The sequence below is a fragment of the Arvicola amphibius genome, chromosome 15 (genome assembly GCF_903992535.2).
Source record: "Arvicola amphibius chromosome 15, mArvAmp1.2, whole genome shotgun sequence".
NCBI lineage: Eukaryota > Metazoa > Chordata > Mammalia > Rodentia > Cricetidae > Arvicola > Arvicola amphibius.
In genome coordinates, this window is record NC_052061.1 from 31,148,964 (window position 1) to 31,211,260 (window position 62,297).

The 62,297-nt window shown below is 47.4% G+C and overlaps 5 protein-coding genes across 7 annotated transcripts; 2 read left to right on the top strand and 3 right to left on the bottom strand.

The window, feature by feature from the left end:
• Positions 1-708: 708 nt before the first annotated feature.
• On the bottom strand, positions 709-10,232 carry Cdh16 (cadherin 16). 3 transcript variants are annotated; one of them, XM_038312880.1, is made up of 18 exons: positions 10,116-10,232; positions 9,370-9,427; positions 9,017-9,103; positions 8,251-8,406; positions 8,042-8,180; positions 7,563-7,721; positions 6,110-6,306; positions 5,441-5,563; positions 5,114-5,264; positions 4,716-4,943; positions 4,554-4,630; positions 4,291-4,479; positions 3,968-4,209; positions 3,341-3,474; positions 2,553-2,795; positions 2,307-2,414; positions 1,875-1,991; positions 709-1,060 (listed from the first exon to the last, which is right to left on the bottom strand). In XM_038312880.1, exons 2-18 carry the CDS (start codon positions 9,412-9,414, stop codon positions 963-965), a joined length of 2,493 nt encoding a protein of 830 aa, XP_038168808.1. In that variant the 5' UTR covers positions 9,415-9,427; positions 10,116-10,232; the 3' UTR covers positions 709-962. The 3 variants fall into 3 exon arrangements, with proteins under 3 accessions (XP_038168808.1, XP_038168809.1, XP_038168810.1); XM_038312881.1 differs by having other exon boundaries at positions 10,120-10,172; XM_038312882.1 differs by lacking the exon at positions 7,563-7,721.
• Positions 10,233-14,341: 4,109 nt separating this feature from the next.
• On the bottom strand, positions 14,342-16,787 carry Rrad (RRAD, Ras related glycolysis inhibitor and calcium channel regulator). The gene is made up of 4 exons (XM_038313220.1): positions 16,427-16,787; positions 15,707-15,780; positions 15,402-15,606; positions 14,342-14,619 (listed from the first exon to the last, which is right to left on the bottom strand). The coding sequence occupies exons 1-4, from the start codon at positions 16,785-16,787 to the stop codon at positions 14,342-14,344; spliced, it is 918 nt and encodes a 305-aa protein (XP_038169148.1).
• A 7,393-nt stretch (positions 16,788-24,180) lies between these two features.
• Ciao2b (cytosolic iron-sulfur assembly component 2B) lies at positions 24,181-26,134 on the bottom strand. Its single transcript, XM_038312844.2, has 5 exons — positions 25,908-26,134; positions 25,669-25,748; positions 25,308-25,433; positions 24,865-24,910; positions 24,181-24,420 (listed from the first exon to the last, which is right to left on the bottom strand). Exons 1-5 carry the CDS (start codon positions 26,062-26,064, stop codon positions 24,320-24,322), a joined length of 510 nt encoding a protein of 169 aa, XP_038168772.1. The 5' UTR covers positions 26,065-26,134; the 3' UTR covers positions 24,181-24,319.
• A 3,643-nt stretch (positions 26,135-29,777) lies between these two features.
• On the top strand, positions 29,778-34,530 carry LOC119801720 (acylcarnitine hydrolase-like). The gene is made up of 6 exons (XM_042054200.1): positions 29,778-29,900; positions 31,798-31,938; positions 32,986-33,221; positions 33,302-33,429; positions 33,892-33,964; positions 34,389-34,530. The coding sequence occupies exons 1-6, from the start codon at positions 29,778-29,780 to the stop codon at positions 34,528-34,530; spliced, it is 843 nt and encodes a 280-aa protein (XP_041910134.1).
• Positions 34,531-37,585: 3,055 nt separating this feature from the next.
• On the top strand, positions 37,586-46,699 carry LOC119802119 (liver carboxylesterase-like). The gene is made up of 12 exons (XM_038313037.2): positions 37,586-37,765; positions 39,749-39,953; positions 41,311-41,431; positions 42,102-42,235; positions 42,317-42,575; positions 43,734-43,832; positions 44,108-44,248; positions 44,366-44,446; positions 44,750-44,894; positions 45,287-45,430; positions 45,815-45,887; positions 46,300-46,699. The coding sequence occupies exons 1-12, from the start codon at positions 37,690-37,692 to the stop codon at positions 46,484-46,486; spliced, it is 1,665 nt and encodes a 554-aa protein (XP_038168965.1). The 5' UTR covers positions 37,586-37,689; the 3' UTR covers positions 46,487-46,699.
• The last annotated feature ends 15,598 nt before the right edge of the window (positions 46,700-62,297 follow it).

A 62,297-nucleotide genomic window follows, 5' to 3' on the forward strand; every position in this document is an offset into this window, starting at 1 on the left:
GGATGGTCTTAGAGTCCATCTTCAGGATCTCCCCCCCTCAGGTCAGCCAGGATGCCTGCCCTGCCTTTCTTGCCTGGACTTGGCCCCTATCCCATAGCACTGCCCAGCAGCAGAGAGATTATCTCCTAAAAATAGGGCTGCTCCCCACTGATCCTGTTCTCTCTCTTTCCCATGATTTACCACCATTAACTCCTGGTGCCTAGGACCCACATTCTCCTGTGGGTGAGATCCAGAGTGGTGTGGAGCCTGCGCTGGGACAGAAGAAACCATTCCCAGCTTTAGCTCTCCTGTCCCCACCTCAAAGGGTCCTCAACACTCCTCTAGAGGCTGAGGGACCTCTGCCCATCCTGAGTGTAGGTGGCTCATGCACAGGACCCTGAGTGTGCTCACATATGAATGGAAGACATGGATTAACAAAACTGTGCCCCCATAGCATAGCGATGTCCTAAACACACAGGAACGACTCCTGGAAAGACATTCCTTCACCTTACCTGCACAGTCAGGCTTGCGGCTGGTAGGCTCTTGGAGATCCAACTTGCGTTGACCCCAAGTTCTTACCAACATACCAGGTGATGTCCTTGTGTCCTTCTTCACAAGTGACCCCACCAAGCCTCCAGACCTATTTTGTATAGCAGGAGAGGGGGCAGGCACGGAGGGGCAGGTGTGCTCATCCACACATGCACACACAGACGTGCAGTACAATCATCCTTTACAGGGTCCAACCTGGCTCTCTGAGCCTTTATTATTGGACAAAGAGCTGCCATTTGGAGTGTTCCCATGGCCATCCTGTAAAGTCAGTGTTTAGGCTTTGGGGACATGCCTGGTGACAGTGCCTCCACTCCAGGAAGACGAAGAGCTTTTTCTCTGTCTTGGTCTCCAGTGTATCTTGGGCACTGGGTTCTTTCTCAGTGAGCTCAGATGGAGGAGGGGCCAGCCTCCCAGTTGGAGGCTGCTTGAATCACTCACACTGCTGCCTTCAGGGGAACACTGTCTGCTGGCTGACCCAGGTCCTTCTTCCTTGCCAGTGCCAGGTGGGTGAAGACAAGCATGAGGATGAAGCCTGAGGGGCCCAAGAAGAATGGGTAAGCCCGTAGCAGGGATGAGAAGGGTACACCTCTAAACTCCCTGTCATTGGTATTGATTCTCTATATAACATTTTCTACACAGTGTCTCCATCCCCCTAGGCCACCTTCTCAGAAGGCGGAGACAGGAAGATGATCCGGTCAAGGCCTGTCTAGGCTACAGGGCTACAGTGAGTTCCAGGCCAGCTGGCAACAACTTAGTGAGACACTCTTTCAAGATAAAATCTCTCTCTCTCTCTCTCTCTCTCTCTCTCTCTCTCTCTCTCTCTCTCTCTCTCTCTCTCTCTCTCTCTCTCATTTTCTCTGGAGTCAGATCAGATGGGGTTCAGGGGAAAGCCAGTAAACTATTCACACCTCACATCTTTCTACGAGAACCGGCGAAGAAACCCATCATACAACAAAGGGGATGGAGAAGGCGACTTGGAAGGATGAAGTTGGACCTTTCTGCACAGGCCGTGTAATCTTGGACAAGTCACCTAGCCTTTCTGAGTCATCGTGACCTCATCACCAAAGTTGGGAGACAGCAGGATCAAACTCCCAGGCTGTGGGAAGGATTCCATCATGTGCGCACTATAGGACCCCATGCATAGGCAATGAACAACAATGTGCTTGTAAATGCTTTTCCCTGGGGTGCCCAGGATGGCTGATACCTAGGGCGGTGCATCATGACTAGGGGACTTAGGGGATTCCTTTTCCAGATCTGTGGACACCGTGGGGACAAGGGACAATGTTGGAGACCCTGGCCCCAACCATTCATCGCTCTCACCCATGAAAGAGCCCAGTCTCCATTACCTATGGCTGCCAGGGTACCCAAGAGGACACCCACTGCTGACAGCTTCGTAGGCATGCCCTTCATGCGGCCCACCTTGCGCATGCATTGGCCGTCCAGATTGCAGCGACACACGAACACTGGGGTGGGCAGTGAAGATGAGAGTGTTAGAGAGGCCTCCCAGCTGCTTGGAACCTCCTGTCTGGAAAACTGCCCGAGAGATGCTTTCGTGCACATCTCTGCAGGTATGTGTGAGTGAAGGAGCATACTCCTCTGTGTATGTGGCAGGATGTACGCAGACATGTCGGCCCAGCTACAGATACACAAGTGTGTATGGGCCTGTGCTGTCTCTGTGAGCATGTATGATGTATACCCAGGCTCTTTCCTCTGAACCCTGATGGCTCCCTCAGGAATTAAAGATGCCAATTTTGGATGCACTTAAGTCCCAGCCTCACCTTGGACCTGGAGTTGCCACATCTGGGCATCATGGTGGACAACCACCGGTACCATGTATTCACCTGGCTCTACCCAATGCAAGGCCAAGGTTAGGTAGGCATGGGAATCTGTTGGGTTGCAGAAAATGATTAGGGTTACTAGCCTGGATAGTCTCCATCGGAACTTCTGCCATACAACCCCCCTACCCATCTCACTTCCAAGTGAGTCTACCCTCCACAGCCTCGTTCCCTTCCCTTGCCACGTACCATTGAAAGGCTGGAGGCGCCAGTCCCGCTGCACGGTGGGGTTGGGACCAAGAGCAAAGCTGTAGGGACCATGCCTATTGGCCAGGTCAGGATCCTCACTGGCCCCACTGACAACCACACCGTAGTCTTGGCGGGGTGTACAGAGGTGTCTGCTGGGCCCAGGGGCTACAGTCAATCTTGGGACGGGAGAGGCCTTCAGGAAATGGACCACGATGGTGGTAGAAGTGCTCAGCCCTGGTTCATCTGCATTGTTGGGGGTGAGGGTAAGCTGTAGAGAACTTGGGCTGGTCTCTCTGCTGCTTCCCTCCACACTCCTGCCCCCAACCCCTTCTTCCCTCCCCATATCAGTTACTTCCTCATCATGTCCTTCATCCTTTCACTGAACAACTGTTAGACCCACCAGCCTCTTTCTCGATGCCAAATCTGTCTCATTGTTGATGCTACCACCAGACCTGACCTGGGGAAGAGCATCTCTTCTGGCTTCCACAGGACTCCTGAAGTACCCTTCCTGACACGCCCTCCCAGGACCGGCTGTTTATTCTATTAGAGTGCCGTCCACAATTGCCCACACCTGCCCCATCTCCCAGCATTCCTGCCTCAGACACAGCCCCAGCCCTCCTTCCAGCTCCCTCATCTAGTTCTCATTGTCTTGTCTGTCCCTGGAGTTGACACCCTCAGAAGCCCAAGGGAAATTCTGAATGGCAGACTTGAAGGGTGGTGGTTTTCCTATAAAGTTTCCACACGGAGTTGCACTCCTCTGAGGACATGCCACTGCTGCTGGATCATACCTGTGTCTTGGGCCTCCACGAGCACTGTGTAGGTGTCCCCAGGCTTGGCACCCCGCAGGGACCGGGCTGTGTGCACCTCCCCAGAGCCCTCCTTGATGCAGAGCCAGCCCTCTGAGTCATTGACCAGGGAGAACCTGGGGCCCAAAGAAGATGTGTGTTTGGGGAGGCGCTGGAACAGCATACAGGTTCCTGCCCAGGAACTCCCAGGATGATGTGGCCAACTCAAATCCTGTATCCTTTCTGGGATGCAGGGGCAACAGCGGTGCTCTGAGCCCAGTTAGCCAGTTTCAGAATTCGTTGGTGATGGGGAGTTTAAGGTGTAGATAAGGAAGGATTATTAGAACCCGGGGAGCAGGGCAGAGTCCTGCTTGTTCCAGAGCATCCTGCCAAGGAGTCTGGAGGGTTCAGACCCAGGCAGAGCTTCAGTCCACTGCTGCTCCCTTAAGGAGGAGTAATTAGAGCTGCTCCCCTGGGCCTAAACACTTCCTCCATGCCTGTTTACTTCATCCAGCCCTGACCCTCCAGGAATCAGAACCTTGGAATTAGTCTTAGTTGGAGGAATATTCTAGGCCATATGCAAAATGAGTTTCTCAAGCAGGGGAAGTCCAGGCTAGGTAAGAGGCTCACCTGAGGGCTCTGCTAGTGGGCTCTGAGGGATGAATGGTCAGCAGGAGGGAGCCAGCTGGGGTGCTCACTGGGATGCTGGTCTCATAGCTCTCCTGGTCCAGCTTGAGGGGCGGTATCACCCTTTCCACCAATACAGTCACTGTGGCTGTGGCTCCAGGGCCTGGGTCTGGGCCCACCAGTTCCTCCACGTTCCGCACTACTACTACCACCTTGTGATGAGGAGCTGCCTCATAGCTGAGGTTCTGGAACCAGTGAGTTCTGGGTCACTGTGTGGGTCAGGCCACAGCACACTTGTGACCCTTCCCCACTCTCTACATCCTAACCTTTCGGAGTCTAAGCTGGACATGATCAGAGTCTGGCTCCCAAGCCAGGTCAAAGATCCCTTTCGGGTCTCCTTCTTCAATGGCAAAGTCCATAAGGCGGAAGGCAGGCTCAAGGTCAGCATCAGTGGCCGTAAGCGTGGCCACCAGAACCCCCGGCTTCACATCTTCAGGGAGACTTACAGGTCCAATCTGGAGAGATGGAGATGTCTGGTAAACACCACCAGCACCCTCCTAATGCTCTCCATAGCTCTATGTCAGCTTACCTGGGAAGTGATGAACTCAGGGGCATGGTTGTTGATGTCGGTGATTGTGACCGCCACCTCACATGTGCTGCTGAGACCTGATGCAGGGGAGGGACTGCTGGTGAGGTCCCAGTAGGAGCACGGAGGGGAAGAGGCCTGGGTCATCATCACCAGGGTACTCACCACCCTCTGATCCTGCTAAGTCAACAGCCAGCACCTGAAGCAGGATGTTCTGGCCTGGGTGGAGTGGGGCAGTTCCCAGTGTTACTCGGCCTGTGGTAGAATCTAACTTGAAGGTTTTTTCTTCAGCCCCCTCTTCAGGCTCAGGGCTCAACAACCGATATACAACGTGGGAGTTGGGTGATCCAGGGGCATCCATGTCCTCTGCTGACAGTGTAATCACTTCAGTTCCTGCAAGACAACACCCCCATCCACTTCCTGAGCTCGTGTGTGTGTGTGTGTGTGTGTGTGTGTGTGTGTGGCTTTGATATAGAACTCTGAAGCTAGATTCACCCAAAAGAAGCAAGATGGTTTCCAGGAGCTTTACCCTTCCCTCCCTCCTGACAAGGCTCTCAACGCACCTGGGGGGCTGAGCTCAGGGATGCTGATTGCTGGGTCATGCGGGGAGCAGACAGGGGTGTTGTCATTCTTATCGGTCACCACCACCGGCAACTCCAGGGGTTCCGCAAAGTCCTCACCACGGGAATTCTGAGCTTGTATTTGGAGCAGGTACTGTAGTGGGCAGTGGAGAGCTTCAGATCAGGGCCAAGGGTAGCTCCGGACTGGAGTGGATTGAAGTCCCTTCTGGTGGCTAGTCCCAGCTCTTCTGGGTTGTCTCATGCCTCGGCATTTGTGGGGGATGTGATAGAGTGCCCTCCAGTCTGCCCCATGTTTCCCTCTCACCTCACCTCAGCCTGGGCCTCTCGGTCCAGCTCCGCAGTTACATGGATTCTCCCCTCTGCATCCATGTTGAAGGGTCCCGGAGGCTGACTCTGCAGTTGATAATGTACATCTCCTCCATTCCAGTGGACCTGTGAGGAGGACGAAAAGTGAAAGCACTTCAGGCTGAGAGGCAGGAAGCATCTACGCCAGTCTTTACCCCCAACTGATTCCCAGCCAAGGAGCCCGGACCCTAAGAGCATGTGGCTAGCTCCTTGCGACAACCTTACCCTGCTTCAAGCCTGAACCTTTTCCAAAGTACCCAAATGACCAGCTTATTTTATTTTCTGCTTTCTCAGTCTGGGCCTGACCCCAAAGCATTCCTAGAAAAGGCCGGAGACATTCCTGGCTTGGGTGACAATCCCCATGGCAGGGAAAGTTGGCAGCCGTTTTCTCTGAGGAAGCCTTAGGCAAGTTGGGGATGTCAGAACACAAAATCACAGCTACCAGAGGATGGCACATGATGGGCTGTATGCTTGGTCCAAGGCCTTACTACCCACTTTCTAGACAGAAGTATACATCTCAGGAAGGAACGGGGGTCAAGCTGAATCATGGGCACTCCTCCCAAGTGTCCGTGTGACTCAGACCTAGCGACATTAGCTATGGGGTTACTTTAGCCACTGATAGCCACTTCTCACCTGGGCAATGTTGTGTGGGTATGCAACCTGTAGATTCTCTGCTAGGTGAACAGGCTCTAGAGGTACCCAAGTGCTCTGTACTATGGAGATCTCCACAGTGGCGATGGCTTGGTGGCCTGAGGCCTGGTCACCCATGTCCTTGACCTGTACCAACAGGTGGTAAGGCCCTTCGAGGACACGGTCTAGGCTGGCGCTTCCTAGAAGGGATAGAAGGTCAGCTGAGCATGGACCCAGGGAGCAAGACCCAAAAGCATCTTCAGCCGGTACCAAAAAGAAAGCCAAGTATGTCACAGGAGTTCAATTATGTTGTGGGGTTGGAGAGAGGGTTCAGTGGTTAAGAGCACTGGTTGCCCTTCCAAAGGACCCAGGTTAGATTCCCAACAACACATGGCCACTAACAACTGTCTGTAACTACAGTTCCCAGGGACCTGATGCCTTCTCCTATAGGCACCAGGCTGTATGTGGTGCATAGACATATATGCAGGGAAAACACACACATAAATTACTCGTGCACTCCCGTGTGTGTGTGTGAGTGTGTGTGTGTGTATGTGTATAAACAACAGTTTTTATTTTTGTAGCTTTGGATCCTGTCCTAGAACTTGCTCAATAGACCAGGCTGGCCTGGAACTCACAGAGATCTGGCTGCCTCTGCCTCTCAAGTGCTGGGATTAAAGGTGTGTGTCACCACTGCCTGGCTCCACACAACTAAATTAAAAGATTCAAAGAGATGAAAAGAAAGAAAAATGCTAAGGCATGAGATAGTCCTTAAAAAATTATTTATGTGTATGTATCTGTGTGAATGCAAGTACCAGCAAAGGCCAGAAGAGGGCGTCTACTTCCCAGGAGCTGGAGTTATAGAAGGTTGTGAAATGGCACATGGGTGCCGAGAATTGATCTCAGGACACCCTGAGATCACCATCGTGAGCATCCAACTAGTATCTGACAGACTGCAACTTCACTTCCATAGTGAAAGGCTGATGGACTGGGGAGGTAGCTGGATGACCAGGGTGGGGAGGAGGGCAGATAGGTGGACGATAGGAAGAGGGAATGGACGGTTGACTGTGTGGGAATTTGGGTATGAGAGTATATGGATGAGCAAGTGTTGGACAAATGGACTCCACAGGTCATTTAGGGGCTGGACGAGAGAAAAGGTGGCTGACTGGGTTAAGGTATGAGTCATTTATCCATCTATCCCTAACTTGAACCTCTGATCTAACTTGCAGAAGTGATCTATTGTGCTGTCACCCCTGAGGTATCTTGCTACAGCTCCTTCACCCATTCCTATCTGGTCTCCATCTATCCCATGTCTAAACTCTCCATGCACAGCCCAGCCTTGGCCTCTGCCTAGAATGCCCTGTCATCTCAGTTCCAACCCATCCATCACTTACAGTTTAGAGGCACCTTCTCCATCATTCCATGGCTCTCTCCCCCATCGAACCCAGTTCATTCTTACCCCTGGGACTGAGGGCCAGAGCTCCTAGTCGAGGGTCCAGCTGGAACATATCTGGGAAAGGTTGAACTGGGGACTGATTCAGGATGTGGAATCGAAGGTCTGAGTTGGCTGTGCCCGGTGCATCCCCATCAGAAGCCGCAAGGAAGAGAAAGGGGATCCCTGGGGGCGGGGATTACTGTAAGGGGTGGTAGGGACAGGGAGTCTCCTGTACCCCCTTTTGTCTTCTCAGAGTTTCCTCCTATGTTCATCATTGTATGAGGGCTCTGGAGGCAAACCCCTTGTTATCCCATCTCCCCAATGAACCAACTGAGACCCAGGGTAGATGGGACTGTTAATGGGGTTGGAGAGTACAGAATGGAACAAACTTGGAGGAGGGTTTGAACTCTGCTGATGTGCCAACGGTAACTGTCTCTTTACCGTCTGATGTCTTATCAGTGTCTACCTGACGTCACCACACGTTGGTTGCCCTTGTCACTCACCAGGCCTGGTGCCCTGGCTTAGCCGAGCTCTGTAGATGGCTTGGGAGAATTGGGGTACCTGGTCATTCTCATCTTTCACATGCACAGTCACGGGCTGTGGACCCCACAAGATATGTCCATCCTTAGACTCCAAGGTGACCTGGCAAGAAAGGGTAGTTAGTCCCCAGCCCTGTCTTGCCTGCTTGCCCCTATACCTCACTCTGTCATACCTGTAGTTGGTACTCGGCCTTTTCCTCCCTGTCCAGGGCCTTTGTTGCCACCAGAAAGCCAGACTCAGGATCCACAGCAAAGGGGTCTTGAGCATCTGTGCTTGAGCCACCTGATAGGACAATCTGGCCTTCAGCCCTCTCGAGGGGTAGCGGTAGCTGGTGGGATAGAACAGAGTCAAAAGAAGCAGGGATATGGGCTAGACTCTCAGGGGTTCTCAACCTGTGGGTAGCGACTCCCTTAGGGGATGCATATTAGATATCCTGCATATCTACATTACAATTCATAACAGTAGCAAAATTACAGCTATGAAGTAGCAATGAAATAATTTTATGGTTGGGGGTCACCACAACATGAGTAACTGCATTAAAGGGTCTCATCATTAGGAAGGTTGAGAACCACTGGCTTAGAGGCTAATCCCTTTACCTACAGGCCCCATTTTAAATATGGGGAAACTGAGTCTCAGAAGGAGCTGGTGATTGCTTGGAATCTCAAATCCAGTAACCAGAGCTTCAGTCGAGAGCTTTTCCTTTAGTACCTGATGCTCCTCATGCTCCCTGACACCCTCTGTCTAAAGCGGGACCTCTTCACCAATATCTCTTTTCATTTTTAGACAAGGTTTCATGAAATGGCCTAGGCTGGCATCAACCCACTCATTGTCTAAAAAGCTGGATTCAAAAGAGAACCAAAGCAGCTAAGAGAGCAGACCCTAGAGGTGGTAGAGTGTGATATTGGGGTAATGGGACACTACCGTGCTCTCAGGCTCACCTTGATTATGTAGAAGGGGAAGTTTCCACCGTAGTTTTCAGGGACTTCTGCATGCAGCTCTGCAGGCTGGGCCTCGGTGGTGAAAGCCTATGGGAAATCCTCTCCTTGTTCCACGGGCTCTGGTAGGAAGAGGGAATTGCTGTCTCCCCCCCCCCCCCCAGCCTACTAGATCTTAGTCCATCTGCCCTCTGGTCTTATGCTTCCTGCTTCCACAGCAGGTCCTCAGCTCTGACTCTGAACTCCTGACTCCCACACTACTTTTGTGGCTAGGATGATGAGTCCGGGTGGTATTGGGGACAAGGGTGCTCACCCCCAAGGTTGAATTCTGAAGGATGAGGCTGGGCCCAGCTCACCTGAATAACAGCAAGGCAAAACAGCCACAGGCAGGCAGAGATCATGGTCCAGGTGGGCCTGAGGGACATGGAAGTGAGAATCTAGCCCAGAGGATTAAGAAGAAGGGTTCTATTGTGTATACATGGCCGGAGGGATCTCACTATAGCCTAGTCTCATCTTCCCCCTCCAGCGGCCTGTTGCAAATATTCAGCTTCTTGGTCAGACCAAGTGAGGCCCCCAGGCCCAATCATCCTGCCTCTTGGATCTTGCTGTCACAAAGAGGACCATAGAAGTTTTCATCTCCAAACCCCTTTCTCCTTCCTGCTATAGCACCCCCGCCCCGCAACAGCTCCCAAAGTGCTAATTATTTAGCAGTCCACCAAATCACAGAAATTAGAAGCTGGACAGACGACTGTCACCTCCAGCCATTCCACGTTTCAGGTAAGGCCCGAATGGCAGCTCCTGCTCAAGGTCAAGGAGGACTTGACCACAAGAGGATTCCTTCTGGAGCAGAGGACTTCTGGCTCAGGCCTTGGAGATTATCCCGTTTCCCACCACCACCCTCCAGATACAGAAGGCCCTTAGGGTAAGAACTCTGTCCTCATTTTGCATTTTGCAGACCTCAGCCTGTGGCTAAGAATGTGTAACATTATCAACTCTCCTCCACAAGATGGATCCCTGAGAATTCGTACCCAGATGTCTGAAGGATAGAGCAGCCCTACTCCCAAGCTCAACTCTGCCCACCTGAGAGCTCCCAGCCCCTTACCTACTGATGCCCAAAGCCTCTTCCTTGGTCCAGCTGCCAGAAGAGAGAGAGATCCTTCTTCAAGGAGCTCTGGCAGGTTGGGCTAGGTGGGGCAGGCAAAGTGGACACTTGGGCAGGTAGGCGGTCAGGAGTGGAAAATGCCAATGGGCCCACAGCAGCAGGCCTGGCTCCGCCTAGTCCCTCCCCCCACCCCCAGTTACTTATTGACTTTGGAAAGTTAGGACTGCTCAGTATCCGTGACTGCCAGCCCTAGGAGGTGGGCAGATCTTTGTCTGTCACGCCCACCTTGACACAGCTCAGTGAGCACTTCTTGGCCCTCTGGGCTTGGACACAACTTTTTTTTGTGTGTGACTTTAGACCTGGTCCCATTTCTCCTCTGTGCAATGCATCTGTAGCTAGATCTCCACAGATACCGTTCCCTATGCCTGGAATGCTCTTCCCACCCTTCATCAGGGTAGTAAGTACTTACTCATACTTTAGCAAAAAGCACAAATAACCCCTTCTCCAAGAAAGCCTCAACCTTCCTAATTCTGCGACACTTATACAGTTCCTCATGTTGTTGTGACCCCCCACCATAAAATTATTTTTGTTGCTACTTCATAACTGTAATTTTGCTACTGTTATGAATCATAATAAATATCTGATATGCAGGATATTTGATATGCGACCACTGTGAAAGGGTCATTTGACCCACAAAGGAGTCACTACCCAGGTTGAGAACCACTGTCTTATGCTAATAGGCTGGATTAGAACCACCTCCCCATTCCACACCATGGACTGCCTCTACTATGCACAGAAGACACCAGCTTGTCTCCCATTTATTAGCCTGGGAGTCTCTCTGGGAAGGACATCTGATTTTGTCCTGCCCCCAAGTACTCTTAAGTGGCTTGTGACATTAAGGAAGGGGCTGGAAGTGTAACCCAAAGGGCAGATGACCCCAAGTGGGTGTTAGGAGTTCCAGACCATGCTTCAGGGAGATGGAAACAGACGCTTGTGAGGTCCCCTGATGCTTCCCAAGCCTCACATTGGTTCCTGAACACTGACAAGGGCAAGGCACTGCATTCTTTCATGCCTCTAAGCAGAAAAGAGAAGACTGAGCCAGCTCAGGTATCTTTGAGGGGGTTCCAGGGCTGATCAGGGCCTCCACACATCTCCAATAAGGCCCACAAAGGAGATCCAGGAGAAGATTTGTTTTCTGGAAGTCTTGGATGAGGGGAGAGGGTAAGAAGACCCTGAGAACTTCTCACAGTGCATCTGGTTGGCTTCTCAGGATGGAAACTGGGCCAGGACAAGCAGAGTATCTACTTTAGGGTCACTGAGGCACCCAGTCTGGACTAATGCTAGATGTGGGATTGTTGAAGAGGGTCTCATGCATATCAGATGCTTATTAACCAGCTTCCAGAACTTCTTTGAGCGTATACACATTGTACACACAAACAGACATACACACACACACATTGTTATTCACCCACTCCATTATGAAAAGGGAACTGTCCTCTGTCCTCTTGTCATATACTGGGGCACAGAGAGGCTAAGCAGTTTTCCCAGGGCCTGGAGTGTGTGTTTGTGTGTGTGGTGTGGTGTGGTGTGGTGTGTGTGTGTGTGTGTGTGTGTGTGTGTGTAAGCAACTATTAACTTTGAGAAGTTAATAGTGCCTGGGTGAGGGTGTGGGGGAGTCATAGAGGTTCCTCCCTTACACACTGAGCAGCCGCCTTCAGACATCTTTTTGATACTGAGTGAGCTGCAGCCAGGGTTCTAACCAGGCCTGAAGGGCTCCCAAGAGTTCGTAGAATGAAGAAAAGTGGGCGCTTGTCCCAGGCTGCCTCCAGGCTTTGGGACTGAGCAGACCTATGTAGCAGTTCCCCCCTCAGCCACTTCCTACCCATCACCAACCGGCAATGCCAGCTCCTGAAAACATGTGCAGGCGTCCTCCTTCTCCATGGGGTACACATTCCAAGACCCCTGGTGGATGCCCGATCCATGCATGATGCCAAATCTCTCTATGTTTTATTTCTTCCAATACTTGCCTTTTCACTTTCTGAAGCATTGCATGGCCTCTCTTCGGCCTACACAGACTGTCACCGTCACTGCTCTATGAGTGTTATCTGGTGACTAGCACTGTGACATTAGAAAGCTGTTCTGATGACTGAGGTGGCTTCTAGGTGACTAACAGGTGGGTAGCATATGCAGCATGGATCCTCCTGACAAAGGCTGACTCACATCCTGAGTGAGACAGAACTAGATGACTTAAGATGGCTTTAATCACATTGCTCCAATAATCATCTAGTTTAAAATGTATGAATTGTTGGTGCCTGGTATTTTCCTTTTCACATTTTCAGACCGTAGCCAGCACCAAGGGCAACCAAACCCCACACGCAAAAGAAGCAGTAGATAAGTGGAGACTCCTACAGGTAAACTCCTATGCTGTCACCCGTGTCGAGAAGGATGAAGGAGGGGCCAAGAAGATGGCTAAATTAGTCAAGAATAAGGAGCTAAGCTCGATTCCCAGTGCCCATGTGAAAAGCCAGGTGAAGTTCTTACAATCTCAGCACTGGGAAAGTGGAGACAGGGAAATCTATGGGGCTTGCTGATTAGCCAATCTATTCCATTGCTAAGCTACAGGTTCAGGGAGAGACCCTGTTTATTATTTTTTATTTTTTTATTGTTTGGTTTTTTCGAGACAGGGTTTCTCTGCAGCTTTAGAGCCTGTCCTGGAGCTAGCTCTTGTAGACCAGGCTGGTCTCAGGTCTCAAACTCACAGAGATCTGCCTGCCTCTGTCTCCTGAGTGCTGGGATTAAAGGCGTGCGCCACCACTGCCTGGCGAGAGACCCTGTTTAAAAAGAATAAGGTGAGAGTGATTAGGGAGACTTCTGACATCTGCCTTTAGCCTCCAAATACACGGTAGCCCGTGCAAATGCACACACAGCCATGGCCACACAGAATCTCTCACACAGAGAGGAAGGGAAGGAGAGCTGGCCACGTAACCCCAGCTATGCAGGAGGCCAAGACATGAGGTTAAGTTCTAGGCCAGCCTGGCCAATTTAGAGAGACCTTGTCTCAAAATGCATTGGCTGAGAATGTGGCTAAGTGGTAGAGAACTTGCCTATAACATACGAGGCTCCAGGCTCTATTAAAAAACAATATAGGGAGAGTTATCTGCTCCACTACTAGGAGGGCCTGGATGGGTAGATAGGCAGTGATGGCACACAGGGACACATCCCACACAGATCTGAAATCTGCACTCCAGACGGGGAGAGCTCTAGGGAGCAGTCTTTGCAAAAGACGAACTAGTCAATGTATTAGCATGGGCCCTTGTAGAGTAAAGAATGCTGAGCCCCCTGCAGGATAACCTCAGGCAGGAAGTAGCAAGGCCTGCAGGTGCCTCCCTTAACACCTACCCTTGAACACCAGCCACCTTACCTCCCCTCTCTTAAGTCTTCCCCTCTATGTCCCGACTTTAGCTGATTTCCACCCCTTAGGAAGGCCAGGGCAGAGCCTGCGCCCACAAGCATGTCAGGCTGAGAGATCAAAGCAAAGTGTGCTTTCTGGGGCAGCCTCAGTTTCCCTTTAATGTATGGAGAGGCAACAGGATCTTCAGTCAGCTAGACAATTCCAGGCCCCAGTGTGGAAGGGTCTGGATAACAGGCTGGAAGGATGTTTTGTTTCCTGCTTCTTGAATGTTCCTCCTAACCACCATAGATAGGTTTCCCATCTGTTCCCTCCATTGTGCTGACTAAATCCAGGCCAAACAGGACCATCAAGACCACACACTAGGTCATGTGGGCAGGGAGCCCTTATCTCTCAATTTCAGCATCTCTTTCTGCTCTTGAAACCACCATGAAAGAAACCTACTCAACAGCCCTGGCTTGTCAGGAAATAGTCTTTATTACAAAAATCTGCATGTAAACAAACAGCAACCACACTGAACAGCCTGGCTCCCGGGCACATACACCCACACAAAGAAAGGCAGAGTCCTGTCCACGAGCTGGGCTCAGGCTGCTTGGTATGCACGTGGGCCTGCACATGCGTCTCCCTGGCATTGGCCTCTTGGAGTTGCCTCCCTGGTCAGCACTGTCTGTCTGTCCATAACCAACAGACAGGCTGTGCACGGCTGACAGTTCTCAGTCTCACAGAGCATGGACCAGCCCTGAGGCCTCCAGAGCAGTTGGCTGGGCCAGCCCCTCCACCCATCCACTGGCCCAGTAAGCGAGAGGCCCATCGAGCCTTAGAGGACAGAGAGGTCATGGCAGGACTTGGACTTAGCACGGAAGGCCATCTTGCGGCTGTTGCGAGCTACGATGCGGCCCAGAAAGCGTTTGGCCTTCTTGCCAAGGCTCTCCCTTCGCCGAGTGCCAGCTTGCCGCCGGGCATTATCCTCTTTGCTGTCTCTGCGGAGGCGTATCTGGCGCACGACACCCTCAAACAGTGCCTGGACGTTGTGGTGCAGGGCTGCTGATGTCTCGATGAACTTGCAGTCGAAGACCACGGCACAGGCCCGGCCCTCTGTGTGGTAGGGACAGACAGGTGCCGGTCAACAAGGAGCAGAGGATACCATCTCAAACCCTCGCCATATCTGGCTGCTACAACTCAAGAATTCTCTAACAGTGGAAGAAGGAGCCTTAGATCCTTTTTAAAGACACAGTGATCCCAGTTGCTCGGTCACTTGAGAGGCACAATGTGCCTCCAAGGTTTATGGTGGCAAAAAAAAAAGGAATTCATGCTTTAAAGCCCAGTGTTGAAAATGTATTCTGCAGTAGTGGACTAAGGCAAATGCAAATGATTTGACAGCTGAGTATTTTATGATTTGCTGTTATACAAATGGCCCAATGGCCTGTGGTGGGGGCAAGGTTACCAAGTTTGAAGTACTTGGTACTGCGTGCCACAAAGGAGGAAGCTGAAGCCCAATGAGTACCAGACTTACTCTGAGAAAGGTGGGGCATGGAATCATGCTCTGACCTCCTGATCCTTTGTATGTTTTTCCTTTTCCTCAGCCTCACCCTTGTCTCCTGTCAGGCATGGACCTGAGGAGCAGTTGAGGAGGGTGCTTGTATGCCTCAGTTTCCCCTAGCAGATCTGGTTCTTCCCTTCCCCTTTGCTTTAGGCCTTTGGGAGCTCGATGGACCAGATGCATCTCCTCCACCCTCCAACACCAAGTTTTCTTCCTGAACATTTTTAGCCACTGATGATCCCCAGGGACTCAGGCTGAGCCAAGACTAACTGGCCCGCAGCCCAGCTAGGATCACCCTCCCCCTCCCCCCGCCTTCCCTGACCCAATGCCTGCTTACCGTCCACAGAGACCTCACGGGAGCGCACCAGGTCACTTTTGTTGCCCACAAGGATGATGGGCACGTTGTCTGTTTGCCTGGCCCGCCGGAGTTGGACCCGAAGTTCTGAGGCTTTCTCAAAGCTGCCCTTGTCTGTTATTGAGTACACAATGACGTACGCATCTCCCATGGCCATGCAGTGACCAGGTAGCCAGCAGCCCCCATCCTGGAGGGGAGACAAATACACACACAACCCTGTAATTCCCAGCAAGTCCTTTCCCCGGCTTTGCTTCCCCTCTTTCCCTGTGACCCAGCCTGCATCCTACCTGTTCCCAAATGTCGTAGACCATGAGCGATGCCTCTTCTCCATCCACGGTGATAGTGCGATCATATGTGTGCCCTAGGAAAGGAGCCAATAGCCAAGTTATCAGTTGGCTGTCAAAAGTTCCCAGTGTCCAGTTCCTCTTCTGACCACACCTCCCATTTCTCAGAGTCTCCTGATAACTCTCCTCCACCAGCAGATGGTTGCTATGATCAAACGAATGACAAGCCTCATAGCTGGGTGGGGGCTGGAGGCATGGAATACCCCACCTCCCTCTCTGTGTCCCCAAACTAGCAAAGTACTGGGTGTCCAGGGCTCCCTGACCTCCTGCTGCCCGGCTCCACCGTGAATGTGACCACACTGGTCAGAGGTAGCACAGTGGCCGTCTCTCCCGAGGGACCTTGGCTACCCAACTTTCCTCTCCTAGAAACTTCTGATTTTGTTCCTGCCAACCCTGGCAGGCAGGACTGTCCTGCCCCAAGCATACCCAGGACTCAATTCTTCTATTCGGGGCACTTCTTCCTTATCAAGGACTGGCACATGGGTAGGGGAGCGGCTGTGAGGAGTAAGTAGGGATTTGTGGTGGCTCTGCAGTTTCTCCATCTTGGACGCTGAAGTAACATGATTCTGAAAATGCCTTGAAATTCCATAGTGTTTGCGTCTTTTAGTCCATGTCCCCTTCCTCCCAACTATCTTTCTTTTCTAAACAGCTCAATTCTCTCACCTGCGGCTTCTGCGTCAGGCCCGTCTTCTATACCACCAAAGATGCGCGCCAGAGCGCTCTTGCCCACACCAGGCGCCCCAAGCAGCAGCACCTTGTAAACGCCCTCCACTGAGCTGCTGCCTCCAGAACTAAGAGAGTCAGAGGAGCCTTCCGGCCAGTCCAGCCTCTGCCCCTGTGTCCGAGTTCCCGCTGTAGTCGCTGCTAGGGAACCGGGGGCTAGCGCCGCCTGAAGGTCTCGCTCGTCCACGGGCATGCTCCTGCGGTGCATCGGGGGTGCCGGGCCCCAGGGGGTGCTGCCTCGACGGCGGTCGCGCTCCCTGCCCGTGCCTCGGCTCCCTCCGCTGCCGCCATTCAGGGTCATCGTGTCGGACGCTGCCGTCTAGGGCACCAGGAATCGGGATGGTAGCTCTACAGCGGAAGCAGGCGGGACCCTGAAGTTAAGAAAGATGCTCAGGACCAAGGGTCTGCCAGAACCTATTGCGAGTCCCAAGGTCTCCACGCCTTAACCAGTAACCCAGCTGGATCCCCATCCATCCCAAGCCCTGATGGTGTGATCTACCCCGCTTCGTCAGGACACTCACCAAGTCTCACAGACTCTCTCAGGATCTGATCAGCGCTCCAGCACAGCCCACTGAGGGATCAGATAGAATCCACTCGTAGACCTCTGTTCAAAGAGACTCGGACCCTTGTTGCTGTCAAAACTGCAGCCTTTTTCTCCTCTGCTACCTTAGCCCCTCAGCTGGCGCTGGGTCGCAGCTCTAGGGCCGCCTATTTAAACCTCCACCAGCCTGGCTCCCCGCCCCCACTCCTACCCCCGCTCCCGCCCCCGCCTCCGCCCCCGCCCCAGTCCCCATCCCGGGTCCACGGTGCTGCTGCGGGGGAGGCTGACGCATCTATCCGCCCCCGGGAATCCCCCACCTCCCTTCTCGGACCTCAGACCCGCCAGGGCGGGGCAGGTAGCTGGGAAGAGGGGGGGTGAGGGGGGTGAGGCCGGGAGGGGGGAGTGTGGCTTGAGGCGGGTGCACAGGCGGGAGGTGGATGATGCAGAGGCTGCCAGTAGTGGGTAAGTGGACCAGAGAAGTACAACTCCCTCTGGAGAAAATTTAGTCTGTCCCTTTAAGAGTGAAGTCTCCCTTCTTGTGCTCAAATCAGAACTGTTACCCAAGCCAGTAGACTAGTTAAGGACTGGACACGCTCAGCCCATGACACCCATTCCTCAAATTTAGAGGGTCCTAAACTGGCATTTCTAGCTTCAACACTAAGTCCTTCCTATTCCAGTCCTTGTGCTGGTACTTAGAGTCTCCCCAATGAAACTGTTCTTCATGTTGAAGGTGGGTGTCATCCACGACTCCCTGGGGTCCCTTAGAGGGTTAGAAGGGAGGGCTCAGAGAGAGGACACATCAGTGGACTCTTCTGTTAAGCCTACTAAGTGGAGGTGTATGCTTGTCTCCTGGAGAGAAACTACAGAGCCAGAGAAAGGAAAACACAAACCTAAGTCCCCACCCTATCTCTAAGCATGCCAAGCAGCTGCCAGTAACTCTGCTAAAAATATCTAACCCTGGCCCTAGCCATTTTGTTTCTGGGCATGAGGTTGCCCAGACTGGAGGGGGGGCTGGGCAGAAGGGGGGGAGATCCAGGCTGATTGTGGGGAACTCCAGAAGAAGCCAGCCTCATTACAGTCTCCAAGTTCTTCCTGCTCCTGAGCCCCATGCTGGGCCTTTTGCTCGTACCCAGAGAGGGGCATAAATGCAGGGTATGGGCAAGGGGTAGGGAAGTTTCAGGCACTATGTTTCAGGGCCTCTGCTCCGCTTAAGACTCATTTCATTCATTGTGCCAATCCATACTGCGTGCCAGACCCTTTTATCAATGGCAAAAGTAGATGTAGTGCTACCACTGCCTCAGAGTTTACCTTAGACTGAGTGAAAACTGGGATAATCTCAGAGGGAAGGAGAGGTGATCTGTTGGGCTGAGTGTCTAGTGTTGGGTCTGCCTCTCCCGGCTCGAGGACCCCAGTCCTGAATTGGACATCATGACCTGTTTCTTCCTTCCTTGTCTCTAGAGTGAAGACTGTGTGTGTGTGTGTGTGTGTGTGTGTGTGCGCGCGCGCTTGCTGTCTCTGTTTCTGTGTACCAGCTGTGACGTACTTTGAGACAGGAACTTGCTTTTAAGACGTTTGTGATGACTGTGATGGGGGTGGAAGGGCACCCATTTGACTCAGGTGACATCATACACAGGTGGACCTTAGTGTGCTGTTTCAGGTTGCCATGGAAACTTGAGCCAGACTTGCTGCTGCTGCATTAGTCTCCTTGGCAACACCTAGGAAGGCCTTGAATTGAGGAAATGGCTGGGGGTAAGGTTAGGGAGTTTATGATGCACAGTCCTCTTGTTCTTAAGGCCCTCAAGGTAAGCAAAAGCTGAGCCGAGGCAGCTGCTTATGTGTCCTTTCTATGAAGGAGGGATCTTGGAGGCCCAGGAAGCCCAAGCTGGTTTTTGTTTCCTGGATAAGGCTCAGTGGGAAGAGGGAGTCAGGGGCTCCAGCCTGTCCTCACAGAACACAGAAGTCTCTAGAGTCAGTGATCACTTTTCATTAGGAACCCTGGCTGGCTGTTTGTGACACATACATGCCCCCCTCCCCCCATGGCATGCACATACAGTGTGGCTGGAAAGAACCCTGAGGTGTCCAGGAGAGTGTCTGGCAGAGGATGGCTGGAGAGCTGTAGACCTTCCCAGAAGGGGCCATACAGGGAAAGAGGACTGACTTTCCCCTCTGGTAATCTGAGCTTTCGACCTCAACAGTGTGTCTTCTTTCCCAAGGCAACAGCATCCACACAGAGCCACTCAGACCCCAGGCATTCCTGTGGCTATGCCAACAGGCCAGAGATGAACATCACAAGCCTAGGTATAGCCAGGAGCTCCACGATCCAATATCAGGACATGACCTTTAGATCATTTCCTGCTATACTCCTGCCACCTGGTCCTCTCAACTCGCTCAGCTGCCCAGAAGGAACAAACTGAAGTTGGAACCAGCTTTGTACCTTGTTAGCAGTTTCACCTTTGTTCATTTGTCCCAGATGAGCCTGTTTCTTTCCATGTAGACCAAGGATAATGTCTCCCTAGTTTTAAGACATAAATAACACGGAATGTGGAAAGCCTCAAGAATGGTATATCTTAGGAGACATCTCTTTATTCTCCTCATCCTTGGTTGGATGGGGCAGGTTGAGTGAATCCTTGGACTGTCTCTTGTTTCTGCTTCTGTATCTCCAGGATGATGTTCTGTCCTGATGAAGGTCAGGGACCCCAGGAACAATGCAGACAACTTTCCTCCATTACCCACACCCGCCTCTTCTCTGTGGGACCCTTCCCACTCCTTCCTTAGGTGACTAAATACTGTCAACAGCACTTGGATGCTCTGAGGGTTAATCTCCATTGCCAGCTTGACTGTATTTAGAATTGTCATGGGCTTCTGGGTGTGACCATAGGTGTTTTCAGAAAGGTTTAACTGGAGAGAGGACCCATCTTGAATTCGGGTAGCATCATCCATGGACTGGTATCCAAGGTTATAATGAGAAAGTGACCCGAGCGCCAGCATTCATCTCACTTGGCTTCCCAAATTTTGATGCAACACGTCCAGTGGCCTCACATGTGTGAAGTCATGCCTTCCTTACCATGATATTACCATGTATATCCCCAAACTGTGAGCCAAGACAAACCCTTCCTTCCCCCAGTTGTCTCTCGTCATGGATTTTGTCACAGCAATGAGAAAAATAAGAAATACAGCTGAACCTGAGCATCTGTGCCCCCCTCCCTTACGACAGCCCTCTGATTTCAGGGCCCCTGCTCTCTTCTGTGACTTCATTCATTTCACTGAGCAGAGCCGTACTAACTGTGTTCCAGACCCTTTTGTCAAGGGCAGGATGATGGGAGAAAATAAATGTAGCCGAGCGTGTTCATTTGTGTCATCTAACCTCTGAGGCAGTCTCATTTAGCTGTGATTTGTTATTCCCATTGTGTAGACATAGTAACCAAGGCTGGAGGGATCACAGTCCAGAAATAGCACAGCTAGATATGTGTGGTGGACGGTCTCAGAGATCTTAAACTTCATCCTCCTCCAACCGCTGCTATGCCTTCACAGCACAGCTGGGGTTCCAGAAAGTTCTCTGGGTGCTGGTTCAATATTCACAGGTGGTGTCTTGCAGACAGCCAAGACAGATGAGCCAAGAATGTCAAAGTGGGGCTGGAGAGATGGTGCAGTGGTTCCAAAGGACCTGGGTTCAATTCCCAGTGCCTACGTGGCAGCTCACAACTGTGTTTAACTTCAGTTCTAGGGGATCCTACACCATCACACAGACATATATGCAGACAAAACACCAACACACACATAAATAAATAAAATTAAAAAAATTAAGAACCGTCAAAGGGACTGAAATGCTAGTGCTTGATATCTTTCACTCCAGTGGCCTGGCCACCATGAAAGTCAATCAAAATGACTCAAAAGCACCTGACTACTCTCAACATGGCTGAATACAGATACCGTGGCCATCTCAGACAGATGGGGCTTGCCACGCTGAGGTTCACATGTGGGGAGACCCACAACTTGGAAAGGATCTCTGGACCTAGTCACCCTGGTGGGTCACCCCATCTCTCTTTCCTTGTGAAAATGGAGGACCAAAGTGTCTGGAAGATCATTTGAGATAGGCCAAGGGAAAGTTTACTTGTGCACAGAGCAGTCCCAAAGAGATGCCATGGGCCAATGGCTTCATCTTCTTGGTCTTGGGTGGTCATATCCAGCTCTTGCTAAGAATGAACTGAGAAATAGGAGCCATGGTTTGGGATGGGCCCAGGCCTTTCAATGGAGGCAACAGCGACTCCTGCCAAGGGAGCAGTATTTTATGTGTAGCAGGAAGTCTTTCGGATATTTTCCTAGATCATTCTTCACCTGCAAAGTGTAGATAAGGAAGAAAAGCAACCAGAACATGGAGCAAGGTGATTTGCTGGGCACGGATGGATAATCCCAGCACTCAGGACTATGAGTCTGAGGCAGCCTGGGCCACTCAGTGAGACCTTGACTTGAGAAGCTAAAACAAACAAACAAGCAAATAACTCAACAGATCTTAAAGGGCACAGGCTCTCTGATAATGAGGACACCGCCCATAGCCATGTCTGGGCTCCCATAGGGGTGGGCAGTCCCATCGGCAAGAGAGACTGAAGCAGGAAATCCTGAGGCAGTCCTGGGAAAGAGCTTCCAATTAGCTAAGATCTGAGACCAATGATCTCTCTTGAGATGACAAATGGCAATCAGGGTACAGGGCCAAGAGGAGGCAGAGGCCCCTGACATGGTCATATCATTTTATAGAGCCGAGCTTCTCTTACCCAGCACCTGGGGTAACACAAACCCCTGAAGGATGGATGGTGAGGATTCCCCAGGACCCTTTCAGGAGAGAAAATGAGTATTGCTACTTTAACCTGGGCATCACTACCGGTGGGCAAAGGTATCCTATGTACAGGTTACTGTCACAGCACACACACCGCAAGCCTGAGCTCATTTGGGCCTTCAGACTAACCTCCAGTGGACAAAGAAGCACACCACATGGTGGGAATTGCCTAAAATAACTCCCTTGGATTTTTTCCTCTTTTTTTAAGGTCGAGAGTTAAGGGTATGTACAGGGTGGGCACTATAGCCTGGCTCTGAAAACGTTCCAAGGGTCCAGGTGTCAAAGGCTTACTCTTTCAAGTGGAGCTGCAGGGAGGAGGTGGAGGTCGTGTCCAGCGCGAGCTCTTCAGGAACATGCACTTGAATGCAGCCTTTTTTCCCTGCCATACACTCTGCAGCAATGCGCTGCTACACCACGGGCCCTAAAACAACAGCACTGATTACAATGGCCTACAACCTCCACAGCGATGAAGCAAAATAAATCTACTTTTTAAGGATTTTTTTTAAAAAGAGTTATGAATTTGGCCAGCATTTGTGTCTATGCATCATAGGCATGCCTGGTATCTGCAGAGGCCAGAGGGGCCATCAGATTCCCTGGAACTGGAGTTATGGATGCCTGTGAGCCACCATGTGGGTGTCAGTAATCGAACCTGAGTCCTCTGTGAGAGGAACAAGTACCTTGAACGGCTGAGTTCTCTCTCCAGTCCTCTTCTTCTAAAAAGAGCAAATCAAAACAAAACCCGACTTGTTTTTTATTTATATGTATGTGTGTGCATATGCCACATTGTGTGTTGAGTGCCTGTGGAGGCAAGAAGAGGGTGCTGAATCCTCTGAAGCTGGAGTTACAGGTGGGGCTGAGTGGATCTGGGAGCCAAACTCAGATCTTCTAGAAGAACGACTCTCCAGCCCCCAAACTTGCGTTCTTCATAAATTACTTCGTTTATGTAGTCATGGAAAGCTGACTCCCAGTGGGAAGGAGAGAAAATTTTAGAGGACAAAGAACCAAACACAACATATCGACACATAGTAAAGATCTAAGTGCTGCTTCTGGAACTCACACAGGACTGGATACTGGTTATTAGTTTTTTGTTTTGAGACAGTCTCATGCAATAACCAAGCTGACATTAAACTCACTATGTAGCTAAGGCTGGCCTTGAACTTCTGATCCTTCTGCCTCCACCTCTCATGTGCTGGAATTACAGGCATACACTTCCATTCTCAGAGCAGAATGGCTCAATTTCTGTCCAGACAAAGAACTGTTATACGGTTGTGGTGGTAGTTTGAATAAGGACCCCTATAGGCTCATGTATTTGAACACTTGGTTTCCAGTTGGTAGAACTAGGAATAATTAGGAGGGGTGGACTTGTTGCAGGAGGTGTCCCACTGCGGGTAGGCCTTGAGGTTTCAAAAGACTCACTATTCTAGTGTCCCCCTCTGACTCCAACTTGTGGATAAAGATGTGAGCTCTAGCTGTTCCCGCTGCAATGCCATTGCTCGGCCATCATGGTCTCTAGTCCTCTGAAACTGTAAGCCCTAAAATAAACATTTCTTTTATAAGTTGCCATAGTGATGAGGTCTTACAACAGTAACAGAAAAGAAACTGAGACAACAGACGTATATCAATCTAGGACATGGTTCTTTAAGTTTCTGTAGAAATAGTTCTATAAACACACAAGTAAGGCCAGTGTCACAACAGGTCAACTGAATCTACTGAGTTAAACCAATCAGTGGTTTGGTTATTCAGGTATATTTATATATTTCAAGAAATCTTTTTTTTTTGTTTTGTTTTTTACATTTGCAACTTTTGCTAACTGAAACATTGGAAGAGCTAAAAATAAAAAAAGATTTATTTTCATTTGAGATAGGGTCTCTCTATATAGCCTTAGTTATCCTGAAATTCTTTATGCAGACCAGGCTGGCTTCAGAAAGCAGAGATCTTGCCTGCCTCAGTCCTCTGAGTGCTGGAACTAAAGTGTGCACCACCACACCCAGCTTACTGATTTATTTTATGTGCATGAGTATTTGCCCGAATGTATGCATGTATGGGTACCATGTGTGCCTGGTTCCTATGGACGTTGGATCCCCTGGAACTGAAGCTACAAATGATTGGTAGCCTCCATGTGGGTGCTCGGAACCTAACCCAGGTCCTCTTTAAGAGCAGTTAAGTGTTTCAACTGCTGAGCCATCTTTCTAGCCCCACTGGGAGAAATACGAAATAATGGGGGCACTTCACAGACTCACCCTTCAAAGGCACCCACTACCACATTACCCTCTACCACGACAAATGACTCCATCATGAAAGATGCTGAGGCATGCTGGAAAATGAATATAAATTAAGGGTTTATTATAAAATGAAAAATGTTAGTTTCTCATTATCAGTGATTCAAGAAAACAAAGCCACAAGCTCTTGGTGGAGCTGAGGCCAGGACACCTGTGTGCAGGCTGGTGGTCAAAAGCCTGGTTTATGACGAGCGGGCTGACAGACACTGATTAACGACCTCTAGTAGGTGGGTATTCTCCAGGGCGGCTGCCACTCGCTCCTTATCTGCAAGCTGTTTGTTCACTAGGAAGGAAAGAGGGGTGGAAAAACAGGGTTAAAGCAACTCTAGCCATGCTGCTAGCCTCGGTATGGATTCTACCTCTACCAATAAAGGTCCTGTATCACCTTCACAGGACTCCAAGCCTTGATCAGGATATCCTTATCACCAGTGCCCACACTCTCTTGTCCAGAATACCCCATACCTCCAGGGACTGCTCAGTCTGTCTCCAGTATTCCCTGAAGCCCGACACAATGTCCTTGGGGAATATCGGAGGGAAGTTCATGGGAAGCGGGAGATTTTAAGTCAGGTCAGTTTGGTCTAGGCTGGAGTCTGGCAATTTTGTTCACTTAGACCCCTAGTCCTAAGTCCTAACCTTCCTTATAAACTGCTGTAGCAAAGGGGGAAGTTCCACACAGCTGGGGCCCTAGGGGAAAGAAAAATCAACTTCCCCAACAGCCCACACTAACCTGCATGCTCCGAGGCGTGGGTCCCGGGTGTAATGTGCACATCCATCTGGGAGAAAGACAACCAGGGCCTGAGCACTTATGCGTTTGTCCTTTTTCAAGGGGGCCGGTCCCTTCCCTCTGGACACCATTTCCCTACCTTCCTTCTAATCACTTCTCTTGATCCTGGCCCTTCTGCCCCACCCAAGCCCACCTGCAGTCCATCCACTTCTACCCAAGGACCCTGTCAGCTGCTATTGACTTAAAGGTCTGCCAGTGCCTCCAGCAAGCCCATCTTACGGCTTCCCTTTCTGCCACACTCCTCACTATTTTCTGCAGTGTTTCTTGTCACATCAGCTTGGCGTTTCCTCGCAGTTCATCTCTGCGAGTTGGGATCCTTCCAGTCTCCACTCTGACGTCCCCTCTCCTCAGTAGCTGTTTCACCCTTAGGCTCGACTCCAACTGACCTTGAAGCGCTGGGGAAGGGATCGCAGAAGCTTGACTTTGATAGACAGGCCAATAAGCGTGGCCATGCTGCAGTGTGGAATGGTGGGTGTGAAAGCCACGGCCACTGTGCTCTCGGGGTCGCTAACCTGGGTTGACAAGGGAGATTGGAAAGATCACATGACCGCTCCTAGCACAGAGACCCTGTCTTTAGTTTATTGATTTGGCCAAGTCACCTAACTTTTATGGGCTTCAGTTTTAATAACAGCCACAAAAACAACCTCTTCGCCGTTTGTGAATGGAGAACGCCAGCCTCTAATGTATAACGGAACCTTTTTAACTACTTGAACAAGCTCCCACACTCTGATGCTGCGGGTGACTCACCTGAATCCGAACTTGCTCTACTACGTTCAATTCCTCTAGTGTCAGTGGATGCTCGGGGTCATTAATGGACCGAATGAGATGTGCCAAGTGAAGGAAAAGGGACTCTAAGTTTTGGCCCACTCAGAACCTCCGCCGGCATGCCTAACCAGGACACCCCTCCACCAGCTTGTGTTGCACATCACTTCTTCTCGGTACCCCAAGCCCCCACCATCCCGCCAGCGCCCAGCAGCGGCGGATATCGAAGATCTCGCGGGCATCGATGCTGTCGGGCACCTGTTCGTCTTCCTCGCCCGCCGTCACTGGCCGCTCCCCGGAGCGCTCATAAATGAGGGGGTTGGCGTTCTCAAGAAGCCCGCCGCGCCCACCGCCGCCAGCGCCGCCACCGCCGCCCACCATCCCGGAACTGCGGTTCCCACAACCCCCGGGTGGTGTGTACTTCCGCTCCTGCGGCGGGCGCACTTCCTGGGAATGAGGCGAGGGCGTGGTGTGACTACGGAGTCGCGCAAGGGACCTGCCACGCTCCCGGGACTCGACCGGTAGTTTGCAAAATATTGTCGTGCCGCCTACGCAGAGCCGGGGAAGGGCTGGTAGCTCTCGCCAGGGTATCAGAAGAGACTCTCGCGGCTCTTGGCCGTGCGATCCTGTTGGGAGCTGGAACGCAGAAGCCAATACTGTTTGACAAGGGCTCTAAAGGCCCCTTGAGATTGAACCCATACCACCCTTCAGGAGGTTAGGCCGAAAGGGCTTTTGGAAGCTCAAACTCGCTCTCTTGCTATCTCGGAACCGTAGGTCCGCAAAACTCACGCTGGTTTCCCCGAACAGGGATCGGCAGGCACTAATTACATGCTTTTAAAGTAGACAAGCGACCATGAACTTGAAAACGTCATATTTACGTATGAGTTGGGGAGGGCTGACATAGTCTCTTAGACTAGGAACTAAAATAGAAAAGATGGTGTATAATTGAAAGTGGAGCCCGTAAACTATGAGTCTTGAAAGCAAAAAGGATTTTTTGGGATGAGGGCCCTCGCCCCTCTCCACCGAGCTCTCACTGTGTGCACGTGCAGTTGTCCTTACCCAGATCAAATTCCCCGAAGGTCCGCCCTATTCTCCATCTGGGGCCGGAGAATGTATACTTACAGCTTCCTGAACTCTTCTTTCCAGCAAAACCCCACAGTGGGAATGTGATTACAGGGGAAGTTAAAACAAGGACTCAACACTTCGGAAAAACGATCCTGATGTCTCAAAGGACCTCTTGGAGGAGGCTCTCCCCTGCTTGCTGGTCTGAGGCCCACTGCAGCCTGTGACCTTAGCCTATTCAGGAATTCTCCTGCAGGCACAATGATCTTGCCAGGCACACCGTGTGCTCAGCCTACATAGTGTCTGGGTCAAACTTCTGGAGGCAGCCTTGATATGCTGATGCTTGTCTGTGAGATACAGCCATGCCTAACGACAGTGCAGAAACAGGCCAAGACGCTGAAGTTAATGTAATGTGGCAGACAGACTTTCTGCCTATTTAAATGCTGTGCTATGTGGGTCTTTGATTCTCCTCTTCCTAGTGCAGGAGGAGACTTTTGCAGAGCACAGGGACTTGAGTAAGAATTACACAGTTGTGTAGAGTCAGAGGCTGAGCCTGAGGGTGAGGATGCACCCCAGAGAGGAGCTTGTGGAGGGCAGATGATTGGGGATAGTGTGTGTTAACATTCATAAACATAACGCAGGTGACCTGAGGCCAGTCCCACCAGGGGCAGCGGTGGGTCACCCAAGGCCTGGCAGGTCCCCTTGCGGGTGGGAGACCGTGGCAGGTGAGAGACATAGATTCGCCATGGAGAGAAAGAGAGAGAGAGAGAGAGAGAGAGAGAGAGAGCGCTAGGGTATAGAGTTATTCTTACCCAATGAACTGCCAAAAATGTTTACAGATCCAGGGTCTCTTGTGGCATTGGGAGGGTCAGATATTTCTGAGGACATCCAACACAGGATCCAGTCAAGCACGAGGAGTGCTGAACTTGGAAGTTAGACACCTCTGGGTGGGGGTGGGTGGGCGAGGGTTGGGATATTTTCATGCTCTGTGAGTGGCTGTGGAAGTGGTTGGAGCTGTTACTCACCATGGGATAATGCTGGTAATAACACCTTCCCTCTGGCATTTGGTTCTGAATGTGCTCTCGGGCATTGATTGATGAAAAGGGCTCCCAGCAAGGTTCCTTGTCCTGGAAGGTACAGAAACTCCTGGCCCCACACCCCACACCTGCACTAGGTGGCCCCTGTGTTCTGTTCCCCATGTACTCCACTTAGACCTGGGGCAAAAGAATGGCTTGACTTCCAGGGCAGAGGAGATGTGTCAGGCAGTAGCAGCAGAGCCTGGATGGCCCTATGTCCAGGGTGTGTGTGTGTGTGTGTGTGTGTGTGTGTGTGTGTGTGCAGTTCTTTATGTCTCTCACCACAGGGCATCCTAATGTATACCCCGGTGACCCCGGGTAGGCCACTTGAATCTGACCTACCCTAAGGAGGCAGCACTTACTTTATCCTTTAGCCCCTTCCTACCAGACTTCCTCTTTTGCCTGCTGCCAACCAGGCTACAGAGGTCACCAGTGCCTTGGGAGGCAGAATCGTCAGCCTGACCCAATCCTGTTCCCTGCTTAGAAAAATCTGTGACTGCCGTGGTCAGAATCATTTACAACCACTAGAGGGCAGAGTTGAGCCCCATCCTCTGTTCATCCAGGCTTGGTTTCACAGGGACCATCAAGTTTGGTAGGGTCTTACGTGAATGTCCAGGATTCACAAGAGTGAGCCCTTATGCCTATGTTTCACAGTATGATCACAAACTTTCTGTAGCTGGACATTTCACTCCCAGACAGCTCACTTCACCGCACAGCACGGCACAACTTCCTCATATTATCACAGAGGATTCTCACTTGAAGATGAAGCATTAATGAGGAGAGTCTCTAAACGACCACCTCAGCGAGTTGTCTCTTGCTGTGACAAGTGTCAAGCATAATTGGTATAGATGGTACAATTGGTATAATTGGTATAGATGGACAGAGATTCCATCTATACCGTGAAGATGTTTGACTGTGGGTTTCCGAAATGAGGATGGGGGTGTCAGAAAGCCCAGGCATGTCCCTGTCTCCCTGAGACATCCATGTATCATCACCTATCCATGTATCGAGGGTCCTTATGCTTTTTAAAATTACACACCTATCGCTCTTATGACACTTCTATTATCCTTGGTTCCCTGTGTCATTAATTTACATTCATACCTTATTTTCATTCAAAAGATCTTTTATTTGTCCTCTAAGCAAAGAAAAACGAAACCCCTCCCTTCTACTTTGTCTTTCTATAAGGGTGCCAAATTGTGTTGTCTGCAAGTCTTTTCCTAAGACATTTCATCTCTGTCACCACACAGCTAGACCCCTCTTCCTGTAGACCTGAGATAGCCATAGCTTTTTGCCTCTGAGAAACTGCCTTTTTGGAGTTCTGGTTTTCCCAGGTGCACCAAGTCTGTCTTTTCTCGTAAACTGCAATGAAAACCAACCACAGGACATCATGAAATGACGACTCTTGCATTGCTCACCGTGGGCACCAGAGGGCAGACAAAGAAAGTTCCACAACTGCCGGCTGGTTCTGCTGGAGCCTGAGTCTATTGCTGGTTGCAAGCATATTTCAGCAGATGAACAGAGTGTTAGCAGTGGACTTTGTAGATTTCAGCACTTGTTTTATTTTTGTACAGCTGTATTGTCAAATGATAAGTATGCGCTCAAATCCACTCATTTACTCCCACAGCTTAGTGTAGTGGGATAAAATATGAGGCATGTAACCACACCCACCTCGGGGTTGAGACTGTTTTCTGACGAACAACAAATGTTTCTCTATGCTTCTTTTCATTAACCATTGACTTGAGCCCTGTTTCCTGGCAACCAACTGACTGCTTTCTGGAGTTGATGTTTGGAAATAGAATACAATTCAGAGCCATCAGAGTCTTGTCTACTCTATCACGGAGAAGAATCATGTGAAAGATTCTGTCATTGAGCATCATGTCGCTGAGATTCAAATGGCACTTTCCTTTGATTGTGAGTGAACGCCTTGTACCCACTTACCTGTTGGTGCACATCTGAATGACTTCTTGTTTGGGCTATTTTAATCAAGCCGTCCTGCACGTCTTCAAACAAGACTTTGAGCTGGGCACGGTGGCGCACGATTTTAATCCAAGCGCTCAGGAGGCAAAGGCAAGTGAATCTGTGAGTCGGAGCTAGCCTGGTCTACAGAGTGAGCTCTCAGACAGCCAGGACTATGTAGAGAGCTCTTGTGTCAAAACAAAACAAAATACAAGTAAACAAACAATACTCATGACTTGGTGTGAAGACATTCACTTGTTTCTTCAGGCTAAAGACCTGAAAGTAGAATTGTTGAGTCATAGAGCAAATGTGTTTAACATCCAGAGAAAAGGTGAAATTGCCTTCTCAAATCACCATCTAATCCTTGTACTTCCCCTCTAGCCATGTGTAGTTGTATCAGTTGCTCCATGTCTTTGCCAATATTTTTGCTTATGGGTCTTAAATCTGACTATATTAAATGGTGTGAAGTGGTGTCTCATTTCAGCTGCTTCCTTGAGCTTTACTCCGTTCCCACTACACACACACACACACACACACACACACACACACACACACACACCACTTTTACAATTTCCTCATATACAGACAATGACTAGTGAGACTCTCCGTTCCACATTCTCTGTGGTCTTGGCCTCTGAATGACAGTGCACTAGGTAGCAGAGTGCATGGGACCCTCCTCCAGCTTGCTGCAGAAGCCCAGGATTCAGAAGATTACCATAGCATCCAGTTAACTAGAGAAACTGGTTCTCCGACTCTGAGCTTGGAGGATCTGGGGACCTTCAGCCTCCACGTCTCAGCTGTTCCTTCAATCAGGGAATTGGGGATACAGGATTTGCCCAGTCAGGAACTGGGATCACAGAGTATGCAGCTAATTGAGAGCAGGGGGAAGAGGACAAGTCCTGATTGTACTCTACTAGGGAAATGACCAAAACCCAGCCACGGAACAAGTCTTTCTGTGTTATTCTGTGGGTTCTGTAGACCTCTGGGGACTGGAAAGCGGAACGAAGGCCGGTTCTTAGGTGGCTCTAAAGTCTTTCTGAGATTGAGCCTCATGACACTACCTTCGGGAAATATGGATGGTCTGGGTGGGAGCTCCTGATTTTGTACACTCAGTTGTAGTCCGCCGAGGTTCACTATGTTTCTGAAACTCCCGCTCAAGGGCCTGCGTTCCAACCTCAGTTCAGGCCCAGAGAGCCTAGACTGTCCTCAGCACTAGAGCCAGCAGGTCTCAGTGCACGAGGATAACTGTGAATTTGATAGAAGCTGGCCTCCAGGGTAGCTACGGTAAAGAGGTCAAGGGAGTATGCTGTGGTAGCAGAGTTGCAGCGTATTTCACTGAACAGTCAAGGCATAGTGGGGGGCGGGAGTGGGTACATGCAGACCCTGCAACCAGTGTAAGAGATGAGGGACTCTGAATGTGAACTCAGGAAACTGTAAGTCCTGAGAGCAGGGAGGTGTTTTCACAGTGGTGGGCATGTACATGCAGTTCCCCTTTATTTACCCAGGTCGCATTTCCTCAAGCTCCATTCCATTCTCCATCTGTGGCATCCCGAGCGTGCACCTACTCAGAAACGCCCTCCGGCCTCTCCATTATAGACTTCTCCCTCCTCTTCACCCGAATACTTTCATCAGGTGTGTGCCTGCAATAAGCTGGAAGGATGAAGAGGCTCCTGCTTGTGCTCTGTACAGATGGTGGCCAACCTGTCTGGATGTGACCAGATGGACTCAGAGGCCCTGGTGGGTTGCCTGAGAGACAAGAGTGAAGAGGAGAGTCTGGCTATTACCAAGGCTTGAGTGCATGGTGTTAGTGTCTGAGAAGGGCTCCAATGGGGAGTGAAACAAAGTCCTTTCTACTCAGCGACAATGTAGTTGATGTCCATAGCTTGATGAACCTGTAGTCATTAGTGCAACAGGATACCAGTTTAGCTAAATCAGAGATGAGTATGGGCATCCTGGGATTGTTTGACATCAGAAAATATCTGGTCATTGAACTGGATCCCTCATCTTGAATGCCCCTCAGCTCTTCAGGATCATCCCTGCTGTGGCGGATGGGGAGTTGTTTCCCAGGCATCCTGAGAAGCTGTTTGTCTCTGCTGATTTTCGACCTGCCCCCAGCATCATAGGTATCACCAATGATGAGTATAGCTGGGACAACCCAATGGTGAGTCCCAGATACAACTCCTGATGAAGTGAGAAATGCATTGGATGGGAGAGGGTGCTCAGAACTCCACAGTCCCAGCTATAGCCTATTTCAAAATCAACTTGAGCCTTTCCATCCACCTCTCAGTACATGAGCAACACTGACACTGGGAAAAATAGTCAGAGAGACCATTCAGGCTGCACTACAGAGCACATCAACACAACTGGTAAGACTCTTAGAGTTGTGTGCCAATGAATAGGGAGCTTCCAGTTATCTGCCATTGCCAAGAGACAATTGAGCAAAGAATGAGATATGCTTCTGTTTTGGAGTGGGGTATAGGTGATGTTTTACTCTTTTTTTTTTTTTTTTTGGTTTTTCGAGACAGGGTTTCTCTGTGGCTTTGGAGCCTGTCCTGGAACTAGCTCTTGTAGACCAGGCTGGCCTCGAACTCACAGAGATCCATCTGCCTCTGCCTCCTGAGTGCTGGGATTAAAGGCGTGCGCCACCACCGCCTGGCTTCTTTTGACTTTTTAAGGGGCCCACTACCCAGCTCCCAAATAAACCACACAAGAAGGTTCTTTGTTATGAATGCCTGGCCTCAGTTTGGCTTTTTTTTTTCTGGCTAGCTTTTAAAAAGTTATTCCATCTACCTTTTGCTTCTGAACTTTTATCTTTTTCTATTTCTGTTTACTTCTTTCTCCGTGGCTTGCTATGTAGGAGGGTGGCTGACTCCTTGATATCCTCATTTCCTTGTTCTCTTGCTCCCTGTTTTCTCCCATCCCAGATTTCTCCTTCTATTTATATTCCCTGCATGTTAGCCCTGCCTATCCTTACTCCTGCCTCACTATTGGCCATTCATTTCTTTATTAGGCCATCAGGTGTTTTAGATAGGCACAGTAACACAGCTTCACAGAGTTAAACAAACGCAGCGTGAACTGGAGCCTTACCGGTAAGCCACAACAGCCTTGTGGCGATACATAGATTAATATAAATGGGTTAATTTAAGTTGTAAGGGCTACCTAGAAATATGCCTGAGTCATTGGTCAAACAGTGTTGTAATTAATATAGTTTCTGTATAATTATTCGGATATGGGTGCCCAGCAAACGAAAGAACAGCCTCTCAGTCTCCGTTTACAGAGCATGACACCTCTTCCATGCCCAGATAAGGAAAGTGAGGTAATGATGCTCCAGGACTTCCTCAAACTCCTCAAAGGCCATGATATAACCAAGGCCTTTCCCGAGGCTCATGCTTCAGCCTTGGAGTCTTCAATCCCATACACTGCCAGCCATTGTGACAACATTAGGTAAAGGGTATCTTATACAAAAGATGAGGCAGGCCAGGTACCGGGAGAGGCTCCTCTGTATCATATGCCCACACTTGCAGGTCCCTTTGCCCTTGTCTATTCCAACACCCACCCAACTTCTTCAAAGATGTTAGGCCACCCTATATGAAGGCCAGCCATGGTGATGACATTTTCTTTGTCTTTGGATTCTCATTCTGGGGCAGCAAATGTGTCTTCTCTTTTTTCCATGCGTAGGATGGGGACTCAGATGAGTACCCAAGGGATGACTGAGCTCACTGTCCAACCAAGGAAATTGAGGCTCTTGGAGAGTTTCTCAGTAATCTTGTAGCTCAAAATTTTATACTAGGATTAAATTCTGACTCCTTCACAGTCCAGATTGTATTCTCTGTCCCTATCATCACCCTGATGGTGGTGTCAGGCCTGGCATGAGAGAGGGCCAATTAAAGTCTTGATGTTTCTCTAAATGATTATGCCAGAGCAAAGAAAGGGCCTCTTGACTAAGAGTAAGCTGTGCCTGGGGGTGGTGGATTCAGTCAGAGGCAAGGTATGGCTGGGAAATGGAAGATCCTGGATCTAGGCAGGTAGGACAACGTGCACCAGAGTCAGGCTGTGAACTGGCAGCTGCGTGTGGTGTCTGGAACCCGGACCTTTGTCTTCTTCATGGCTACAGTTGACTTCACTGATGAGATGCGGCTACTGAACAGAAGGATGACGAAGTACTGGTCCAACTTTGCAAGACATGGGTGAGAAGACACACCCCTTGAATCTCCCAGGCCCTCCTCCTATTTGTAGTAGCCTTGTGAGCATATATAGATTCCTTGTCATACGATAGGTTATTCAGCAACAGCAGATTTTTCTCACACAGTGGTATCGAGTGTCAGTCAATAGTCATCTTCCTGTGACCTGGGACATGTATGGCCAGACTGCTTAGTTTTGTGTGCACGAGCCTGCTATAGAAAGAAAGGGAAAAACATCCCAGATGGCCATGCCCTTATAGAGTAACACTAATGGAAGTTTCTTTTTTGCCTCTATCCTGAGACAGTCCTGTATCCTTACCTGTCTGGCCTGCTTCACCCACCATATTGATCCAAACTAGGGGATCATGTCTGAGCACAGCATAGCCCATAGTGATCTTCACCCTACCCTGCTGTGAGGGTGTATCCACAGGAACCCCAACAGCATGGACCTGCCCCACAGGCCTGTGTTTAACCAGGATGAACTGTACCTGCAGCTGGACGTCCAGCCTACTGTGGGGCTATGCTCTAAAGGCCAACAGGACGCAGTTCTGGACCAAGAGTCTGCCCCATAAGATCCAGGAGCTGAAGAAGGTTAAGAATAAACACACAGAGCTGCAGCATGTTATGCCCAATAGTGGGGTGTCTTGAGTGGAAGTGGAGTCGATCTAGGTCCCACACACTCAGAAGAGAGGGCTGACTCCATCTTCCATGTATTCATGCATCCCCTCTTCATGTATCTGTTCAGCTACACTTACATGTGTCATTGGTACCCTGTTTGTCTGGATCTTGTCTTGCTTCACATATTCAATAAATTCCCCCATGACAGTGTGTTTGTGTGAGTCCCAATGGATGCCAGCTTTCCTTTGTGCCCTAGTGAACCTACATCCCTTCCTCTTGTCGTCTTCTTCTTCTTCTACTTCTTCTTCTTCTTCTTCTTCTTCTTCTTCTTCTTCTTCTTCTTCTTCTTCTTCTCCTTCTCCTTCTCCTCCTCCTCCTCCTCCTCCTCCTCCTCCTCCTCCTCCTCCTCCTCCTCCTCCTCCTCTTCCTCCTTCCTTCTTTTTAGAATTTAACATGTTGTAAATTTAATATGTAAAAGTACACATACCTCTGTGATGTTTTCATTTCTGCAGATGCACAGGACACTGCACCAAAGGAATTTATTTTGAAAAATATTTTGAAAAACTTTATCATCAAATGATTTATATGCATAGTTTGGTAAATTTGCATAAAATTATGATATGTATGTGTATATATATATCCATTCTTACTTCAAATATGAGAATGTTTCTTTTGTTGGAAAAATTTCCCTCATGCTCCTTTATATTAATCATTGCCTGGTCAGTGTTTCCTGGCAACCACTTGACTGCTTTCTGATGGAAATACTTTGGAAATTGCATATTATTTAGGAACATCAGAGTCCTGACTATCCTGTCATAGAAAAGAACTCATTTGTAACTGGCTCTGCTACTAAATTCAATGCCTTTGAGATTCAAGTGGTGCTGATTTGGCCAATAGCCAGGCAGAATAGAGCCATGCAGGAAATTCAGAGATATATGGAGAAAAAGGGCAGAGTTGAGGAGATGTGTCTTGTTGCAACTCATCAGGTCTGCCAGACTCGGCAGTGTTGAGCATGGGGCTGTGGGAGGAGAGGTGCAAGGGAGGTGGAGCTGTTGAGATGACACACACAGCAGAAGGAGGGTCTCCCTGGACCCCTCCCTGCACTCCCAGGCAGAGAGGATCAGGACTGCTTAAGACTGCACAGCATCCAAAGCAGGACATTTTCTGAGGTGAAGAAGAGTCAACAACCCATGGTGTCCAAACACTTATCTTCACTCATGCTTAGAGTATGTAGGTTTTTAGGTCCTTAGGGGAATGTTCCATTATCCCTCATTTCCTGGTCCCCAGCACAGCAGGCCAGCATTTTGTGTGCAGTCACAGCTGTGTGTCTCTCAGCAGCTCTCATGTCAGTGCTGCACAGGCAATGCTGTGTCATTATGGGTGTGTGTGTGTGTGTGTGTGTGTGTGTGTGTGTGTGTGTGTTGCTTGAGTTTGCCTGAGATGCTATGAGGTTCATGTTCACAGACTCAGGACATCTGTGAATCTGTTTGACTGGGAGGTGTATCCTGGATGTGGGAAGGGAGCATCAGAAGATCCAGAAATGTCCAGGAAATAACATCTTATCGCTCTCGTCCTGAGTACCTGTCCATGAGTAGAAGGCTATTTCTAACTTTTACAGATTCCCCAAGAACTCTTTGGTTCCTTGTGACACAATCATTCTCATCAGATCCTGTATATTTATATTTATATTTATATTTATATTCTGACTTTATTGTTGTCCCTAAACATTTTTAGGCCCTGTATTAAAAACTTTCTCTTATAATATATTACATTGTATAAAGGTGATAAATGGTGCTCAGTCTGTCTCTGTGTTCACCTAAAGCATTTTCTCTGCCATTAAAGGGCTCCATCCCCCATCGTCTAGATCCTGTTGCTCACAAGGCCCCTGCATATGACAAACCCAGGCCATCCTAGGATACTACCTTTTTATACTGCCTTGAAGGCCAGCCATAGGACATCACCAAAATGATGATTTTGTAATGCCAGTCTTCAACACCAGGAAGCAGAGAGAGTTGAGAACGAGCTTCAGTTGGATTCAGGAGCTGGGCAGAAAGAAAGGCTCTTCATTGAGTGCACGTGGGCTGATGCCTTGGCTAGCTACTAAGGCAGTGGTTTTCAACCTGTGGGTCATGACCACTTTAGGAGCTGATTGAGCCTTTCACAGGGGTGATATGTCAGGAATCCGGCATGCCAGATTTTATGTTTGGGAATCCCCACAACACAAGAAACTGTATTAAAGGGTCATAACATTAAGGAGATTAAGAACCATTTCACTAGGGCTTGAAGGTGTTATTGAACTCATAGTCCACACACACATGCACAAACTCACACCCCCCACACAGACACAGGCACACACACACACACACACACACACACACACACACACACACACACACAGAGAGAGAGAGAGAGAGAGAGAGAGAGAGAGAGAGAGAGAGAGAGAGAGAGACAGACAGACAGAGACAGAGACAGAGACAGGAAAAAGAGCCAGAATTTCAGTGTCTTTCAAAGAAACTGCCATGAACTAACAGGAAGTTAACAGGAACAGACCCAGAAATCACTGTAAGAGACAAGGGACTGTGAGGGTGGACTCACTGCTCTACGAGCCTTGGCAGCACAGAGGTGTCATGAGGGTGAGGTCACACTTAGAGCTCCTACCCTCTCACTTCTCTCCATCTGAGACATCTTGAGTGGGTTCCTACCCACAGAAGCCCCGCGGCTTCTCCTGTTACAGCTTTCTGCTCCCTGGTCTTCTCTCCCACAGCACACTGGGTTGCTGAGTAAAAGGGCCAGGAATCATGGTGACTTCATATTCAAGGACAGGAATCCTGGCATTCCAGAAGGACTTCAGATGCCGTGCCATGTCTATCCAAGAGTCCAGGGAAGGAGCAGAACCTGCAGAAGGGTCATTGTCCTGCCTGCCGGCTATTGGTTCCCTATTGACTTCTGCCTTATCAGTTCTCCTGCAATAAGAACTTTGCCCCACTCAACCAGTTTCCACACCTACGTCCTGAAAGGTTTAAATTCCTGCCTGGCAAGGCCTACCTGTTCTGTTTCCTGTTGCTGAGAGACTGTCATCTTGTAGTAGCACAGAGTTCTGCCTGGGATTCAATATGCCACTCAGTAGACTTCCTGGCTGGCTGTTTGCTGTGGCCTGTGGGCTCCTGCTTCTCCTCCTCCACGTGCATGGTGAGCAGAGGGGACCAGGGCCAGAGCTGCCCAGTTTTGCAGAGTCTCAGGCTGAGCTTGGGGGAGAGAAACACCAGGGAGAGAGGAGCTGTGGAGACGACAGATGAAAGTGTGGATTTGTGAGCCCTCTAATGCCCACACCAAAGCCCACACGATGGCACATGGAGGGTCAGAGATGGTAAGGTTACCATGTACTGAGGAGCTAGCAGGGACAGAATGTGGCTGTGGCTGGAGCTCCTAGAGAATGTGTATGATGACAAGAACTCCGTCATAACGCCAAGCGTCTCTGAACCTGTCACCTTGTTAGCTAGAGAAGTGACCTGCCAATTTTCTTTCCTTTTTTTCAATTTTATTGATTTTTATCGAGCTCTACATTTTTCTCTGCTCCCCTTCCTGTCTCTCCCCTCCCCCTTCAACCCTCCCCCATGGTCCCCATGCTCCCAATTTACTCAGGAGATCTTGTCTTTTTCTATTTCCCGTGTAGATTAGATCTATGTATATCTCTCTTAGTGTCCTTATTCCTGTCTAGGTTCTCTGGGATTGCGATTTGTGGGCTGAATTTCTTTACTTTATGTTTAAAAATTACTTATGAGAGAGTACATGTGATAATTGTTTTTTTGATTCTGGGTTACCTCACTCAAAATGATCCATCCATTTGCCTGTAAAATTAAGATGTCGTTATTTTTTCTGCTGTGTAGTACTCCATTGTGTAAATGTACCACATTTTCCTTATCTATTCTTCGGTCGAGGGGCATTTAGGTTGTTTCCAGGTTCTGGCTATAGCAAACAGTCCTGCTATGAGCATAGTTGAGCACATGTCCTTGTGGCACAATTAAGCATTCTTTGAATATATACCCAAAAGTGGTATTTCTGGGTCTTGAGGAAGTTTGTTTCCTAATTTTCTGAGAAATCACCACACTGACATCCAAAGGGGCTATACCAGCTTGCATTCCCACCAGCAATGCAGAAGTGTTCCCTTTTCCCCACAACCTTTCCAGCATAAGTTGTCATCAGTGTTTTTGATCTTGGCCATTTTTTCAGGTATAAGATGGAATCTCAGAGTTGTTTTGATCTGCATTTCTCTGATGACTAAGGATGTTGAACATTTCCTTAAGTGTTTTTCAGCCATTTTAGATTCCTCTGTTGAGAGTTCTCTGTTTAAGTCTGTACTCCATTTTTTATTTGGGTTATTTGTCTTTTGATGACAAATTTCTTGAGTTCTTTGTATATTTTGGAGGTCAGACCTCTGTCTGATGTGGGGTTGGTGAAGATCTTTTCCCATTCTGTAGGCTGTCGTTTTGTCTTGTTGACCGTGTCCTTTGCTTTACAGAAATTTTTCAGTTTCAGGAGGTCCCATTTATTAATTGTTTCTCTGTGCTGCTGGGGTTCTATTTAGGAAGTGGTTCCCTGTGCCAATGTGTTCAAGTGTACTTCCTGCTTTCTCTCCTTTGAGTTTTAGTGTGGCTGGCTTTATGTTAAGGTCTTTGATCCAATTGGACTTGAGTTTTGTGCACAGTGATAGATATGGGTCTATTTTCATTCTTCTACATGTTCATATTCAGTTATGCCAGCACCACTTATTAAATATGCTTTCATTCTTCCATTTGATATTTTTTGCTTCCTTATCAAAAATCAGGTGTTCGAAGGTGTGTGGATTAATATCGGGGTCTTCGATTCGGTTCCATTGGTCCTCCTGTCTGTTTTTATGCCAATACCAGGCTATTTTCAGTAGTGTAGTTCTGTAGTAGAGTTGGAAGTCAGGGATTGTGATGCCTCCAGAAGTTCTTTTATTGTACAGTGTCCTGTCAGTTTTCAAGATGACCAGTGGACAAAGTTTCCAGCCCTAAGTAATTCAAAAGTCTTCATCTCTACATCACACAGCTGAACTGAGAGGACCCAGGTTACCTTCCCCATGTACCACGGAGACAACGAGGTAGGAATTCCCAAGTGTGGTGACAACTGATGGTTTCTCTTCCCCTGCAGGACGGGACTCAGCCAGCCCCATCAGGAACACATACACAGGGCAGGTGAGAGGAAGCCTCGTCCACGTGAAAGATGGTGAACTTGGTGTCTATACCTTCCGGGGAATTCCGTTTGCCAAGCCACCTGTGGGACCACTTCGATTTGCATCTCCTGAGCCCCCTGAGCCATGGAGTGGTGTGAGAGATGCAACCTCCGAGCCAGCCATGTAAGTTCTGGGGCCCAGGGACCCTCAGACATGAGCTCCAGGCCACACTGCTGTGCTTCCTCCGTCTCAGCTCTATAGCAGTGTTCTGTCTGTCCCGAGGGCACCTCCCACACGGTTTTCAGAGGAATGTGCTAAGGATTAGAGAGGAACAACGGTGCCAGGCTCCTGGGTCAGAGCTTGGCGCCAGTAGGGTCTTAGCTGCAGGTACTTCAGTGAGGAGCAGAGGCTAAGGCCATTCTTCACGGTCACTGTGACCATCCTCTGTCCAGGTGCCATTGGCTAAGGACACATGCCTTCCACTGGAGACTGTGTGGAAGAAGAAGGTACCGTGAGAGTCTGGAGTGAGATGGAGAATGTCTCACTACCTTGTGGGATTGTCTTATTCATCCTATGGATCCTATGTGAGCACAGATCCCCAATACCCGAGTACATTTGCTTGTTTTCTGTTGCTGTGATAGAGGACCCTGACAAAAGAAATGAAGAGAAGAGAGATTTTAGCACAGGTCACAATTCTGGGAAATAATCAACCATAGGTGGAAACCGCAGGGCAGAAGTTTCAGGGAGCGGATGACATCACATCTGTAATCAGGAGCACAGCCTGTGGGTCACATGCATGCCTGCTAATGCTTCATTTACTCTCTCCATTCTTACGCAGTTCAGAAGCCCCTTTCCAGGGAATGGTCCCTCCTACGAGAGGCAGGTGTTTCTATCTCAATGAATATAACCAAGATAATTTGCCACAGGCACGCCCACAGGCAAACAATCTAGACCAGCGTTTCGATTCTTGTGGGTTGCTATCCCCTCAGGGGCTGAATATCAGATATCCTGGACATTATATGTTTACATTATAACTCATAACAGTAGCAAAATTACAGTTAAGAAATAGTTTTATGGTTGGGGGTCACCGACACCATGAGGAACTGTATTAAAGGGTCACAGCATCAGGAAATTTGAGACCCAATGATCTAGACACTACCTCATTTTGAATTATTTTTCCAGGTAATTTCACACCGTGTAAAGTCAACTAACAAAACTAACCCCCACACCAGGATTAAATAATACAGAAGTGATCAATGCCAGTACAGGAAGCCAATCATTCTCACAGAGGAAGCCAGCAGTCTCTGTATAATAGCCTATTCAGGATATTACTATTCAACCAGAGGCCTGAATAAAAGTCTTGCTTCATTTTCTTCTCTACAGAGCTGGTGGCCTTTACCTTGGTAGGGACTTTAAAGAGGGGTCAGATGTTATCATGGCATCATGGAAAGTAGTTCTGATGTGGCTGAGAGAAAATTCAGACTATGATTTAGGTTTGACCGCTACCTATCTTGGGCAATCTGTCTTCTGTTTTTACCAGGTGTCTGCAGACAAATTCACAGGCCTCAAAGGAGAGGAAGATGAACGTGCCTATGTCTGAAGACTGCCTGTATCTCACTATCTACACACCAGTCCATGCCAATGAAGGTTCTAACTTACCTGTGAGTGTCAGGATATCATCAGCTGGGGGAGAGGATGTTTCTTTCTCTGGAAGATTGGAAGGGATAACGTAATTCTGAGATCCCCTGTAGTTTAGACCCTGTTTAGTAGTCTTACCTTATTGGGGTCAAGGAGGTCACCCCAACCCATGGTGAGCTACTTAAACCTGGGTGTGTGACTCAGAGCTCTGGGACTCTAGAGGTAAGAGGCTCTAGGCCTTTGATTAAACCAGGAATTCTTCTATCAACTTGAACCTGGCAGAACTGCTCTGGAGGGTGCTCGAGGTCTTCATTATTATCAATACCAAAATTTCTAGCTGCAGGTTATCTGTTGTGCCAATGGGATCTGATGTCCCTTCTGATTAGTAATCAGAAAAAAAACACACGTGGAGACACTCCTGTTTGCCCCACTTTGATGGGTCACAGAGTGATAATGTCATTATTTTAGATCTCGAGGCATTAATTCATGCTGAGATTTCCTGATGGGAAACTGGGGATGGAAACATGCTTGTGGGCCTAGAGTACCCCATTGGCAGACCATGTCCTAAAATCCTGAGTAGGAGATCAATGTGTATGTCAACCTGCACAGAGACAAAGCAGTTGATAATAGTGGATACTACAGTTGACCTTGGACTGGGTGTGGTCCTCCTGAGTTCTGTGTTGATGTCTCCAGGTGATGGTGTGGATTCATGGTGGTTCACTTGTTCTGGGAATGGCTTCCATGAATGATGGATCCATACTGGCTGCTACTGAGGATATAATAATGGTTGCTATCCAGTATCGCTTGGGTATCCTCGGCTTCTTCAGGTAAGCCTGGAACTGGGCTGGACAATGGGGTCTGAATAGAACATGGACAGACCTGTAATTCCTGTCCCTGCCACTTCTCAGCACTGGAGACAAACACGCCACAGGCAACTGGGGTTACCTGGACCAAGTGGCCGCCCTGCGCTGGGTCCAGCAGAACATCGCCTACTTTGGAGGCAACCCTGGCCAGGTCACCATTTTTGGCTCTTCAGCAGGAGGCACAAGTGTGTCTTCACTTGTTGTGTCCCCCATGTCCCAAGGACTCTTCCACAGAGCCATCATGCAGAGTGGAGTGGCCCTGCTGCCTGAGCTTATCTCTGACACACCTGAGGTGGTCCACACAGTGAGTGCCCTCATCAATACCCATCCTTACTTTGCTACCTCAGTCCTTGCCTCTGGTACTCCATTAACCTGGTAAGTGAGGAAAACAAGCATATGGGAAATTCCTTCTTCCCAGTAATTTCAATAATTTCTAAGAGGCATAAAATTTAGAATGCATCCCCTGTGCTGAGTGTGTTATATGACAGCGAAGCTGTGCCCAGTGGCTTCCACCATTAACAAGATTCTTACACATGTTTTCCCGGTTTGCTCCTTATTGCTGTGATAAAAACCATGGCCAAAAGCTACTTTCAAAGAAAAAGGTTTATTTCAGCTTACAATTTATAGATAAACTTGACAGGAAGTCAGAGTGAGGGCACGGGCAGGTCACTGGGGGCCAGGACTGAAGCAGAGACCAAGGAGGAACACTGCTTACTGCCTTGTTACCCATGGCTTCCTCACTTTGCTTTCTTATACACCCAGGACACCTGCCCATGGGTGTCACTGCCCATCGTGGGATGGGCCCTTCTGCATCAGTCACTTATTAGGAAAATGCCCGGATTCACCTATGAGCCAATCTGATAGAGGCATTTTCTCAGTTGAATTTCCTCTTTCAAGATTACCCTGGTTTATGTCAAAGTGACAAAAAAATATCTAACCAGGACACATGGATTCAGGCAAGGGGCCAACTTGTAAAAATACTTGCTGTGCAAGTGTGAGGCCACACGTTCAAATCCCGAGAGCCCACCTCAGGCTAGAGGTGGTACTATGTGTCAGTAAACCCAGTGCTCCTATGCAAAGATGGGAAGAGAAACATGAATCCCTGGAAGGTCATAGATCAGTTAATCTAGTGTAGACAAATGCAAACCAGAGGTAAGGTGACAAATGGCATTGAGGCTGTCCTCTGACCTTCACACGCAAAATATGTCACATCATACCCATGGTCACACATGAACACACATAAAAACAAACAACAAACAAACAACAATCAAGCAAATGTGCAGGCCCATTTCCTTTCCCAGCTGTCACTTCTGGACAACTGAAAATGTGAACAGTTCCACCTAAGTCCTTTCATACACAGCAAAGAGCAGGATGTGGTATTTAGGGGCAATGACGTCTACTTGGAACCAAGAAAACTCTTGGTTTGGAAGGATGAACCAACAAGTGCCTGTTCCATTTACAGACGGTGGCCAACCTATCTGGATGTGATGCCAAGGACTCAGAGGCCATGGTGCACTGCCTACGAGAGAAGACTGAAGCAGAGATTCTGGCTATCAATCAGGTCTGGAGAATTGTGTGGTTTGGAGGACCTGGTCACTAGCATGTGGGATTGCCAGTCCTTACTAGTTGAACCAGTTAACTTGTCTCTGTGGTTAGCTGTCCTTTTAGTACTGTGTGCAGAAATAACAAGACAGGCTAATTTTAATGTCCAGTTTCTTCTGGAGTGAGCATAGCATCTTAAGATGAGATAGGAAATGGGGAAATCATGTGGATATTCAGTGGGCATCAGAATATTTAGGTGATTGATCTTCAGCACTGACTCTTAGTGCCCCATAGGTCTTCATTATAATCCCTGGTGTAGTGGATGGGACGTTCTTACCTAGGCATCCTCGGGAGCTGTTGGCCTCTGTGGATTTTCGCCCTGTCCCCAGCATCATTGGTGTTGACAGTGATGATTTTGGCTGGTCAGTCCCCTTGGTAAGACCTGGTTCTAAGCCCCTGGGACACTAAACTCAAATGGTGGGTTATGGGAACTCAGATACTTTGATCTAGAGACAACCCATTCTATACTTAAGACTCTCCTCTACTTCCCAGTACATGGGCCTCGATCATGTCATAAAGAACATAACCAGAGAGACCCTGCCAGCTGTTCTGAAGAGCAGAGCAGCACACATGGTGAGAGACCTTGGCTCCTGCCCTGATAGAATTATTATTAGCATTATTTATTATTGTTAATGATTATTCTTAGAAAGATCACTAATAACAATTATTGTAATTATTTTGATATACTCTTCTCAGCTACCATGCCCAGAAAAAAGGCAATGCATATGTGTGTTTCTGTGTGGAGTCACCCAAGTGTCATACGTTTCCTGCATCCCCTGTCTCATCCCAGGCCACGTTTTTTACTAGGGGGCTGCTTCTTACCTATCCAAGTGCTTGCCCAGTAAGCATCTCTCCTTCTGACTCCTCCTGCTGTAGCTGCTGCCTCCTGAGTGTAGTGACCTGCTGATGGAAGAATACATGGGGGACGTTGAGGACCCACAGACCCTGCAAGTACAGTTTACAGAGATGATGGAGGACTTCCTGTTTGTGGTCCCTGCACTCCAAGTAGCACATTTTCAGCGTGAGTACATCTGTAACAGGACCATGGGCAGGGGGAGGTCAGAGCTGTGGGTCCCGGGTGAGCACTGTAGTGTTAAGACCTGACACATGTCTGGATCACATCTCTGTTACCAGCATTTTAAGCCACTTACTTCAGTAAATCCTCATGTCTAGTGCAAAAGAGAGACGTCTTACCCATGTCTAGAGGAGGGAACACATTAATTACACTTGGGGGTCTCATTCAAACCACTCATCTGTTTACAAAAACGTTTTCCCACCATCGGTTCTCCATTCTGGGGTCACTACTCAGCTGTGATTCTAGATAACTTTAGAGCAAGGTTTCTCATCACCAAGGATTAGGTGGGAAAGCTCCATGTGAGAAAAGTTTATGTCCACGTGTGTCCTCACTCCCAGGATCCCATGCTCCTGTCTACTTCTATGAGTTCCAGCACCAGCCCAGCTTCAGAAAGCATAAGCACCTCCGGCCACCCCACGTGAGGGCTGACCATGGTGATCACGCTGCCTTCGTCTTTGGCTGTGCCCTCTGGGGAGTGAAAGGTGAGTCTTTCTTGAGCTGAATGGTGTCCTTGGTGCGTTCCTGAGGGATTACTGAGCTCTCAGTCCAGTTGGGGAAACTGAGGCTCTGGGAGAGAATGGGGTCAAGCGATAACCATTTCTGAGGTACAACAAAACAAAACAAACCACTACCAGGATTAGAATACGAAGCTTTCCTAGTCCAGCTTGTGCTGGAAGGAATGGGAGCACATTGGGGTAGGAGTGAACCTGAGTAGAGACTTGGATGGATGCTGGGTTCTGAGTGCTGAGGGAAGACAGCATACACCAGGTCTAGGTTTCAGAGTTAAGCTGCGGTTGATATAGTAGAGCATGAGTTGGCACCTGCACGAAGTAGCTACAATTTGGACCCTTGTCTCCTGTCTGCAGTTGACTTCACTGAGGAGGAGAAACTGTTGAACAGGAGGATGATGAAGTACTGGGCCAACTTTGCAAGACATGGGTGAGAACATGCCCCTCCCTCAACCTCCTATTCAAGACCAGCCAGGGCTCCCAGGTGTGTGTACCTCATTAGCATGCATGGGTCCTTAATCACACACTAGTCTTCTCCATCCCAGGGCACACTTAGGCAGACACCTTCTGGCTTTCAGTTACTGCTCATCCCACAGAGTCCTGGTGGGTGATTCACAGTATTGTGGTACTGTTTTTTAGATTTTCCCTCTGAGAGGGGGACACAAACCTAGACAGCTTCCCTGGTTTCATATCAGACATTGGTGGGTGACACTTATATTCTATATCAGCACACTAGTCTGTCTGAGGCTCTTGGCCTCCTCTCTACTGCTCTGACCCCAATCAAGGTGTCAGCTCTTGGATGAGAGTGACCTCACCCTTCCATGCTGGTAACACACCCACAGGAACCCCAACAGTGAGGGTCTCCCCTACTGGCCTGAGTTGATCCATGATGAGCAGTACCTGAAGCTGGACATCTATCCTGCTGTGGGCCGAGCCCTGAAGGCCGGAAAGCTACAGTTCTGGACGAAGACTCTGCCTCAGAAGATCCAGGAGCTAAAGGGAGCTCAAGATAAGCATGAAGAGCTTTAGTGCCAGTTATAGGAAAGGTGTGTGGGGTTGGGGATGGATTAGGTCATCCCAAGGTTACAAAGTCCATTTATTTATTTTTATTCATTCCAAACTCACATAAGCATTTCTAACCTCAGCATTTCCCTTTCATTGTGTATGACAAACCCTCTGTGTGTTACTCCTTATCCTTCTGAACACATTTTATTAGACTCAATAAATGGTCCCACAACCATATGGATGTGTGTTCTGTTCATCTTCTTTAACACTTCACTCTTTTAGACTCTCTCCTTCCTTCCTTCCTCCCATCTTCTTCTCCTCATCCTCTCTCTCCTCATCACCAAGTATCAGACCCTCTTCAAATGAAGCAGAACCTTCAGGCACTGTTGACTTCAGGAAATCCTTTGTCCTCTCTCAGCTGGTTCATGTTTTCTCGTACTTCTAAGTTGCCAATAGCAAATCTGATTTCCCAAAGTTCATTAACTTCATAAGTGCAGAACATTGTTCCCAAAAGTTAATAAACTACAAAGTAGGCTCTTAGCGTCTGTGGCCTCAGATGTTTGGAGACTGAGAACGAAGGGTTGCATAAGCCCAGGGCAAGATAACAAGACCCACATCTCAGAAACAAAACAAAATACATAACCTCAGTAACTTACAAACAGTAACAAATATACAGTTTTATAGTTTTGGAAATCCAGGGTCAAGATGCCCACAGATTTGCTGTGGTGGGAAACAGTCTCTGGCTAGAGGTCTCCAGGATTATATCTCGTGCTCTCTGCTGGTAGAATGTGTAAACAATGGCTTTCCTAGGACAACATTAAGTCCCTGCTGACTTGAACAGGGGACAGGGAAGATTTTCCTCTTAGTGAGACTGACCATGCAGGTTGTATCCGTTCTATATGTAGAGCATGTATTGACGTTCCTACTATGAGCCTGCCCCTGCTTTTCAGTTCTGCACGTACATAGTAAACCTCCAACAGGAAGCCAGAATCCGTCCTAGACTTTTAGTAATTATCTCACTTTCAGTGGCTTGAGTGTGGATTGTTTTTATGAGGCTTGGGAATTGATTTTAGGGACTGTACATGTTAGGAAGTGCTCTACCCCTGAATCATTGGATTTTTCCAATGCAGTTAATCTCTTTTATGTGTGTGGTTAGGAAATCTGAGAAAAGTCTCAGGGCATGCAACTTTCACCAGTTCACATTTGGAACAGCCCTCCCTCCATTCAAGGCTTTCCCCAATCCATTTGGTATCATTCCATACCTTTAGCCTGGTTTCAACGTAACCGTGACATTAGTTTATCTTGCTATATTTGGCTTGTCTCGAATCTAATATAAATAGAATGTTTTGTGGTTGTCTATGTCACTTAACAATGTTTTTGGCTCCTTTAATTGTGAAATGCCATCCAAGTGTGCACACTATACTTGTTCTGTCTATCCATTTATCCAGTCTATGCACAGCTGTGCCACTTGCTTCTTTGTTCTTCTTTGATGGGACAAGGTTTCTAGGTAGTCCAGGTTGGCTCTGAACTCATGATCTCACTGCTTTGGCTTCTTGAGTGGCTGAATAATAGGTGTGAGCCTCCAATTCCAGGTTTGGATTTTAATAAAGCTATATTCTCGGGCGGCGGTGGCGCACGCCTTTAATCCCAGCACTCGGGAGGCAGAGGCAGGCGGATCTCTGAGTTCGAGGCCAGCCTGGTCTACAAGGGCTAGTTCCAGGACAGGCTCTAGAAACTACAGGGAAACCTTGTCTCGAAAAACCAAAAAAAAAAAAAAAAAGCTATATTCTTACACATGATTGCATGTGATCACATGTAATTATTATTTTTTTTATTTACAACCTAGAGCATAATTGCTAAGTCATGAGACACATGTGTTAAACAATTAAAGAAGTTTGTAAGAGGTATGTCAGTGGTAGAGAGCTTGCCCTGTGTGTACAAAGTTGTGGGTGTGTTTTCCAGCAACATAGAAAGTATAATAAAGCCAGATCAAATGACATGGGTTTATAATCTTAGGTACTTAGGGGATTGAGGCCAGGGATCATACGTTAAGCCCTACCTGAGATATAGAGCAAGGTCCGGGCAAGGAAGGGAAATTTAATTATGGTCTGTCTCTACAGAAAGTACAAAATATGTAAAAAGTCTAATTTGAATTAGTGGGTTATTAAATAGAGGGGAGAGGAGGAAGAGGAAAAGAAGGAGGAGAAAGAAAAAAGAGGAAGAAGAAAAGAACAGAAATAATGAAATTGGAAGGAGAATATGGTAGGGTCTGGGATTCTTGGGAATGATGGGGGTAGGAATATTTATGACACATTGTATTCATATATGAAAAATTGAAAAAGAATAAAAAAATCTCCTGGTACTAGGAAAACAGTTCAGAGGTAGACCATTTATCTGACATGTGTAAGATCCTAGATACAATTCTCTGTGCTCTCTTTAGAAGCTTTGAGGTAATTGTCTACACTGGAGCTGATTGGATGTCAAATTTCCATGTCTGTAGCGCCTGCACTATGGGACAGTACGCGAGCCGGGAACTAAGCTGGAGACTTAAAAACACATGCACACACACACAGAGACATGGGGACATGGGTCATCCTTCATACAAGAATACCAACTTTATTGTGCTCAGGGGAAGCTTATATAGGGATCCTTAACTGATAGCCACGCCCCAGCTCTCGGGATCTTTCAGCTGCAGGCCTCACCAGAACTCACTCCCCTGCCATCAGGGTCTCATGCTCAGAGCAGCTGCAGGCACAGGTAAACAAGTTGTTTTGCTCAGTTCACTCCAGCAGGCAAAGGGTCTGAGGCAGGTAGAGAAAGTCAAGGGGCCAGGGATCTGCATCCCCCAACACATGTCCCTCTCCTACCAATCACCAAGTTTCTCATATCTCCAAATGACTTATAACACTTCTAATGAGCCTCAACCCTGTCCTCATCAGTTCCAGCTGCTGCAAGCTAACTCGGTCCTGAGACAGATGTCCCTGGCTTGGCTCCTTGGAAGACTAAAGCAGGCGGGTTTGGTGAGCTCAGGAGCTAAAGGGCTACCCATTCTATACACATACACTGTATCTCAATAATATATATATATATATATATATACATGTGTAAACTTGCATATATTACAACATATGTGGCTTATAAAAAAGTTGAGCTATGTTTATACATTATTGTGCTTTATCAGATAATTATCAGACTGGAATGCTTTTGAGGAAAGTGTTCCTGCAAGGCCTCTGGCCTCAGTGGCTGTGTGTGCCACGTTCTACTCTGCTGCTTATCCGGGTTCCTTATGGGTCCATCAGAAGGATTTGGCTTGAATACTGGACTTGGTTAGTGTTCTACGGTCTGCATAATTTTTTCTTTGAATCATAGCCACATGGTAAGTTTTCTATTTTGTTGTGGTTCTTTTTGACTAATGGACATGCAGTGGGTTTTTCTTGTAAAAGGACAGTTTTTGTTAAAATATTTATGTAAAAGCCCTGTGCAGGTCTAAGACAGTTTCTTTATTAACGAATGGTATTCACGGCATACAGAGGGGAATCCCACATCAAATGTTTCTACTTATTTTGCGTGCAGTTCAAATGTCATCTATGGTTGATATTTAAGACAATCTATCAATGTAGTTTACTTCAGTCCTGTGGTGGCAAGTGGTATATGTACCTCCTGTCCCCTCAAGCTATATTTTTTAAATTTTTTTGTATTTCTTTTTCTCTCATATCACACCCTGACTGCAGTTTCCCCTCCATCCTGCCCTCCCAGTGCCCCCATCCCTTCTCATCTATATTCACTCCTCCATTTACCTTCAGAAAAGAGCAGGTCTTCCAGGTGTATCAACCAATGTGGCATAACAAATTACAATAAGACTAGGCACTTAACCTCTTATCAAGACTGGACAAGGCAACCCAGTAGTCAGAAAAAGGTTCCAAAAGCAAGCAAAGACTCAGAGATAGCCCCTGCTCCCACTGTTAGGAGTCTCAAAAGAACACCAAGCTACTTATATAACCACAACATATATGCAGAGGACCTAGGTCAGACTAGTAAGGCTCCCCCATTGTTGTTTCAGTCTCCGTGAGCCCCTATGAGCCTTGGTTAGTTGATTCTGTGGGTTTTCCTGTGGTTTCTTTGAACATTCTGGCTCCTAAATCTCCGCTTTCTTCTTTAGGATTCTGTTAGTGCCATCTAATGTTTGGATGTGGCTCTCTGCATCTGTTTTTATCAGTTGTTGCATGAAGCCTCTCTGGTGATGCTTATGTTAGAATCTGCTCTGTGATTATAGCAGAATACCAGGAGAAACCATTTTATTGACTTTTATTTTCTTTTTTTCCAGCCATGTTTGGTTCTTTCCTAGGTCTCTATGCTCTCCAGCCTCTGGGTCCTGGCCGTCCAGGCAGTGTCAGGGATGGGCTCCCTTTCATGGCATGGGTCTCAAGCTGGGCCAGTCATTGGTTAGCTAATAGTTGTGTACCATCATTACACCAGCACATCTTCCAAACAGGATAAATTGTAGACTGAATCGGTGTCCCGATGCTGCACTGGAAGTGTTGCCTGGTTACATAGATGACCAGTTCAGTCTACGCATCCCCCATTACTAGGAGTCTTCACTAGGGTCACCCTCATGGAGTCCAGCGAGTTTCCATTGCACTAGTTTTCTACCTTGCCCTCCCGAAGGCCTCCCAGTTCCAGTCTTCTCTCCCAGTCCTCTCTCCATCCATCCTCCATCCCTCCTGCTCCCATCCACACCAACCCCCAGTCCACCCACAGAATCTACTCCATTTCCACTTTCCAGGAAGATGTCTTGCATCCTCTGCTTGAGCCCTTTTTGTTACTTCGGTTGGAATCCACTCCCACCTACTTCATTCATGCTGAGTATATGTGGCTAGCAAGGCTGTACTCAGTGGTGTCTATCACTGGGAAAAATAAGTATGCATGTGTTGCAAGGACGTATCAATGGGTAAAACTGCTTGTTATGCAAATGAGATAACCTGAGTTCAAATACTCAAAACTCATTTAAGGCTTGATAAAATAATATGTGTCTATAATCCAGCATTCCTGTGGCTTGATGGGAGGCAGAGACAGGAGAACAGCACAAGTGTCTCATATCGAGTATCTTGGTATAGGCTGTGGCCAACCAAAAGACGTTGTCTCAAACAAGGCAGAAGGCATGTATTGTGACTTGAAATTGTCCTCTGAACTTCACATTCAAATTGTGATAGGCACATTCCCTCCCTCACACATGAATACACAAATATAAATATGCATACACAGTCACACATATACATACAGATTAAAAAAGAAAAGAAAATTTACTCTGTGGGTAGAATGGTGTTTCTGATCGTCACCTCTGAGCAACAGGCATGTGTTAACAATTTACTTACTCCAGTCCACACACAGCACACAACAGGATATGCGATGGCATTTAGTTGGGACTGGGAACTCTTCTAGACTTGAAGGATGAGACAGCTCCTGTCTGGTCCCTTTCCAAATGGTGGCCAACCTATCTGGATGTAAACCTGTGAATTCAGAGGCCTTAATGTACTGCCTATGAGACAAATGTGAAGAGGAGATTCTGGCTGTTAACAACATGGGAAGAATTACGTGGCTTAGAGGATGGGAGACAGAGAAGTATGGGGCAACCAGTTCATACCATTCTAAACAAATTAGTCTATTATTACACGTTGGTGCCTTTTCAGTTCTGGGGGCAAAACAAACAGCAAGATAGGCTAGTCTAGGCATATGATCTAGTCTAGGGTGGTGGATAAGTAACCTGAGATAAATTTAGGATATTTGGGCAAAGGCGTGTGTAATTCAGAAGGTACAGGAATATCTATGGGATTGACTTTCAACATTGGCTGACCTTTAATAACCCTCAGGTCTTCAGGACCATCTCTAGTGTGATAGATAGAGAGTTCTTGCCCAGATACCCCTTGGAGTTGTTGGTCTCTGTGGATTTTCACCCTGTCCTCAGCATCTTTTGTATCAGTAGTGGTGAGTATGGTTGTATCATTCCCATGATGAGGCACACTTCCAATCTCTGGGAAGACGGGGGCTATATGTGTGTGGTAGGAAATCAGATTTGTAGAATCAGGTCCATCCCATCCTCCACGTAAGACTGAGTTCCATAGTCCAGTTCAACCCTAATCCCACCATGAAGTAAATATACAGAGAGACATAAAGACTGCTCTGAAGAGTACAACAGTTCAGATGGTGAGGTTTTATGGGTTCTACCCCAATAAGGTGGTGGGCGGGGCAACTTTCCCTCACTTATGTCTGCATGGCACACAAGGGGTGTGAGTTCTCCTACTTTCATGCCCTCAGGGCAGAGTCACCTGTGCTCTACCAGCAGTGCCAGCTCAGGTGTGGTTCAGGGCGTGTACTCCTTAGTGCTGTACCTGGTGAGGGACAGGGCCAGCTCTCTCACTCCCCTGTCCTCAGGGCCAGTTCTTCCACCAGCCAAAGGTGGCAAGCAGCAGAGGAGGAGAGAGGGCGTCTCTCCCTTGCCAACTCTACTTCTGGCAGATGAGAAATCGAGCGATCATATCTTACACATGTATTATTAGGGCTGGCTGGATCATCTGTGCTCCCATCAACAGGATCATGATGCCCTAGTGTGCTGCCCAGGTGAGGTGCAGGGATTGGACCACTTTTGTGAGAAGCAGGACTGGGCATGTTCATAGGCTCATCAGGTTGAGTCTGTAATTAGGGATGGTGGCCAACATGTCTGGGTGTGTTTCTCAGTGGTCCATCTTCTGAAGTTTGCTTCTGAAGTTTGCTTTTGTTTCCAGGGTTTTGGCAGACACTGAAGTCTACACTTGCATAGGTATATCACATTTGTGAAAGATGCTTGGCTGTCATGGAACAAGATGAGGAAGATAAGAGGTCCAAGCATCTATAACACACACACACACACACACACACACACACACACACACACACACACACACACAGAGCCATAGCAGGAAAAAGCTGTAGCTGTTTTGAAATGCTGGCTTTCTGGGCTGTGCTGCCAGAGTGACCTCTGGTTCTTTCAGGATGGGTTTTGTGAGCAGACTGCTGTAGCTTGCCTAATGGTGGCATGGACCTGCTGTGTGCCTAGAGATGGGGCACTGTGCATGTCTCTCAGAGGAGGTGAGCAGCTCTGCCATGCTGGACTGTGTGGAGCAAACAGACAGTATTGTATATACAGAATAATGGCAAAGCTTAAGTTTTAGACTGGGTGGGCAAGCAGGAACTTCCATATTTCCCTAATAATGGTGCAACTTAAGTTTTAAAAAGTGCTCCTGGACAGAAAAGAATTATAGATATGAAATAAAGACAAATATAGATAAGTCGTAGTGTTGGATAAATGTACATAGGCTTGAAAGAGAGAAAAAAGGAATATATAGAACCATAAAATAAAGGTAATGTTATTTAAAAAAGAGTAAAGTCTTTAAAGAAACAGAGTACAGATAGTCATAGATTAAAAGAAGTAAAAAAATAAGCCATGTAAAGATGGAATATATGCAGAGAGTTTGGAATATGTATATTATTGTGTTATCTTTGAACTAATCTTTTGACTGTGAATGAGCTAAGTACAGAAAGACATTTCATTGTTTGGGCTGCTAAGATAAACTAGCATGTATATTATAAAGGTATCATGACTTCCAAATTTGGGTCTAAGGATATGTTACTTTGGAAAAGAGATTCTTCTCTTATTTTCTCAGGGATGGGAACCTTTGGATTGCTTCCAGACTGGTGTGATTTGATGGAACAAGATCCCCAGAAGGGTTGCCTTGAACACCCCTCAAAGAATGACTTCACCCAATAAACAGAGGAAGAAGTTTGGAGAAAAGCTATGCCCATATTCCCAAATATTGTTTGTAAATGTTTCTTTACATTTAAAGGGGGATATGCTATAGAGATTTACATTGGCATGGTTTATTGATGTAAATTTAAGGTCAATATTGTTATATATATGTTTCTACTCTTGATTAAGGTATTGTGATTGTGTCATACATTTAAAAATGTAATGTATAATTAAAAGAGATCAACAGATAATCATCTATAATAGTCAAGCTTCTAGTCATGTTAGGTTTTCTAGATATATAGAGATATATTTCAATTAGATAACTATTCTTCAAATCTTTCAGAGACCTTCAGAATATGGCATTTAAATGTTTTAATAACTTAGGACTTTTCATGACATGAGACACATCTGCTCCTTGCAGCACCAATTACTTCAAGAGGAAGATGGGCATTGAAGAGGCTCCTGATGGAGTTGGTTAGCCATTTGGGCAAGAAACTGCTCTTGCCTGGACTACTTGACTAGATATGTAGGACCACAGAGAAATGACTGCTAAACTTGCCTAAAGGTGAGATGGTCCTTTGGGGTTCCTGCTTCATAAAAGTCTCCACTGACATTGTGCAGGATATAAAAAAAGTGACTGGCAAACTGCCAATATAGGTGGAACTGTCTTTGAAATTTCCTGCTTCATGGAAAAGTCTGTTGGATACTATGGGCCTGTAGGCTGAAGATGAATGCCCCAATGATACAGAAGAACTTTGGGTGACTGTCCAGGTGGTGAGATGTCTCTGTCAATTCTATTTTTCATCTTCATCTTCAACTTTGGAAGTTGCTTTCAATGCACTTTCTGTTAACTTAAGTAATATTAAATCCTTCTGGAGTCTTTGATGGAGTTAAAGAATTTATAGCTATAGTTTTCCTTAGTTATGATAAGAGATAAAGTATATATAAATATTGTAATTGTAATTCTTGCTTGTTACCTGTTATATGTAAAACTTTCTCTTTATTTAAACAGAAAAGGGGAGGTGATGTGGGAGTCCCTTCTGTGTGCTGTGATTACCATTAATGAATAAAAAAAACTGCCCTGGCCTGTTGGTAGGACAGAACTTAGGTAGATGGGGAGGACTGGACTAAATGCTGGGAGAAAGAAGGGCAGAGTCAGAGATGCCATGGATTCACTGCCAGAGACAGACGAGCTGAAACTTTGCTGGTAGGCCACGACCTTGTGGTGATATACAGATTAATAGAGATGGGTGAAATTAATATGTAGGAGTTAACCAATAAGAAGCTAGAGCTAATGGGCTAAGCAGTGATTTAAATAATACAGTTTCTGTGTGGTTATTTTGGTTCTCGTGGCCGGGACTAACAAGCAGGCCCTCCTTGCAACAATTAATAATGTGAAAATGATTAGTGTACCAAAACAATCAACAGATTCAGTACAATTACAATAAAAATTCCAAGATATTTCTTCACATATAGACAAAAAACTCTTAAAATTTTCAATAAACAAAGACTATGGATAGTCAAAGAATTCTTGAGCAAAAAGAACATGTTTGGAGGTATGACCACACTGTATTACAGAATCATAGTAGTAAAAGTAGTATAGCATGGCACAAAACAGACACCTAGGTCAATGGAATATAATATGGGAGCCAGATATCTGTAGCCAGTTTATTTTTTAATCAAGATGCCAAAAATATAACTGAAGGAAGGACAGCATCTTCAACAAGTCATACTAGAAAAGTTGGGTGTAACCCGACCAGTACTATAGCTCTTATGCCACTACAAGACCGTACACAAGCCGGGAACTAAGCCTGGAGACTTAAAATCACATAGACAAACATAGGGACAGAGACAGACACAGAGAGACGCAGGGACACAGGTCATCCTTGATACAAGAATACCAATGTTAAACTTTTTTTGTGCTTAGGGGCAGCTTGTATAGTGATCCTTAGCCATGCCCAGCTCTCAGGATCTTTCAGCTGTAGGTCTCATCAGCCTGCTATCAAGGTCTTGTGCTCAGAACAGCTGCAGGCAAAGAGAGTCAAGGTCCAGGGATCTATAGCTACCAACAGTTGGGTATTAACATTCAAAGTTAATGAAGTTAGTTTCCTGTGTCTTACCTTTGTTTGAAACTCAACTGCAAAGGAATCATAGACCTCAACATGAAACCTGTGCTCTACAATGCCAGAGGAAAGGTCCAGAGTACACATCCGCAAACAGGCACAGGTTGTGGTTTTCTGAATAGGACTCTAGGTCCCAATAAATAAGACTAACAGTTAAATTAAAGAGCTTCTGTACATCTGTACATCTAAAAGATGCCCGTCAGTTGAGTACAGAGGCAGTTAACAGAATGGAAAAAAAATCTTTGCCAGCTGTGTACCTGACAGAGTATACAAAGATCTCATTCAAACACTGAAGTATCTAAACATCAAGAAAACAAACAATCTAATTAAGAAAGAGGTTATGGGACTGAAGAGATGGTTCAGTGGTTGGTGGCTCACAACCATCTGTAATGTAATGAGATCTGGCGCCCTCTTCTGGCCTGAAGGCATACATGTAAACAGAACACTATACATAATAAGTAAATCTTAAAAAAAAAAAAAGAAACGGCATGCTTGAGCATCCATTGGGTATATGCCCAAGAGTGGTATTTCTGGGTCTTGAGGTAGGTTGATTCCCAATTTTCTGAGAAACCGCCATACTGACTTACAGAGTGGTTGTACGAGTTTGCATTTCCACCAGCAATGGAGGAGTGTTCCTCTTGCCCCACATCCTCTCCAGCATAAGCTATCATTGGTGTTTTTTATCTTAGCCATTATAACAGGTATAAGATGGCATGTCAGAGTCATTTTAATTTGCATTCCCCGATGGCTAAGGATGTTGAATATTTCCTTAAGTGTCTTTTGACCATTTGAGATTCTTCTGTTGAGAATTCCTTGTTTAGATCTGTACGGCTCTTGGGCATATAAACAAAGGATGTTCAAGCATACTACAGGGACATAGCAGCATTGTTTGTAACAGCCAGGACCTGGAAACAATCTAGATGTCCCTCAATGGAAGAACGGATAAAGATAATATGGTACATTTCCACAATGGAGTACTTTTGAGCAGTAAAAATAAAAAAAATATGACATCTTGAAATTTAGATGCAAATGAATGGAACTAGAAAAAAATCATTGCAAGTGAGGTGATCCAGACCAAGAAAGATGAACACTCACTCATAAGTGGATACTATCTGTAAACCAAAGGATAACGAACCTATAGTCCACAACCCCAGAAAAGCTAAGTAACAAGGAGAACCCTAAGAAAAACATATATAGGTCCCACTGGGAAGGGGAAATAGACAAGATCTTCTGAGAAAATTGGGGGCATGTGGGGGTAGGGTGGACGGGGAGTAAGAGGGGAGAAGCAGAGAGGGGAGGAGAACTAGCGGGAAATGATGGTCAAGATGGGGAGAAAACGGAGACAGATAAAAAGGAAAGATCTCTTGATTGAGGGAGCCATTATGGACCTAGCAAGAAATGTGGCACTAAAGAAATCCCCAGGAATATACAAAGATGATCCCAGCTAAGACACTAAGCAATTGTGGAGAGGGTGCCTAAATTGGCCTTGCCCTGTAGTCAGATTGATGAATGTCTTAAATATTACCACAGGGCCTTCATCCAGCAACTGCTGGAAGGAGAGGCAGAGAGCCACAGTGGAGCACAGGGCTCCCAAAGTTCAGTTGATGAGTGGCAGGAATGAGATTATCAGCAATGAGATCAAGACCATGACAGAGATACCCACTGAAACGGCTTACTTGAACTAATGGGAGCTCACCAACTCTGCTTGGACAGGGAAGAAACTAAGCAGAGAACCAAACTAGTTCCTCTGAATGTGCGTGACAGTTGTATGACTGGGGCAGACTGCAGGGTCACTGGTGTGGGACCAGGATTTATCCCTAAAGCTTGTACTGGGTTTTTTGAACCCATTCTCTTTGGAGGGATACCTTGCTCAGCCTAGCTAGAGTAAAGAGGGCCTTGGTTTCTCCTCAAGCCAATGTGCTAGAGTTTGTTGACTCCCCATGGAAAGTCTTACCTTCTCTGAGGATCGGATGAAGTAGGGATGGTGGAATGAGTGGGAGGAGGGGACGGAGTGAGAACCGGCATTCGTATGTAAAATAAAAAAGGTTTTTTAGAAATAAAAATAAAAACAAACAGACAAACAAACAAAAAGAAGCAGGATACAAAAATTTCAAATGGCTAGTAGACACAAAATTGTTTCAATTTAGCCACCAGGAAAACACAAACTGACATTAGTTTCAGATTCTATCTGTGCTGGTGTGAAAGAAAATGGCCCCCAAATGACACTATTGGGAGGTGTGGTTATGTTAGAATAGTTAGGGCTTTGTTGCAGGAAGTGTGTCACTGTGGTGGCAGGCTTTAGAGTCATATATATATATATATATATATATATATATATATATATATATATATATGCTCAAGTTATTCCTAGTGAGTCAGTTCACTTCCTGTTGTTTTCTGATGAAGATGTAGCCAGTGGCATGTCTGTCTGCATGCTGCCATGCTCCCTGCCATGATGATAATGGACTGAGCATCTGAACTGCAAGCAACTCACCATATTAAATGTTTTCTATTTAAGAGTTTCTGTGGCCAGGGCATCTTTTTACAGCAATACAGCAATGAAACCATAACTAAAACAGAAGGTGGAGCCAGGAATGGGGTATTGCTGTGATAGGACTGATCATGCGTCTGTTTGGAGGAATTTGGACTTTGCTACACTGGGGTATCAAAGCAGTTGAATGCTTTAAGCAGTGCTTAGTGATCCATCCTAGCAGAAAATTGGAGTACATTGGTGTTGAATGTGATTTGTTGAACTGTGGATGTCTGGATCAAGAGGTTTCAGAGAAGAAGAATCTTAATTCATAACCTAGAGTTTGTTTTCGTGACATTTTGGTGAAGAAAATGGTTGCTTTTTGCCCTTTTCCAAAGAGCCCTGAGGTTAAAGTGAAGAGGTTTGGGTTAATTCTGTTGTTAGAGAAAATCTCAAAAGAACCTAGTATAGACTCTGTTGTGAGGTTATTAGTGGCTACTCTAATGAAGATTTATAATGAAAAGGAGCAGTTTGAGTAAATAAAGATACAAAATGTACAGGTTGAAATAACAGGCACCAGGAAGTGGAACGGAGTAAAGTCCTGGGTACAAAGAGATAAATTAAGAAATTGAATAAAGGGAGTGATGACTCCAGGGCAAGATCCTACCCAGCTAACTTTCAAACTTGTGAAAAGGAATTAAAGAAAAACATAGAGCCAAATGTCCTGGGACATGCCTTTAATCTCAGCACTTGGAAAGCAGTGGCTGGTGGATCTCTGACTTTGAGGCCATCCTGTTCTACAGTGCAAGTTCAAGGGCAGCCAAGTTTAGTCAGTGAAGGAAAGCAGAAAGGTGGTAAAGATATACTTAAGCAAGGGGGGCATGTTTCAGGCACAGTAAGCAGTACAACTTGTCAGCTTTGGTCCACGTAATTCTAGGGTTATGGATAGGAGAGAGATGTATAACAATTTGGCTCACTGACTAAAGAAAACTGTTGAGGAAGGCATGTGTTAAGGGATGCTCATGAAAGACCCAGAGAGGACATTGTGTGAAGCTCTGAAGTTGAAGGCTGGATTGCTGTGGAGACCACAAGCTTTTGAAGCTGATAGAGCCATGTGTCACCTCCTGCGGAAAGTTACTAACAGGGAGCAGAACCAGCCCAATAGAGAGAATTGTGTTGCAGTCAACAAAGCTGAAAGGAGTTGGAGATCTCAAGAGCATTTTGACATCAGGCAAGAAGATATAGAGTTTGGAGTTGCCCAGCTAGTTTTTGGTCTTGCTTTGGTTCAGTATTTCCTTGCCATACTCTTTTGCAATATGTTTTGAAACAGTGATGTAATCTGTATGTTTGCTTTTGATTTTATAGGGAATTATAGTTAAGAGATTACATGAATCTCAATAGAGACTTTGAACTTTGGACTTTTGAACATTTGTTGAGACTGTGACTTTCTATGTGGACTTTTGAAGTTGGACTAAATGTATGTTTACATTATGATACGGTTCTAAGCCTTTGGGGGCCAGGAGGGAAATGTGGTATTTTTGAAAGAAAATGCCCCCAAAGTGAGTGGCACGACTGGGAGATGTATCTTTGTTACAGTAGGTGTGACTTTGAGGTCTCATGTGCCAACCTACACCTAGTAGGTCAATCCATTTCTTGTTATCTTTAGTGAAGATGTATCCATCAACCTGACTGTCTACACGCCATCCTGCTCCCCACCATGATGACAATGGACTGAACCTCTGAACTGTAAGCAAGCCACTGAATTCAATGTTTTCTCTGTAAGAGTTGCCTTGGTCATGGTGTCTCTTCACAGCAATAGAAACCGTAACTAAGATGCCATCCCACCCTCGTCAGGATGGCTGTCATCAAGAATACAATTAGCAACAAACAGAGATGCAGATGTGGGGGAAGAGGAATCCCTACTCAGTATCATTAGGATTTCATACTGGTACAGCAATCCTGGAGCTCAGACTGTATGTTCTTTAAAGGACTAAAATAGAAGCTACCGTGTGATCTAGATATATCACTCTTGGGCTCTATATTCTTTATAAAGATTCCTATGTATTCATGTCCAGAAAAGCTAAGGGATTTGAAGCAGCTCAGATGTCCATCAACAGGTGGAGAAGGAAAAGGTGGCGCCCGTATACTGTGTTTCTTTTCCTCCTGACACAGAGTTTCTCTCTGTAGCCCTGGCTGTCTTAGAACTCACTGTGTAGACCAGGCTGGCCTGAAACTCAGAGATCCACCTTCCTCTGCCTCTCAAGTGCTGGGATTAAAGGCCTGCACCACCACCACCTGACCTTCAGTGTGGAATTTTATTCAGCTGTAAAGATGACTGCAATTATGAAAGTTACAGGGAGGTGAATTGAATTATGCTGAATGAGGTGACCCAGGTTCAGAAAGACAAATACCATATTACTATCTGTTAGGTTAATTCTGTCTTTTACTCCTTAGTGCTATTGTTATCATGGAAGACATCTGGAAGTCATAAGGCCAGGAGGGGACATGGGGAAGTGTCTTAAGGGAGGAGTGATAGAGCCACAGAATAAAATAGAGGTAAAGAGGGGGATATTGTGAGTGGTAAGGTTAAAGCAGGGAGGGAGGCGGGAGGATTGAGGAGATAAGAGTTTGGGGAGGGAGGGTTAGCTGGGATAAGAGACTATAAAGAAGCAGTATGGGAGCCACTGTCCTGTAACTTAAATAAAGACAGGAAAGAGGGCCATTTGTGTCTAGAGGGTGACTCCCAGAAACAGTGGATTACAGCACATTCTTCTTAGCTCCAAGTATGAGGTTCCCCCCAGAAGCAGATCACAGAGGTCCTAGAAGGCCTCCCAAAATACAGTCCACAGTGGTTCCTCTTTCCTGTCTCCACCAGTGCTGTCAGGCCTAAGATCAGAGTGTCAATTTGTAGGATTTATATTTTCCTAAGCGACTTCACTGTCAGAGGGAATGAAGATTGTTCCTCCGGGTAATGACTAAGCCTGGGGAAGAATCAGTTACAGGCTGGAATGGATAAAGGCAGAATGGGCAAGGGGAGAGCCTAGAGCCTGGAAGATGGCTTAGTTAAACCAGAAATGTCCCCTTGATTCAGATTACAGCTTTGGGATGGTGAGTGTAGATCATGAGACGGGAATAAACAGAGTGACTTGGACATGGGCCCTGTTTTATTTCTGATTATTGTTGATCTCCCTGAGCAAGAAGAACTTCTGAGCAGGACATACTGGGTCAACTATGCATGACATGGGATAACAGACATGATTCCCTTAACTTCTCCATGGCTTCCCTGGTCTGTGTTAGCCTCATATGCACACCCCCCCCATCTCCATAGTCACATGAAACCATATTCCCCCAGGCCAGATCACATTGGCACAGTGGTTATTTTGGGCTGTCAATCACTAGGCATTTTCCAGTGTTGGTGGGTGGGATTACCAAAGTGCAAATACCCACACTGGTTTTGTGTAT

Bases quoted from the DNA above. Each gene is read 5' to 3' on its own strand.
- LOC119802119 (XM_038313037.2), top strand. From the start codon at position 37,690: ATGCCACTCAGTAGACTTCCTGGCTGGCTGTTTGCTGTGGCCTGTGGG. The intron at 42,576-43,733 runs GTGAGTGCCCTC...TTCCATTTACAG, and splicing joins CACCTGAGGTGGTCCACACA to ACGGTGGCCAACCTATCTGG. The intron at 43,833-44,107 runs GTCTGGAGAATT...AGTGCCCCATAG, and splicing joins AGATTCTGGCTATCAATCAG to GTCTTCATTATAATCCCTGG.
- Cdh16 (XM_038312880.1), bottom strand. From the start codon at position 9,414: ATGATCTCTGCCTGCCTGTGGCTGTTTTGCCTTGCTGTTATTCAG. The intron at 7,722-8,041 runs GTGAGTGACAAG...CCCCGCCCCCAG, and splicing joins AAGCCAGGGCACCAGGCCTG to GGATCCCCTTTCTCTTCCTT. The intron at 2,415-2,552 runs GTACGTGGCAAG...GCAACCCAACAG, and splicing joins GCGCCTCCAGCCTTTCAATG to ATTCCCATGCCTACCTAACC.
- LOC119801720 (XM_042054200.1), top strand. From the start codon at position 29,778: ATGACTTCTTGTTTGGGCTATTTTAATCAAGCCGTCCTGCACGTCTTC. The intron at 29,901-31,797 runs GTGAGTCGGAGC...AATGCCCCTCAG, and splicing joins AGGCAAAGGCAAGTGAATCT to CTCTTCAGGATCATCCCTGC. The intron at 33,222-33,301 runs GTAAAGGGTATC...CCACACTTGCAG, and splicing joins AGCCATTGTGACAACATTAG to GTCCCTTTGCCCTTGTCTAT.
- Rrad (XM_038313220.1), bottom strand. From the start codon at position 16,787: ATGACCCTGAATGGCGGCAGCGGAGGGAGCCGAGGCACGGGCAGGGAG. The intron at 15,781-16,426 runs GTGAGAGAATTG...CTCCTTTCCTAG, and splicing joins GCCTGACGCAGAAGCCGCAG to GGCACACATATGATCGCACT. The intron at 14,620-15,401 runs GTAAGCAGGCAT...CCTACCACACAG, and splicing joins CCGTGAGGTCTCTGTGGACG to AGGGCCGGGCCTGTGCCGTG.
- Ciao2b (XM_038312844.2), bottom strand. From the start codon at position 26,064: ATGGTGGGCGGCGGTGGCGGCGCTGGCGGCGGTGGGCGCGGCGGGCTT. The intron at 25,434-25,668 runs GTGAGTCACCCG...TTGTCAACCCAG, and splicing joins TAGAGCAAGTTCGGATTCAG to GTTAGCGACCCCGAGAGCAC. The intron at 24,911-25,307 runs GTCAGTTGGAGT...TCTTTCTCCCAG, and splicing joins CCCTTCCCCAGCGCTTCAAG to ATGGATGTGCACATTACACC.